This window comes from Ruditapes philippinarum, unplaced genomic scaffold (assembly GCF_026571515.1).
Source record: "Ruditapes philippinarum isolate M1 unplaced genomic scaffold, ASM2657151v2 ctg4275_1_1_1_1, whole genome shotgun sequence".
NCBI classification, from domain to species: domain Eukaryota; kingdom Metazoa; phylum Mollusca; class Bivalvia; order Venerida; family Veneridae; genus Ruditapes; species Ruditapes philippinarum.
In genome coordinates this window covers 4337-76425 of record NW_026855847.1, presented here as the reverse complement: position 1 = coordinate 76425, position 72089 = coordinate 4337, and the positions used below count along the sequence as shown (strand labels likewise).

General features: G+C 30.3%; 3 protein-coding genes across 4 annotated transcripts in view; 2 read left to right on the top strand and 1 right to left on the bottom strand.

The window, feature by feature from the left end:
• The window catches only part of LOC132744593 (complement C1q tumor necrosis factor-related protein 3-like), a 3151-nt gene extending 1995 nt beyond the window's left edge, over window positions 1-1156 (top strand). For both annotated transcript variants that reach the window (XM_060733352.1, XM_060733351.1), the window contains one exon: window positions 1-1156. This exon is cut by the window's left edge and continues 45 nt beyond it. In XM_060733352.1, coding sequence (XP_060589335.1) covers window positions 1-374 — 374 coding nt within the window. In that variant the 3' untranslated portion in view covers window positions 375-1156.
• A 41579-nt stretch (window positions 1157-42735) lies between these two features.
• Window positions 42736-44869, bottom strand: LOC132744595 (probable serine/threonine-protein kinase DDB_G0278901). The gene is made up of 2 exons (XM_060733354.1): window positions 44680-44869; window positions 42736-43286 (listed from the first exon to the last, which is right to left on the bottom strand). Exons 1-2 carry the CDS (start codon window positions 44867-44869, stop codon window positions 42736-42738), a joined length of 741 nt encoding a protein of 246 aa, XP_060589337.1.
• A 4472-nt stretch (window positions 44870-49341) lies between these two features.
• Window positions 49342-68520, top strand: LOC132744592 (uncharacterized). Its single transcript, XM_060733350.1, has 6 exons — window positions 49342-49467; window positions 64079-64123; window positions 65460-65657; window positions 66227-66331; window positions 67849-67915; window positions 68369-68520. The coding sequence occupies exons 3-5, from the start codon at window positions 65470-65472 to the stop codon at window positions 67910-67912; spliced, it is 357 nt and encodes a 118-aa protein (XP_060589333.1). The 5' UTR covers window positions 49342-49467; window positions 64079-64123; window positions 65460-65469; the 3' UTR covers window positions 67913-67915; window positions 68369-68520.
• Window positions 68521-72089: the final 3569 nt, after the last annotated feature.

Below are 72089 nucleotides of genomic sequence, written 5' to 3'. Positions count from 1 at the left end.
CAGATGTTCTCCTGGATGAATCAAACGAGGTAATTGTATTTAAAAGCATTATCACAAACGAAGGAGCTGGATACGATAGTTCCACAGGAATCTTCACAGCCCCTGTTGGGGGTCTGTACCAGTTTGCTGTCCATCTTTGTACACCAATATCTTATTACACTTATGTAGGAATAGTTCATACAGGAAACGTCATCGTAAAAGATTACATTCATGGTGTTGGCAATAATGCCTTGTGCAGCTCTGTAGGAGGTGTTGTAAGAGTTGAATCAGGGGAACAAGTTTGGGTCCAGTCACTATCTACTTCGTCAAACCGCAAACTTATGGATGACGGTAATAGAATGAACACGTTCTTGGGAATACTGACTGATAGCTAGATGTGTTACACATATTTTCATAATAGATTGTATACATACTTTTTTATTGTCATATCAGTGAAAATGGGAATTTCAGAGGACAATTTTTCATTTTTAACACAATTTAAACGTCATTTTTAATATACAAATATAGCAAAACTACTATGTGATTATTGTTAACAAAAACAGGAAATGTTATAGTGTTCATATAGATAATGTTGAACATGGATTTACCATGGGACAAGGAAACAATTGTTAAACTAAGGTTAACCTCTCGCTCAGAATATAAACATTTCTTTGGATTTTAATCCAGAAATTCGTACACTATATAAACGAGTTACTTGACATAAATATTAAAAAAAAAGAAATAAAGACTATTTTCGTAAAATACACTACATTAAATTTTTTTCAGGGAAACTGTTACATAAAGCTATGCAGGTACGCGCAATTAACGCATAATACAAATACATCACGTTAACACCATGGCCGTTTCAATTTTTACGTGATAAACTTCAACTTCATAATCATATGCGTTGTGCAGCAGTCGCTGTTCATTTTTAAGGTATGCTTGATATAACTTCTATGTTGAATGATTGCTGAATCCATTGTCTTTTTATAACAACCTCATACCTCTGCAAATGCGCGTCACCCAAATGGCAGGTACTATTGAACAAAAAATGCAAATTTAAATCTTATTCACACATTAGTATCAAAATATAATATTATTTAGGAAATATATATCAATTCTGAGTGAATTGTTGAATAATAAGTTCAAATGCGAAAGAATATAATCACGAAGGCCGATAGACATTTATACGAAAACCGTGCAATATTATTCTTCTACAATGCACGAGATGTTAAGATATTATTAAACTTAAACTTTTATTTGAATAACAATATATTTCACTTCAAACATTTACATGTGCTAGTTGTTAACAAATACGTTGCAATGAAATTCTTTTTATTGTGCAAAATTATTAGTATGAGTATTTTAAAATATTATTATCCAACCATGATTATGTCACCAAAGAGTCTTTTCATTTTGTCCATTTCAATAAGGCTTAATGGCAAATTGACATAATGGCAAGTTCAGAATAATTTGACAATTAAGTTAATTAAATTTATGTCCAAAATCTATACTAATGGATATGTGAAATTATTAAATTGCATGATATATATAATATGATTCTTCTGTGAGTTCGCTGTCACTTTTGTTTTAAATGATGATCAACTCCCATTTCAAGATTGATTTCAGATTTACCAAAAAGTAAAAATCCTAGCAAACATGATATAAAGGTGAAATTAAATAACTGGCCCGTTGAATCCTACAAACCATCCTTATATCATAGATATTGGCATCACATTCATGCCATATTAACAAAATACAAAATATTAATGATTAAAATTTTGTGTAAACATTTTGCGAAAAAAAAACAATACATTTGTAAATATGTATAGATGTCATTAGCTTTCATATTTCGAGAAGGTCTTTTAAACGTACAATCACTGAAGGACCTCTTACGTTCTGTTTTCACATATGATAACCCGATATTGTTACGATCTTTAGTATAGTATTCTAATTTGATTTAGAAACAGTCTTGTGAAATAGTCAAAATAATAGTTACATACCTCCGTAAACCTATGACTTGAAGCACGTTTAAAGTAAAATATGTACAGTCAGCCTGGCTCTATACACACTGTATAATATTTTAAGGCCTACATATTTACTCTTTTACAGACAATACAAATTAACCTTAGTTTCAACTTTCTATATACGTGGTAATAGTTGTATATTCAACTACATGTATTTGCTAATTTATCAATTAGTAGTTTACCTGTGATAAGTTGATTTGTTTTAGTTTCTTCTGCTTATACCATTGGCATGACACATCAAATTTCTTTTAACACTTAGTAATGACATCAAGTGATTGCGAAAAGCAGCACTTGATAGACTGTACTTCGTAGCTGAAATTTGTTTGTGTTATAAGTAATAAATAAAGCTAGATTCGTGATGGAAAATTCTTGAAATCAAAAGAGTGAACATTATAGTCCAGTCAGTGAAGCCAAAAAATGGGTCAACCTAGAACAAATTGCAAAAGTTTTGTTTTCACATTTTTTATTTACATTAATATGTTGTTAATCATCAGTAAAAAGTTGCAATCATATAATCTTGGCAAAATCGGTAAAAAAGTGGGTCAAGTAAGGGCACTGTTAAAAGCGTAATTCATTGTTATTTTTAACAATCAAGATCAGTATATCTAATTGATATGAAAGAAATGCTTTTGGATTTGATTATTTTATACAATATGATATTTTCATAGATATTCTGTTCATTATAATTTATTTTAAGCCAGTTTTATTTTATTTCTTTCATTTTCTACCATTTAAAGAAAAAATATATACAAATTAAGTACCCCACCCACTTTTGTAAAAAGGTATTTTTTTTACTTTTTAAAAGTTTATGAAAAATAGTAGTATTGACCATGTAAAATGAATGGTTTAATATCCAACAAATTTTTAATACAAAAAAACATCAAGAAGCAATGTCATTATGTTCACTTCTTTTAAATAATAACAGTAACTTTGTGCAGACTATGTATTATTTTCAACACAATGAATTCCTAAACCTACTATCACATTAAAACAAAACAGTTCAGAAAAATTTGCATGAAAAAGTTTATAAAAATACAATTTCAAATATAACTACATTATTTTTGATAGACATTGATGGTCATTATAATTCCTTTTTATGCTAGCAGAATTTGTTTCCTTTGATTTAAAGAAACTATTGAAAAAAAATTTTCCCACCCACTTTTGTAAAAAAGAAAAAAAATTCCATTTTTTTAAATTCAAGAAACATATACAATCTGTTATTAAGTATGTAAAATTAAAGTTTGGTGTAAAAACAAAAGCATAAAAGAAATGACATTTGTTGCACATATTCATAGTAATTAATACATTCAACACATGATAATTCTCCAACCTATTATGATATACCAATAAAAGCAAATATGACATGAAAAATTCAAAAATTTGATGTGATTGGATAATTTCCAATAAGTTTAAATTGACATTTATTGTATCAAAATTTATCGGATTCAAAAAACGATAAATTGAAGAGTATAAATAAACATCAAAAGCATACAAAGTAATTAAATTAAGTGCACTGATTCTCAGTAATAATATAATGTGTGTTGCATTCTGCATAATATTTTCAACACATAATACTAGTATATAATTCAACCTACTTTTATATTAAAACAAATCAATTCACAAACATTGGCATAAAGAATTTATAAATTGCCTAACATAAAAACATTTATCTTTCATGGTATTATGCTTATACTATCATTTTCAATAAACAACATGCATTTATAATTTCTGTATTGTTAAAAGTCTTCAAAATCAAGAGTTGACATTGTTAAAGAGTTTGAGCATGAAATACCCCTGCATTCCCCACAGCCTGCTGAACATTCGAGCCCATGCTTTCGGCACGAACAGCGCTTAGAGTCACATTGACCTTTACAGTTACATCGAATAACCATGAGAAGGAAATCAGGCGCTGGTGGTAAACTGGTTTTCACAGGAAGGAACATGTCATTTACTAACTCCCAGCCCCATTCTAAAGGATTGAGTCCGTCATTTCCTATCCACATCTGTGTTTGAAGATAAACTCTCAAACTATGGTTTGCGGCTGCAGCAGATGTTGGTGGCAAAGAACTGACTTGGACAACAGATGTTGAGTTTGCAACTTTATTCGAAAACTTCTGAAACCTAAGCTTGTCAAGTGTGGGTTCTTTTTTTTCCATCAAACAGAAGGGATAAAACAATCTCGCCAGACTGAAGAACAGATGACCTTGAATTTGCTTTCATAAATCTCTCAGCTTCTAGTCTAAGGGTCTTACTACAAGTGAAAAGTTTCAGTGCAGAAGGCTTTCCAATACCATACACTCTTGAAGTTGTATCACAGCCAGTCATGGCATGAATAAGTGGAAGCAAATTACAAATGTCGGAACCTAAAAACCGTTTTTTTTTGCTTTTTGAATATGCCATACTTTGTTTACTTTTTCTGCATTTTCCGCACTTTCATAGCCACGGTTATCATCGTGCCTGTCACATTGTACAGAAGTAAAACTAGAAGATCTGTATCTTCGCCAACAACCATAGTTTGCTGATTTACTGCAACTGCAAAGCAGTTTTCACAATTCTAAAATCGGCATCAGCTGTACATTGGAGACATCTTAAGCCTTTACTTGACAGATATTGTGCAAGAAGTGATATGAAAGTTTGTTTGTTTTCTGGATTTTTCAAGAATGTTTCCTTTTTCCCTCTAAAAGACGTAGATAGAGAAAATAATATCTTTGGGCCAATTATTCCTTTTGTTCTACGGATATGAGAAACGTCTTAAGTTGTGGGTCCACAGTCATAACCGTCGAATACAACTACAGGTGAATTATACCGAGACTGAATGTAGTCGAAATACTGTTCAAATCTTGTTTCAAACGAAACGTCTTTTTTCCAGGTCACTGTTTGTAGCAGTGATCCTCCATCAATCACGTGTACCAAATCTTGACAGGAATCTAGCTCATCTTTAATCCCACAGGTACCTGTTTTCCAAATAGCATCAGCTAATGAGGACTTCTGAGCTTCTCTCAATAATCCTGACCCATCAAACAAAGAAGATGGAACTCCACACAACTTCAAACTTAAATATATCTTCAACGTTGTCAACATGTCGACTGGCTACAGTAGTAAGCCGCTGGAAGAGCAATTGTGGGTCTATTTCAATAGAATCTCCGGTTACCTTTCACCGAGTTTTTTTCATTCAGTGTGACAATTTGTTTTGATTTTCTGTACTTATATTCATGTAAAGCCTGTCCAGCCATTTCGTCTACCAAAGCAACTCCAATCTTTTCCGCCATATCAGCGTTTACTTTATCATCTGCAGTTACACCAGTAAACATGTTATGTAAATATTCAGATTGGGCTTCGAATGGACTGTGGTCAGTCAAAATGATAAAAAACATTTTTACATCTTTATCATCCCTAACTATTCTTGATGTACCCTCATCCTTATGCTGTTCACTCGTTTGTGTAATTCTTCCCAGGTATATTGCTGCATAACAACATTCATTTCAGTAGTTTGCTGGCATTTGAAAGTAACCAAAAGTGCTCGTTGTCCTTTTGTCATTCCTCTGCCTCTTGTCAATCATCCTGATGTTTTCAGAGACCTCATGAGTACCTGTTCTATTGCAAGGTCTGTTTGAAATTCCCAGCCCAATATCTGTCACTTCGTCTTACAACATGATTTCCGTCCAGAAATTGCCTGTACACATCAGGGTGTGTGTTTTCTAAAGCAAGCAATGTTCTGCAAATATATTGTAGGCAGATTTTCAAATACAATGAATGTCCAGAAGCTGCAAAGTAGGGAAGCATTTTCCTAAGCGCTGCAAGATGTCCAGTCCAACTTCCAGTTCTCTCAGCTCGTATAAACTGCTGCAGAATTGAAAATCATTTTCATATACTGGATCCATAATGCAGGTGTTCTATATTTGCTTCAAGTTGTCTTTTACTTTTGAAATATTGTCAAGAGAGTAAATTAAGGTTTGTGTCATTGCAGATATCATCTTTGTTTAAAATGCCATCTTTCAAACTATTATACATTGAAACTGTAAGTTTCTGAAGTATATCGTTATTTTCAACAAGTCCTTCATTTCCAGAGCTTATTTCAGAGCATTTTCTGTTACAAGTTGGATACAATATCAACTTCAATTGTTTTCTCAACAATATTGTTTGGAGAGCTGTGTCTACCAAAAAAAATGTCCCCTTACTGCTCTTGCAACTGCTTTCTCTGTCAGCATATGAACAACAGCATTTGGTGAGGACACTGTTTCTAGGAGATCGTTCAATCCGGAACCACCCATGACGTGACCAATGGTGCTCAAAAAGCTCATTTCCGTGTGAAAGGCACCTAACCGCAAAAATATTTTCTTCAAATAACTATCCGAATCTTGAAGATTGATGATATTTGTTGCTTTCATGAACAAAGGCTGATCAAAAGTTAAAATTGGTGTCACATTAAATTTTCTGGATAAATCACACACATAGTGCATGGTTGACAGAATACAGGATGGATCAGTTGGGCTCATGTCTATCATTGGAAGAAATGATATACTCGATTTGCCAGGGTGGTTAACATGAGTTTTGTCATAAAGTTGCATGAACCCTGACCAAGATGGACGTAAGTTATTGATTGGCCGAAGAGTTTTTGCAAAGTGGTCAAAATTATCTCTTTCGTCTGGTAATGAATCAGGAATGTTTTTGAAATGAACAGGAATTGTATCCATAGATGACGGTTGAACAAAATATTTTTATAGTTTATTTTAGCTAGACTCTGTAACTCCTCGAGGCTCACATTTTCTTCTGACAACTTCAATTATCAACATTGTACTCTGGTGAAGTTAGATGCAATCATTCCATACCATGGAAAGTTCCATGACATCTAATGTTCTGATGTTATGATCAACATTGTCGGCAATAAATTGTGTAAAATGCCCAGGAAAAAAGTTGGAAACATACTCATGAACAGCAGCAGCAGCACTTGATTCATACTTTTGTGTTTCCCAATATGATACACAAAATCCAAGAGAATTTAATACCTCTATAAGATATTTTGAGCCAAAGTGGTGATGCATTTGTACAGCAAGGCCGAGTTGCAACGGTGCTATAACGCCTCTCGGTCGACATGCTTGGATGATGGCTTGACCAATTGATCCCAGCTTAACGTCATCACCTGGAAATAGATCCCTCAGGAGATTTTTAAGACTTTCTGGAATATAATTCAGATTATCTACAACAGAACCTATAGATGAAAATGATGGGTATATCTCCTTTGATGAATCAATTAAGTCAATGTCAGCACGAATAAGTTTTGCAGCTGTTTTTACAATGCTTCTCTTCTTTTCTTCTTCACTCTGATTGAGATCTTTTTTCATAAAATCATGTATAATGGAGGCTGTGGTTTCTCTCAAACTAAATATATCTCCTTTACCATCCTTTGAAAGAACTGTTATAGAGCTTCCAAAGTGTTCAAGAATCTTTTTCTTTAAATATTTACTTAAGTATGCATTTTCACCACACATTTCATGCATTTTCTCTACAAGATGCTTAAGTGGTACTGGATTTTTATCACTTGCCTTGATATAATTTATGAGATCATTAAATGCTTCTGTCACGTCAGGATCTTCTGGTCTACCAACACTATTTTTCCTCAAGCCATTAAATATCATTATACATTTTTTTGGTTATTGCTTTCCTGTTCTAAAAATTAACGTTACACGTCTGATGATAATCGTGCTTCTGCTGCTGGAAGGTCAAGTGCCTGTGATAAAACCCCAAGAACATTATCAGACCATTTATCACCCCTTTCTGCACACTTATTTTTAATACTTTTCTGAAATTCTAAGCTTCTTACGGGAAATACATCTTTACCTCTTTTACGATGGTCATACTTTGCTATTTGATTACAAAACAAGCAGTTACTTTTAAAGTCAAATTTCTTAATAGAACGTAGAATTTTCACACTTTCATTAGTAACAGTTTTACTTGGAGTTAAGATATTTCTTTGATGACTGAAATTTCTTCTGCAGTTAACATGGACAACTTGGCCCGGCTCTGTTTCAACAGACGATCCTAATTGTTTTGCTTACTTTGTTAACACATCACTACCTTTAACAGTCAGGGAAACATTTGGTAAATCTTTAGCTATAGCTTTGCAGATTACACATTCAGATTCAGGCTCCATCTAAAAATAAATGAAATAAATATGGTAATTTCAAATAAAATGCTTCTAGATATTCATATCCAGATGTAATAGAAATGCATTTGTGAGTCACAACTTAAACTTTAAATGCCCTAGAACAGATATGCCATTACATATATTTTTTTTATTATTTCTATTGTACATCATTCAATCATTTTAAAACACATTAATTAAAATTATTTATATAGAGTTGAGTAACTTGGTTAATAAAAGAACAAAGGCATGCAGCTTCTTACCTCAGATATTCAGATAACATTAGTGATGGTTTGCAACTTTTAGGAACAGTTCTTTGGTAGGTATCTTGAAATGAAAAAGATGACACGTTTTAATGAAAATCATGTATGTCAGAAAACATTGCAGGCTATGTTTATGCGAAAACAGGCATTAGTTTCTGTATCACACCAAAATTTCAAAGGATAATATAAAAAATTAAATGGCTTTTGGCTCCTTTTCAATCTAGCAGAAAGTTTTGCATAAACTTGTTCCACATTTAAACCATAACATTGTAGCAATGCTCAAATGATTGAAAGCGACTGTGTTGAATTTATGCCAGTCAGTCAAAGAAAATGAAAATAAACTTACCAAGTTATTTAAAAGTATATATTTTTGGGATCATTGTTCTATACGCAACCATATTTCCAACCGTATTTTCCTCCTAAAAAGAAAACAACTTAAGTTGCATAACATAATATATCAAAAATGAATATCTGTGAATGAGTATATAAATATTTACAAAATGAATTAAAATTATCTATTTCTTTTTCTAATTATTACATATACATGAATATTAGATTCATATGTCTACGTTTTAAAACGTCTCTCGGAGGATTGATTAAAACTGACATTTTCAATAAGAAATTAAAGCTATTATTTACAGTTATTGAATTATTATAATTCTTATATATTATTATTATTATTTATTATCATCATCATCATCATCAACAACAACATCAATAAGTAACTGTAATTAAAAATTACCATGATAGACATAGTTGATAATTTCCGTCAAACCTCCTTTCAACACACGTAGCTAATCGCTATTGCAGAAACCTTGAGAAACTGCCCATATTCTCCTGCAAATATTGAATAAATCAATTTCAATGACGAAAAATTAAGTAATTACTGCATATTTTTTATAAAAAAAAACATTAAGACCTTCAAGAATTACACTGTTAATGCCTTAAAAATTATTTGTTTTTAAAGATAAAAAATGCTTGCAATGTCCCGGACACGCTTCCGTAGTTTTATTTTTTGAGTTGACCTTCGCCAAACATATTGAAATTTAAAAACACACTGTCTTAGTTTTTACCATTACTGTACAGTTAAGATTTTTTATAGTATTTTATCATTGTATATGACACGAATTTTATAAATAAATCAACAAGCAGGTTACAGTGGACTTGGACGAATGAGACGGTGATACTGAAGAAAACGATGTGAAACAATTCAATATTAAAGGATTGTTAGTACCGCCAGACCTTCATAGACAATAAATATATAAATATTAATTTACCAGTTCAATTGTTATGTCGAAAGTTCTTCAATTTGAATTATATATCGGATTTTGTTGACGAAAATTTCAAAATAAAACTTTACCGGAAATTATAAATATCACCGCCACGCGCACTTTTATATGACGTCATTCGGGTTATTTTGGTGTATGGTGGCCTAAACGGGCTATACAATTTATTGCTAAATTTACAAATTTTAAACCAAAATTGTGTAAAAATGCCTGCTGCAAAATTATGCAACTTTTTTATAAACTTATATTACCTTTTCCTCTATCGTGTAGTATAGTTTTAAAAACTTTTGCAATTTGTTCTACCCTAAAAGTTACACTGACTGGACTAATAAGCAAAATATTTTAAGAAAAACAAACCTGAGAAAACTGTAATAAGATTTAAGAAAAGTAAAAGAAAATTCAAGCAATAATTCACATATTATATTCAAATAATGATTTTACAGTACTTATCACTATAATTCTATTGCGTTACTAACGCAATCAGGGCTTTTATTCCTGTTTTTCTTTTCTTTTTTTCTTTGAGGGGATGGGGATTTGCGTGGATCGTTGGCAATGTTTAAATTAATATCTTCGTTTATTTCACAATATTTTCCTTTAAATACATTTTCAATATTTTCATGAAAAGTAGCATGAATCTGGAGGCATCGAACATCAAATTTTGAGAAGGAATAATATTGTCACATATTGACATGAAAAACTGTTTCCCAAAAAGCCTTTAAAATATATTTTTTAGAATCTTGTTATTTGTTTTTATTCTGATTATTTTCAAAATTTTGGTCGCCTGATATATAAACATGCAACTGAAAATATACATTGAGGTTCCATTGCCATCATTGTAGAATTATCTTGTCAAAACTGATTTTCTGAACGACACATTTTTCTTTAACCGAATTTTAGTATAATGATATTTACAAATCATGACATATTATGACGGTATCAATAACTCGAGCTAAATTTGGTGATGGCTTATAATAAATGTTCTAAGACAGCTTATAATGTCTTGTTAAGAAATATTTATATTGAAACAACAATCATTTCAGTCTCAGTTTTAAAACTTGCTGCTTAACTTAAACAGTTGAAACACAATCGTTTTAAAGTTTACAGTTATGTAGAAGCAAATCTAGATAATTATATAATTATTGTGAAAGGACTAGTTTGAAGAAGGTCGATGAAAATGGCTTCCTTCGAAAGTAAAGCACCGAAAGGAAAGATGATTAATTAGGTGTCTGTGTGAATTTTACTTTTGCCTAGTCATCCTTGTTTTAAAGTGTTTTGTGTTTTACCAACACTGCAACAGGTGTAATTTGCATGATTGCAGTTTTCCGTATCATATCTCAATTATAATATTTTTAGTAATTTCTAATATTTGATACCCATCATTTTATTGTATTAACGTTGAAAATGTGGAGATAGATTGTGCTTTACCCGGTGATAAGGGGCCTTGACATGATGAACTTTTCATTAAAAGACGCAATTAAACCTAGCTTGAAACTTTTACTTGAATTACCTTGTATATAATATTATGTAACCTCCTCAACCATTTCAATTTGACAATAAATGTGAGAACCAATGTTTGTAAAGTGTTTTAAGAAATAAATAATCATCTAGTTTTGTTGTTTTATGTATTTATTTTTGTTGCTTTTGCTTTCTGTTTTTCTTTTTTTTAGAAATGAAACTTTTCTAACACTCACACTCGTTTACAAAATGTTTAAAGTCTGAGAGAACTGCTATTAATCTAATAGGATAATTTCTATTGACCATGATTAGAAATATTATATTTCAGCGAACGCAATGAACATTTTGCCTTTGGTCAGGGGTTTTCTTGTTAGTGATGGGCAAATTTTAATGACGATATTTATCTTGCCTGGAAAACTTCAATGATGAGATTTATAATTAAATTTATATAGACAGTCTGTTGCTCAAACAGTAGACGAATATTTGATAAATCAATTTGATTAAGAATTCCGCTCATGAGATTTTCACTTCGATATTCGATATTTATTACGTTACCTATTAGCAAAAAACAAGGCAACATCAAAGAAATTTATCGAGCGAGATAAGTATAAAATTTCATAGATGCTTACGTAAAAAAATTATGAAGAAAATGCGCATGTAAGGGAATGAAATTAGTTTATTACTGTAGGAGAACCTAAAAAGGATCATCATTTTGACGAAAAGATGGTTTTAATTCAGATATAAGAATAAATTTTTACCATAAAGACATACTAACTAATGCACAAAGTTATTTATGTACTCAAGAATAGCATGCTGAAACACATATTGTTCGATTTCTTGAAGAGAATAATCTTACATTTATTCATAACATATATTCTTAAAATGATGTGAAATAAAAATTATAAATTTCTGCTGGCTTTAAAACTTTTGTCGAGAGAATGTTATAAAATATTCATAGCTTAACATTATTCTTTGAATCTTAATATAATTCATTGTGAATGAATTCCATAAAGTAGATTGAATTATAAGTGCATGAAAGAGAGTAATGGACAAACAGTCTGTTTACAGGAGAACATGAATGCAAAACGCCATTTTATAGCATAAACTTATGCAGAATCCAAATGTCAAGAATCAATGATCGCATCGGATATACCACAATATCTAAATGTTCTATCATTTAGAACCTAGAATTTCTGAATGTAGAATATGTCCGTGTGACTATGTAGTTTACTCCATATGGTCACTTTGGTTACGGTATTGCCTACATTTTAGATCATTGGTTCGAGCAAAGCAATTGCATGAGTTGACTCCAAATTTCCGGTTGGGATAAATACACAAACTATATTTACTGCAGTTGTGTATTTCACTAAAACTGATTTTTTAACGTTTTACAGCATCTTGAGGTAACTGAGTAGTTTGTAATGTAGCTCAAAGGGCCTTGAATAACATTTGTCTCATTAAATGTTTTGATAAAAGTTTTTTTGTTATATAAGTTTTTAAATATCACCTGTATATCGTTTGAAAAAGGAAAAAAAATAAAAAAAAGTCGAAAATAATTTCCGATCAAACTTTTTGTCAGCATTTTGACTAATTGTTTATGTTTTTAAGGTGTAAAGGAATGAAATTAAACAAAATAGCACAGTACCATACCATAATTATGTTTTCGAAGAAATTTTGAATTTTTTGCAATAATATTAATAACTTAATATGCTAAAATCGTTTTTGACCCAGAGCTCTAAAATACTATTTTCTCCACATTTAACTTCTTTTAAGAAGAAAATGTATAACAAAAGACTCATTGTCATATGAATCAATTTGACTAAAAGAAATCTTCACGTAGTCATTCTTTCATTCAATTAATTTATAAACGAAAAATATATGGGGGATTATGACTGATGTATAATCGATAATTTGGATTATTGATCTTTTTCCAATTGTTTGATTAAAACATCTATTCCGACGGTTGTTTTAGAAATGAGCTTGTCGTTTTCAAGTACAGGTAAGCTTGAAACCTAATTATGTGACAGACTCGCCTCTAAAATGTAATTCAAACTAAAACAATATCGCCCCAAAAGGTATGATCCCAAAGAAACGAATCAAATAATCTGAGATCTAAAAACAAATGTTTCAAGGTGAAGAAACCAAACCTTCAAATTCTTGTTCATCCCTGTCTATTGAGACAAAGTTAAATACTTTACAAAACTAAAACGTGAATTTTGTTTTTATTTGTCATTTCCGCACTTTAAATGATTAAACATTCTGTCGTTATTTTAGAATTATTTATAAGAACATTGGGCGATCAATTATAATCAGGAGTTTCAAACGTTCATACACTTTGATATTGAAAACAAATCCTAACGCTGATTGTTATTTTAGTACAATGGTGAACAGAAACAGATTGCATTGCATTGTATTGCATACAAATACTAGCATGAACGTAACAAGTGCGTACATTTTACGAAAATAAATAATTATGTTTTGGAACATGTCAGTGAACACTTTATTATCAAATCGTGATGACTCGATGATGATATATGTATACGACCATGATATGATAATAGTATATAACAAAGTGTAAGATAAGAAGATAAATATGTGATTTATAAAAATAAACAGCAAACTCCTTTTTAAACCCCTCAAAACGTTGGAGGTTGAAAACTTTGTGGAAAAGACAGTTATAAATTAAAAGGTTTTCAGAGTGATTATAAAATACATAATAACAGCTTAAAAAATTAAATTCATAAATTGCTATAACCAAGGTTCACAAACAACACTCAATACTTCTGTGAGCAAAGAAAGTCAAAGACGTGACTCGCATTAATAAAGCATGCAGGCTTACAGCACATTTAAACGAGCAGTAGGACGCCGCCCCAGCAATCATGGACACTCAAAGTCACAAACGGATACTCATGGGCATGATGGACACGGAATTTCGATTATCATATGTATGGCCAACAAAATTATGATCTGGCCAATATCTCACTTCATCGGCATATCATGTCCTGTTTAATTCAGTGCGAGCACACTTTGGTAGTGTAAATCAAGTTTTGTTATAAACTCCAAGCATTTGATTAATGAAAAGAGTCTGCAAGGAGAACATTTCCTTTTATTAATTTAGAATACAAATATAATAATATTGAACTAATGCAGTTTTGAACCAAAAGCTGCTACTCTCTGTCAAAAGATGTTATGATTAAAAAAATATTTTTTGAAAATTGATTGGACTTTCAATTTAAGTAATAAAATGTTTGGTCACAATGTTGCAATGGATTGAAAATAAAACATAACCATTGTTATTAAAACTGGGGGCGACAAACGAATCTTTACCCTGCAATATCTGTAATCAAGATAAAAGTAGTAGTATTTTGTATTGTTTATCCAAATAAGATTGACAACTAAATGTTGTGCCTGCTTAAATAACTACTATGTTAATTTTATTTTGCGATCTTTCATTGCTAAATATTTCTGGCAATAATACTGTGTTTGGTTTTTGTAGGTTTGCTTGTCTACCTTTTTGTGATTTTAATTCTCATTTTTTTTGTAAGTAGAAACACAACTGCAATCACTTGAAAAATATAATTTGAAGTGTCTGTAAACATTTGTTTTAAATATCCCTTTTTTTGTGGAAAATTTGCATGGTATACCTCTGATATATACTCGTAAGTTACATATCTCAAGGAAAGATATTTCAAAATTTGAAGACAATGTACCGTATAATTCTTGATTAATGGACACGTTTCTGAGTTAAAACGGGTTTATTAAAAGGTCTCTGTTTCAGAAATTTAATAAGGAAATTCTTATCATCCTTAAGAACCGTGACTTTCTATAAATTATTGTTAAGATATAAACAGTAACATTAAAAAAAACAACAAATAACACAAGCTAAATTATTGTTTTTAACTAAAATAATTGAAATATGTATAACACTTATACCCTACCCAACCCATTTAAACACTTATTCGACCATCATCCCGCTTAAAGTGCCTAATTTCTAATTTTGATATTTCTCAAACGGAAATTGATTAATCTTATGAAACATACATATAAAAAAACTTTACTGTGAGGTTTTGATTAAATCAGAAGTAGGAACTATCAAGTATCATACATGTTGTCATTTTCATAGTTATTTAGCCAAACTATATTTATGCTGTAAGTATTTCAAAGTAAAACATATTTGAGCCGCGTCACGACAAAACCAATATAATGCGTTTGCGACCAGCATGGATCCAGACCAGCCTGCGTATTCGCGCAGTCTGATCAGGATCCATGCTGTTCGCTTACAAACCCTATAACAACTAGCGAACAGCATGGATCCTGATCAGACTGCGCGGATGCGCATGCTGGTTTGGATCCATGCTGGTCGCAAACCCATTATGTTGGTTTTGTCGTGACGCGGCTCATTTGTCTTTCATAAATGGATCTGAAAGAAAATGATAAAAAGAAAAAATGTTGCTTAGGTTTGAACTTATGACACCCAGTTTCAATAAAGTCTGCAGTAATTCTAGACTATGTAGATACTATTCAAGGTGGAGGTAATGTATTTGGCGTATGCAAGTACAAATTTCTATTGTCAATGTTTTATTTCAAATATACCAATTTCCCCACATGATGTCAAGAAACTTATTTATCATAATGTATTATTTTAATTTATATTTGAACACCTATTTAAACAAAATTTGTGTCAATAGGTGTCTCATTCAATAAAGAAATGCTTTGTTCAGAACTGCAAAAAGACATTCAACCCTGTATATTTATCGAGTTCTTGTGTTTGAAAAAAAAATCATTTGTTTTGTTTTCTAAAATGTGAGTAATACAAATAGAAACTGAAAGTGTGATAAATCAGAAAGAAAAAAGAAGTAAGATCCAATTACAAACCAATTTTACAGATGAAAGTATACATATAACTGAGAGAATTTCTGCAGTTCTACACATTTTTATGTTTTAGTGATTCATATAAATTTATCCATGGCAACATTTTTGTATTTAACTCTTCGATGTTCCCACTGCAAATGTATAAAAACTTTCTTGTATCTTTTATACAAGTGAGAATACTTTAGTAAAAACTTGTCTTTTTTAATTGCCAGAAACTCAATAAACTCGCTTAAAAGATCCATCTTTTTTTACCTTCAAAAGAAAAATAATTGAAATGGTTTCGTTCATTTGGAATGTCCATACACATGCAAGCGCTTTATTAATTAAGTAATCAATTTATGTGTCGTCAAGTCTAAATTATGATACGTGAGAAAATAGTTCTGACAATATCAATTTTGAAAGAAATACATTTGAACCTCTTGAAAAGAAAGGTTACTAGGTATAATATGTTAGGAAAAAAAACGATTATTGTAAGAGATATGATACTGTACAAGAAATATGATGTCTTACACATCTATCTGATTTCATTAGGCTACACATGGATAAAGGTAATCTTGTAGGCATGATTTTAATGGATCTTCAAAAAGCATTTGATACAGTGGACCATTCAATCCTTTTAATGAAATTAGAAGCCATTGGTCTTAGTACTGATGTATTACAATGGTTTAGGTCATATCTGTCTGATAGGCAACAACTTGTTGATGTATCTGGTACTTTTTCCTCACATGAAAGGGTTACTTGTGGTGTTCCCCAAGGGTCTATCTTGGGACCATTATTGTTTTTAATTTATGTAAATGGTATGCAGGCTGTTGTTAAAAATAAACTTCTTCTTTATGCTGATGATTCTGCCATTCTTGTTACAGGTAAAAATAGGTCATCTATTGAAAAAGAACTGACAGATGAACTAAATTTTGTCAGTCAATGGTTAATTGACAATAAACTTTCCCTTCACTTAGGCAAAACAGAGACAATCTTATTTGGCTCTAAACATAGGTTAAAAACAGGTTCATCTCTTCATGTCAGTTGTAAAGGGACTGATATACAGTCAACTTCTAATGTCAAATATCTAGGTGCAACACTTGATCAGTCTCTCTCCGGTGAAGCAATGGGAAGTTCTATTATTAAAAAGGCCAATGCAAGGTTAAAGTTTCTGTATAGAAAACGTGATTATCTCACTTTTCACACTAAAAACTTCTGGTTATGGCCCTCATCCAATGTCATTTTGATTATGCATGTTGTTTCTGGTTTCCTGGGGTTACTAAATACTGGAAAGATAAACTCCAAGTCACACAAAATAAATTGATAAGATTTGTTCTAAATCTTGGTTATATGTCACATATTGATAATGAACACTTTAAAATTTTAAATTGGCTACCTGTCCAGAAAAGAGTTGATCAAATCATTCTATGTAATGTTTTTAAAATAAAACATGGACTTGCCCCTGAATATATGGGAGAAAACTTTATTCCATTAGATTCTGTTCATACTTACAGGATCAGGTCAAGTGAAAGTGGTTGTTATATGCTACCTAAGGTCAAAGGTTTCGGATCAAAGTCTTTTGCTTACAATGGATGTGTATTGTGGAATAAACTACCCTCTTCTATTAGGATGGAATCAAAATTATACAATTCTAAATTATCTGTTAAAAAACATTTACTTAATGGGTAATTATCTCTTTTAAGGGTGTCTATCCTCTAGTCTTGATATTTATTATTTTTATTAATTTATTTTAATTTGAAAATTTTATGTATACTTTTGTCTTTCTTTAATTTAAAACTGTGATAAGTCATTTTCATGCCTCTCTTTGTCAAAACCATCAGTATCTAAGGACCACAATGGAAATAAGAGATTTAGTTCTCTTTTTTGTGTTATCCTTGGTATGATGTTTTTGGTATGGTGCATTTCTTTACATTGATATTTGTTTTTTATTGTTTTATCATGTATTGGGCATGTTTTTACCATGTTATTTACTGAATACTGAAATAAATCTATCTATCTATCTATCTATCTATCTATCTATCTATCTATCTATCTATCTATCTATCTATCTATCTATCTATCTATCTATCTATCTATCTATCTATCTATCTATCTATCTATCTATCTAAACACATATCAAAAGAGTGCTTGTATAAGTCAAAAATATATATTCTGGGATAACGTAATATATAGAAACCTTTAGCATATATTTCAGCTAAATAAGGACTTTCGATATTAGCTTTATTACGAGCAGGCATCTTTACTAGTACCTTTTAAAGCCATATTTTATTCAAATGTTCATTTAAATGATTTATATATATTAATCGGAACAGCATATACATATATACATGACTATCGAAGAGACACAGCTGTAAATGGAATTTGAAGCTAAAATTCCAATCCATAATGTTTAAGCTCTTGATGTTTGTTCTCCGGGGTTGTTTATGAATGTGCGTGAATTTATAAGTTGTGAATTAGTTATCAAAAAGCCTCTTTCAAATGCTTTTCATAGATTATCTTTGGATTGTATTCCTATTTAATCTTATTCGTATTTCCTTTCATTTCTTAGCTAATTAGCCCTTATGTTGAATATTAATTCGATGTATTTGTTCTCTAATGGTTGCATCTATTCGTGCTATAAAACGAATATTTTTTTCTTTTTTTTATCTTGTGATTCATTTTTGCCTAACTTACAACATGATTGCTTTCATTATTGAAATTTTGTTTATAAATGTTACATAAGAGAACAAACAAAAAATCTTCGAGGAATTATTATTTGCCTTTCAAATAGATATATATGTATAAGAGATATAAAGGTAAAATAATAACAAATAATCATAGGTTTTTGTTTAAGACCAAATATCTTTAGGCAAAGAAATGTATAAAGATTGTGTTCATACAATGAAGATGTTTTGACAAATTTTGGTTGTGTCCACGAGTTTTCTCCTATAACTAATTTAAAATATGAAAAAGATAAAATCATTTATCTGTACTTCCTAATATATATGAGCTATACAGTCATTTGTAAATTTAGTATTTATAATTTTCGTTATTAGATTATTCCAAATTCAAAAGAAATATAAAAATCCATTGACAAAATCATGGTGGATTGACCTTAAAAGCGGTAAAATTCCATAAATAATCTAAACATAGTTCATGTAGTTAGAATGACATTAATAAACATGAAAGTGTTAATGAGATACATAAAGAAAATCACAATTTTGTCACAAGAAAGGCATGAGAGAACAAGCAAAGGAGCCAACAAATGCTGCGTCAATGAGATATTTGGTAGCGTATCGCTGAATGTGTCGGCTGACGTTGCACTGATACCTGTTCGAATGTTTGTGGTTTATGGTCTTCAAATATTACGTCGACGTATAGTTATATCGAATGATGGACCCATTTTTAAATATATAATGAACGTTTGTCGTTTATTTGTGTTGCTTTGATACGTTCTGTCATATTATTTACTTTTCATCATTGTAATGGACAATAGGCAGTTCAAAACATAGATCCTATTGCATCACAAACCGGTACTATATTAAAGCGAAATCTAATTTTGAACAGACATAATGCAATGTAACTGTTTTCAGTAGAATATCAACAAAAAATCTAAACCATAAATATAAATTTAAAAGAAGAAATAAAAAGAAATACCACCGAAAAGTAATCAATACAAAGCGTATTTGAAAAACGTAAAATGTATAAAAATACTTAAATAAAAAGCTTACTTTCAACATTAGCGACTTTTTGAAAATGTTATTGAGTGGCTTCAAACTCCATTAAAATGCAACATATGTTGTAGTCAATTTCGTGTTTTAAAATTTACTGCGGCTCTTCTATATACATGTGTACATGCTGTTTCTGTTAACAGAAGTCATTAAATCGACATTTGAATTATATGTGGTTCCTAATGGGCACTAGTAAAGATGTCTGCTTGAAATAAAACTGATATAAGATGTCAGTATATAGCTGGAAATTAATGCAAAAGGCTTCTATTTTTTTATCCCATCGCAGAATTTATATTTCATACTAATACAAAATATCTTTAAGTATAAGTTATATTCTTCTCGTGTGGTACTATATCTTTACATTGTAATGGCTAATCCGTCTTATATCCTTTAATAATTATTTATTTCTTTGGCTGTATATAAGTTGTCTTGGTTAGGTTCCAAAACATAAAAAGAAACACCATGTAGCAGTTCTACTTAATATTATTTTATATATAAAAACACCGGATATGTCACATATATTATACATCATGATCAATGTCCATTCCACTTCATAAACTAGATCTGCTCCTCTCCAATTCTCCAAACATCACTTACAAGGTGATTTACAAGGTGACCTGTAAAATACATTACAAATCCTTACTTCAAGTAATACATATATAACTTGCAAAGCAATACATTACAATCTCTGAAACAAATCATTCATCTTCTCAAATAAGTCATACATAAACATTAAAGGTTGCCTTTAATATAAAGTAAGTGGAATCTAGTGGCTTACACTATTATTAGCTAAACCTTAACATAGAAGGTTGAATATTACAATTTACATATAAAGTTATCATCTGTTAAAAACAATATAGTCGTCACATCATACATGTACAATAACAATGATTTAACTCACCAGTGTATGGCACTGTCCACAATAATAAACACCTGTACAAACTCTCTCAATCGCCTCTTCACACTGTGACTATCAGTAAAACTGTAAATTTAGAGGTTATATAAAAACATGTGATAAGATATTGAAGATATCAAGTGATATTTAGATTTGTGAAAGAAAGTAGTCCCGTACCGCCATTTTGATAGTTTCATGTACATAAATTCTATGTATTAAATAAGTTACCAAAAGCTCACGATCAAATTAACACTCATTACTGAAAATGGATGTAAACAACAGTAGGTCAAAACGTACCTTAATACAATCAATCCATTTCACAATACACCATACCTATTAACATATAAACGAAATAAATTAGCCAGAAGATGTCAAACACATCTTCTCTCCAAAAACTTGAACTAAACTCAGCTTAAGCGGAAACGATGCCTCGACCAATGAAAATCAAGAATTAAAAATAGAACCATTCGGAACGAGGCTAAAAACTAATATATTTACCAAACATAAAATAACCCTGATAAAACTCAGACCTGTCACATATAAATAAAAAGATTGAACATTATTATGGTCATTGACCAATTATTTGATAATGAAAAATGTTTAAGATAAAATACAACTGTTTAAATAATAAAAAAATCACTGTCCCAATTTATTTATCAACCGAATGTTAACGATGCATTCCGAAGGAAATTTATAGAATTTTTTGTGAGTCACATATAGCCTAGGTTATAAAATTAAAAACAATTTTGGCAACATGTTAAGTAATTTTGATTTTGACATGTTCACATACCATTTACACTTGAATGGGCATAAATACACGCTAATGAAGCGTTTGTTTGGGTATTTCAACTAGTTAAATAATTATTTGAATTCTGATTCTTTCAGTTTGAATAATTTCTCTCTTTTCTTAGAAATATATCTATGGTACTTTTTGCGAATAAATTGCGCTTCTGTTAATTAGAATATTTACAAAAAAATGTTCTTGTGGATTTTTTTAACGAATGTCTCATTTATAAGACTTCATAAGAAATAATGATTACAAGAGAGTTTTAAAAAAAACTAAGCATTGGCAACATTGGAGCAAGGCAATTTTTTTTAATAGAAAAACATATCCGTCAGAATCATCAGAGGGTTTTAATGCTTAGAAGTACAGAAAATATAGCCATATTATAATTATCATATTGACATATATAAAGGTACAATAGACTTGTTTTTGAATAAAAATGAAAAGATCATGTGCTTTACAAAAAATAAAACATAAGGGTAAATTTGTTTATTTCTTAACCACATGGGAATATATGTAAACTTTTTAGGTAATCAATATATTAGCAAACATATTCTTTAAATTATAAAGCAGTAATTTGTAATGAATAATTCTAACACTATCGGAATTTTTTCTATATAAACAAAGAAGGCCCGAAGCGTGCATTATTCTACAACAATGCACTCGCCGTTCTTATTATCTCCATGTGTATTTTCACATTGTGGGCGCCATTTTGTTTGAAAAATCTGATAAATAAAAACATTTTTTGTCGAATTTTGTTGTGAAAACTATCTAGAATGAAAGAAAATGATCTAACTTAGGAAATGAATCCGAACACCAATATCTTTAATTCAGTTGTTAACGCTGTACAGACGTTTAAAGTGTTGTTTACGTGACGTCACAATGTAGCGCCAAACAGCACGTGCAAAACAATCAAATCAAGTACGCTATCTTAATGTCACAAACAAGTTAAGTTTTACTTTTATGCCACTTTTAATAATTTGTATTTCGCTTGAAAAATTATAGAGTGAAATGAAATAAACATACAAAGTTTTATCAACGTTTTCAAAATTCGTTATTCTGAAAATGTTTCTACACACGGTAGATTGAACGACAGTTTTTTTCAACCCACTAGAACTGCCTTTAAAGAACGTTTCTATTGGAAACTCTGAGGCGAAAACAAATTTAACCACAAAACATAAAGTCCAACTTTATAATAATAATTATATTCTTTCTTGACGTGTTAGAATGGAAATAGATATTAATTCTTCGTGCATTATTGTATAAAAATGCACGTTTTTCGTTCAAATGCTTTGTAATTAATCACTCAGGCCTATCGGCCTTCGTGATTATATTACTACGCATTTGAACTCAAACCGTGCATTATTCTACAACAATGCACTCAGAATTGATATCTATTTCCTAAATATTTTCTGAAACATAATTTCAAGTTAATGTTTATAAACTAATCTAAACCTATTTCTAAATGTTGTAAAATTCAAACTATTAAAGTTGATGTTTCTATTTACGAAATTGAAAATTCAAAGAAATAAAATGAAGAAATAGAAACTTAACGAACACAGTTTTATTACCATAAGCCTAAGCCATAAACGATGGTAAAATATCATTGCTGAAAATAAAAAGCACAGTAATTACTTGAGCAGGCACGGTCTTTAAAAGATAATAATATTAAATTTAAATCAACAGTGTATTTTGATTATCCCTTTTTTTATTACTTTACACGCATTGGAATTATAAATTCGTTTTCCAACCTAATTGTAACAATGATTGTAGGTTTTCTATTTGTATTATGTACTACCCATATTTCCGAAAAAAATGAATACATTTTTTATCAATTTATGAGCGGCATTTTTGCAAAGTTATAACTTCTATCGTTCCTCCAGATGTTGAATCGACAATTTATTCAAACAATGACATTACATTTTAGATGATTAGATTAAAATTTTGATATAGAAATCTGAAAAAGTGATATAATTGCATTGATAATTCATGCACATATAATTGATATAAAGTAGTTATATCACTCTAATTTGGGCAATAAAGTCAATAATTTAAGATTTGAAAACATGCGAAAGAATAAAATATTTTTTCAAGAAAGAGAATGATTCCGCAAATGAAAGTTTCTTAACACAAAATATACTATTTTTCAACTTTTTGAAACATTGTGACCAAAGTTTTCTCATCTATATATACACGGTTATCACGAAAATCAGTCATTTTTCAAAAATTCTATTTTTAATCAAAACATCTTCTGACATAGCTTTCTATCCACAGCTGCATCAGTCCAACTCCAAGGTAATTGTATTTGTATTCTAAAATCATGGAAGGTAATCTTCTCCTTGCAGACTCTTCATTAATCAAATCCTCGTAGTTCAGAGAGAAAAAATATTTAATATAATCATACACGCATTAAACTTAACAGACAAAGTGTGAATGAATTGAGACGACACATTTAAGTCGACCATACATAATCTGAAAAAAGGAGTACGATAGAGTTGTTGTTTTGTCCATCAGCATTTGGTATTGTCTTTGAGTGTCCATAGGTGGGTTTTGGGGTGGCGTTATGCTGCATACTTGAATGTGTTGTTAGCCCGTATGCGTAACATGTTTGAACTATCATCACTGCTTTCTATTCCTTTGCTCACAGAATAATTTAGCGCTATGCAGTGAATTGTAAATTATACATTTTTAGATATTTTATATGTAATCCGTTTCACTGTTGATTACACACAATCCCCTTTAATGTTTGTATTCAAAGACTGTTTTCCTTGAACGTTATTTGTTCTAAATGACCTATGCCTTATTTCATTTGGATGTATACTGAATCAATTGCCCTCGTATTTTGTCAAAATAGGAGTGAATATCGCGTATGTGTAGGCATACGGAAAGAAGTGCTGCTCGTTGAGTGTGAGATAAGCCCATGTATATAAGATTTTCCAACACCGCTATTTTAGTAACATTTACGGATTTTTCTATCCGGTTAGTGAGAAAATAGTTTTACATCATTACTTGCTTATGTGTTACTTTTTTATCAAAAATGAAATACATATAAATTGAATGCGTGATCTTTTATTTTCAAAAAAAAGTATATGTATGGATTTTCGATTTTGAAAACGCTTAGAAGAAAGTTGAAGCATTGAATTAAGCTATTGATCCAAACGATTAAATTACAATTACAGAGACACAAACTGTTAATGGTGATAGATAAGGTTTTGACTGATAGCATATCCCACCTACAACTATAAATGCAACAAATCACAGTAGAACTAAATTAGTAGTAAATGTGATCCGTTTCAGAAAATGCTTTTATAATAAATAATGTTACGAACCATGCATAGCAAGGAAGAAGCAACAAATTGTACAAATCACAAACTTTATTTAATAAAAATTTGAATCAATATTATGTTAATATATAATTAATGTCAACATTAAGTTAAAATTATACACAAGATCTGTTCTTAATCTTATATTTATATAATTTAATACTTTTTGTATAAACAACCTTCTTTTTAAACAATGTTGAAATAATTCCTACAATTTGTCGAACATACAGAGCACATAATAAAATTAATTAAATCAATCATAATGGTAATAAGTGTGTCACTAACTGTTGTGAAATATAACAGTAATAATACTTTTACATACATAAATCTCTTTGTTTCAACATTTTTGAAGAGACCTAGATTTTCAAGCATTGTTTACGTACAATCACGACGCAGTCATTAAAAATTTTTGATAGGAAGAAAAGAATAACCTCAAAGTTGTCTCAAGACATTTTCAAAATATGCATAATTATGCATAACACTTGGTGATAAAAATGTGCAGCCCAAGCCCGAATACTCTGAAATACCGTACCGTGATTGTACTGATTGAGCTATCGGGCTACTTACACAACCTCTAATAAGCGAACAGTTTAATACCGTTTCACGCTAACACGTTGATATATGCACATGAATACTTGTTATAATGTTATAACTTGAATTTTGTTTTAATACATACATGAAACAAATTCTTAAAGTCATTCTGATTGTTATTAAAGTACAACGATGTTAACATACGAACATGAAAACGAGAAATTATATTTAAAACAAAACATTCAAATGTTCGTGGCTTTATGTTAGCGTCATTGTACTTTAATAACAGTCAGGGTGAACTAAAAAATTTGTTTTCTAAATAAAAAATCAATTTTTAAACTTTTTTAAATTTTTAAAATTTGATTTTTTTGTTCACAGGGGCAAAACCAAATTTAATTTAAAATAAAAAAAAGGGTTTAAACCAAATTTATATTTCAGCAATGACAAAAAAAAACAAATTAACTTTTCTTTTGAAATGTTTTTATGCCTCAAAACGAGTTTTAATTTCAAAATTTTAAAAATTAAATTCCTTTCCCTTCACCTTTTAAACCCCCTTTTTTTCCCCCTGGGGAGTATTTACATTTTTATCGGGGGTTTAAAAAATTTTCAGCGCAAAAAATCCTCAAATTAAAATTTTCCAGGGAGCTTTTTAATATAAAAAATTTCAAAAGTGAAATCTTTTTCCTTCCCTTTGTATTTAAAAAATGAAAAGTTTTATTTCAAAAAAAACCTTTGGGAAATAGTTTTTTTTTTATAAAAACAAGGGGGAAAACAGAAAAAAGATTTAAAGTTCACATATAAATCTCTTCCCCCTTTTCTAAAAAGTCAGTTATTTTAAAACAAAAGGTATGTTTTAAAAGAAAATTTATTTTAAAAACCCCCCGGTTCTTTTAAAACAGTGAAAGGAAAAAGACGAAAAAAGAACCCCCAAAAGAACGCGCAACAAAAAATTAAAAGTTTGCAGGCTCTTTTGACGGGCATGTTCTTTGGACAAAATTGGAAAGGAAAATTACCCCCACGGCCCCAACCCCTTGGCAGTATTCAACTTTAACATGAATGGGTAAAATTTGGAATTTTAAAACATCCGCAGATGTGTTCATATGTCCGTTATCATGGAGCCTTCAATGTAACGCGTTAGTCCCATTCCATACAAAGCGGCCTATGGTCCCGAAGTTAAAACTTGCGTGTGCCCTAAACAAGAAAACATAGGCGTAACTAAATGAAATGAATTTTTGAAAGGGGAGTAGAGGTTATGAAGCCTGCATATCACAGATATTACGTCAAAATAAAAAAAAAGCAGGCAACACATCGCAAAGGTGATTCAACAGTATTCAAGTGAGGATTAATGAAACCACCCAACAAGAAAATAGCCGAATAAAAAGAACTAAAATACCACAAGCACAACGATAATGTCGTGCTGAAATAAAACATCCCTGATTGAATGTATGGGGCGACCTTTTACAGCCTCCATACGGCACAAACAACACTGATTTGAGAAATACAAATACAGTTTCAGTGAAATATTAAACACTAGAAACTTTAATCCGCACGGGCAATTCGTTGTCAACACATGTTATTACTTTGCTTGCACCAATTAAAATGTGTGCAATAATGTTACCAAAATAACCCTATGGAGTAATCAACTACTGAGCATAACATTGTGTAACAAGCTGCATATTTAATATTATCTAATTAAAGATATTGATAATTATTCGCAGTTACATAGCGACTTTGAAAAATTTACAGCGTGAAACTCAAACTCAAGAATAAAAGACTAAACGCACAAAAACATTTACTTATTGTGGTATCTCATGATGTTGGCGTTTCATTTCACCCGAAGCAGACTACTTGTCCATTACCATTTTCAAATATTTATTATTCAACCTACTTTTGAATTTATTCCGAATGCATTAGAATAATGTAAAGTTAGGACTGTTTTAAAAATTCTCCCGATAAATGTTGTTAAAAGGTACTGTAGTGAAACAAAAATAATCACATCATTTTTAGAATACATTTAATGAAATGATGTATGAATTTTCTCTTCCAGACTTCGAGCAAAATGTGTTTCAACATGTTATTCTTGAATACATAAATAACTTTGTGCATTAGTAAATATGTACATTATGTCTTTATGGTGAAATACATGCTTATCTCTGAATTAAACCTATCTTTTTTGTCAAGATGACGATTCTTATTATATTCTCCTACCTTCTGATACTTACTTCATTCCCATACATCCACATATTCTTCATACATTTTACGTTGGTCTTATCTCACTCGATAGCTTTCTTTGATGTTGCCTTGTTTGTTGTGAATAGATAGCGTAATAAATATCACCAAAGTGAAATTCTCATTAGATATTCTTTATCAAATTGTTTTATTAACTGTTCGTCTACTTTTCGAGCAACATACTGTCTATATAAATGTAATTATAAAACTAATCATAGAAGTTTTTCAAGCAAGATAAATATCGTCGTTAAAATATGTCCATCACTAACAAGAAAATACTTAACCAAAGGCAAAATGTTCATTGCGATCACTTAGATATAACGAAACATTTTTTAATTATGGCCAATAGTAACGATCTTATAAATTTATTAACAGTTTCGCTCAGACTTACAATATTTGATGATTAGATTATATTCATGTCTTCAAAAAAAAACACAAACAAAACATACAACCAAAACGGTTGATGTAATGTGCGGCTATTTTATAACCAACTTTAAAGACAATGTCAAGTTATATTTTAAGATCGTTAGTAATTATTCAAGAACGTTACTTCAAATCAACAAAAAATGATGCCATAGTGTTGAGGATAAAGTGTTTTAAAACAAGTTTTACATGACAGACATACCATCAGAAAAAGATTCTTTATGTTACATAAAATTTATATATTTTTTTTATACAGACATATATATCTTAAATCAAATTTATCTGATAGAATTAACAATAGCCATCCTGTAATTAAATGATTCTTTTTATATATGTTGCCAGAATAAATTATATATTCGTTCGAGTGTTACATTGAAGTTTCAATAAATAAAGGGTATTGATTGAGTGTAAGTTCAATACTGAATTTTATTGCACGAGTTGAAAAAAAATTATATTATGCGAGCCTCTTGGCGACATAAATATTATTTTATTCAACGAGTGCAATAAAATCAGTAATCTGAACTTACACCAAATTTAATATTCTATTTATCACATACCAAAAGAAAGACCGTTTAAAGTGAAATAAAGTCATTTTACATTGAACGCGCCTATAGAATAAACGCTAACATTTAGCGCGTCTTTACACTACGTCAAAATATATGCACGGCCCGTCAATACCACGAAAATCGGACACGGTGTGTGATAAACTTTATTATGGGAAAGTCATTTTATGGTAGTATTTTTTAAAAACTGTTTTTTTCTAATTTATAAGAACAATGGGTATATCAATATGAAATGGTACTTGTCCACTATATCAACATTGTTACTGCAAAGACAATATCTTTCATTACGTGACAATCTTTTTTGTCCATATCTTCCAGTTTGAATTCTCAGTGAATGAGCTGACATTCTCATTCTTGTAATAAAAAATCTATAGTGTTTTGGTAAAATGTCTAAGTAATTTTCAAATAATAGTGTTGTTTTATAACTTGGGAAATAAAAGAGAATTCGCACTGTCACATCATTAATCATCTTTTCTGTCGGTATAAAAATTGTAGAGTTGACCTTAGACGAAAGCTCTTGGCTATTTTTATCGAACTCTTCAAACAAGACATTTCACGATTATTTTATAATTACCGAAAACTTTTAGTACATTAAACGAGTTTGCTTTTGTAACGTGCGCGAAGCAGCTTTTTTTCAAGGTGATAGTAAAATTACTTTTATTTGATATTAATGCTTATTAACAAGACATTATATTAGGCTGTCTTGGAACATTTAATGTATCACCAAACTAAGCGAAAAATATTGTTCCCGTCACAAAATTTCACGACAAACACGCAACATTTTTAAATATAATTATACTCAAATAGTGATTGAAGAAAAATGTTTCATTCAGAAAGTTAGTTTTTTGACAAGATAATTCTATAATGATAACACTGAGACCTCAATGTACTTTTTCAGTTGCATGTTTATATTCTTCAATATATGTTACTAGTCATGCGACCAAAACGTTTGGAGAAACAAAAATCAGAAAAAATATCTTGAAATAAGATAAAATCAAAGAAAGATTATTTTAAGTTTGTTATCTTTTTTTGCAACTGCATTGATTTTTTTGTTTGAACATTTAACAAAATTCTAACCCAAAACTTCTCGAATCATCTCGAAGCAACGGTTCCTGCTCCATCTTTTCATGTTTTCATTGACAATTTCTTGAAAAGCGCTAAGTAATTCTCACATTTCAACACTTATTCAACATTTTGTTTACATGGTGAATTATTTTCATTCTTTAGTGGGCACCTGTTGTGAACCACCAACCTTTCGTTTGCGAGCTGGGTAGCTTCCCCACATCAAAGAAAAACAAGTCACAGACAGGAAATGAGCCTTTGCCACCGTCAGTGGTGAAAAAAGGTTGGTCTAAAATAAAGTGAAAAACAAAAACTTAAACAGAATACATATTCTATATACAAATGTAGTTTTTTTTTTACCAAACATGCTCGTTTCAATGCGTGGGAATTATGTCGTCTGTCATTGCGAGGCGAAGCACATTCTGTTCATACAATGCAGAATGTTATAAAAACTTTTTCCGAGATGCAAAATTAATAAATGATAATATGAAACTTCTCATTTTTAACAAACACAGCCATTCTTTCATTTCTGCTCAACATGTAATGCATATTGTAAATAAAATTTAGAAAAAAAGTATTTGATATAATCCTATTAAACTCTCATGAAAATAACAATGTTGTAACCTTTTTTAAAATTTGGGCTTGTTTGTAGCATAATAAATCTTACTGTTTATTTTGAAATATCCAAAAAGTATATTCTTTACTAAAGCAAATGTTTTGCTGTATCCATATAATGGTATTTTTGGCTAAATTTTTACTAAACGATTTTTATACGATTTTCATTTTGTCATTTTTCAACTAGGTTTAATGGAGTTTGAACGTACAAAAAATGCATATTAATGTCATTATGTTAATTTATACATTTTGTCTGGGAATTTTTGCCAAGGAATGGAGAAAATACAATGTTTTCGTGATTTTTAAAATTTCGTTCTTCTGTCATTTTTTTCTCTTTTTATCTTTGATGATGACAATTTTTGTTTTTTGAAGTAAGGGGGCAACAAAAAAGAAAATATAAGAATTTTTTTTCCCAACACTTTTTTTAAAAAAAAACCCAAAATTAAAAGCCAGGATTTGCTCATTTTTGATGTTTCCCAATATTAATCTTTAAATTTGGGTGAATTTTTAAATCAGTTTACCCCTCTTTTTTCCAAATTTCCCCTTTGAGCCCCAAAAAAATTTCCGAAATTAAATTTGCATATTTGAACACCATTTTGCCTAAAATTTTTATTTTCCAAAACCCAAAAAACACCCAAAAATTCAAATCCATTTTAAATACTTGTCAAGCCCCCTTTTTTAATTTTACAAGCCCAAAAAATGTTCATAAAAAATAAATATTGCACAGAAAGTAACTTTTATTTTTTATTTTTTTACAAAAAAATGTTTTTTTTTTCGTTTTTTCCCTTTTCCCTTTCATATTATTCGCCGTTAAAATTGTTTTTGTTATTAAAGAGCTCTTTTATACATTTTTGAGTACAAACTGGTTCTAAAAGGGGAACAAAGTACACAGCTGAAAAAAAACCCCTTATATTGGACGGGGCCCTATCTTTTTTTTTTCTTTTTCTTTTCAATAAAAGGGGAAAGGGGGGGTTTATGTACTGGCCCAAATTTAGAACTAAGTATCGACACAAAATTTATTTTTTATTTTTTTATTATAATATTACCCCAAAAACTTAACTGCTAAAAAAAACCATACAAGTTTATGAAAATTGAGAAAAAAATAATTTATGGCAAACCTTTTCCCAAAATGCGATACAAACCACATATGTACGGGGAAATGTTTCTATTTTTAAAATAAACCCTGTGAATATGCATTTTTTTAAATGAAAGGTGTTGTTTTGGGGTTGTCACTAAAAAAAAATGGGTTTAAATCATATGTAGGGTGGATGTTAAAAAAAAGTCAAATATTTATGCACAAAAATTGCTATGGGAAAATGTTGTTTTTATGGTTATAATTGTATAAAAATTTTATTATTTTTTTTAATTTTATTTAATTTGGTGGGCATTTCAATGTTTTTTAGAAACTGCTAGACAAACAATTTTTTTCCTTTGTTTAAAAAATTGTTTTTTTTTTTTTTTTTTGGGGTAAAAAAAATTTTAAATTTTATTTCAAAGAAGGCGGTTTAAAATAATTATTTTTTTAAACTTTTTAATGGTTTTTGACTGATAATTTAAAGGAAACGCCCTTTACAATTTTTTCTTTTTTTTGGGGGACAAACTAGAAAAAACGACACGGAAAATAATATATGAAAATCTATTTAAAGGGAAAATTAAAAATGCCGTAGTAAAAAAAATAAAAAGGAATTAAAAAACAGAATATTCAAATCAAGAGTTAGATTTCCGTTTATTTTTTTGAAAATTTTACCCCTGTCTTGCGTGGGTAAAAAAACGCCAATTTTTAAAAAATACGTTTGTCTGGGTTTTAAAAATCCCGCCAAAAAAGGTCCCAAAAATAACGTTTTTTTAAAAAAAAATTAAAAAAAAATTTAAAAAAAAAAAAAAAACAACCAAAGAAAAAAAAAAAACATTCGTTTTTAAATTTAATGTATTTAAAAACTTGCATTGAAACAGCAAATGTGGACTTTTCTTTTTTCCCCAAAAAAAATAATAGTTTTTTTCACATCTGTGTGCAGGTTTTAAACCCTTTTTTAAATAATTTTTGGGAGATTAAAAGTGTGAATTTTATTATGAAAACCCCGCGACATAAAAAATTACCCCTTTTAAATTTCCTTTGGAAAAAGCAAAACCCTTTTTTTAAAAAAACCCAACATATGAGGGTTAACAGTGTTTCAAAAATTTAAAATTCGGGTATCTAAGATTTTTATACAGTTTTTGGTGGAAGAAATAATTTTTCCCAGGACATTTCCCTGAATATTCCCTAAAAAAAACCGCTTTCCCCTGCAAATATTTCAAATTTAAAACCCCTTAAAAAAAATTATTTTTTTTCCTCTTTTTTAAAATGGTTTTTGAAAAAATTTGTTTTATAACAAAAAAAAAACGTTCCTTTTTTAAAGGTGATGGGCTGAAGGGGAAAAAAATTTGTGGTTGGTGTTATAACTCCCTAAACCCGTATAACTGTTAAAAAATTAAATTTTTTTTGTCATTTTTAAACGGAATTTTTAATGGGAAACTGTTAAAATTTAAAAAGGGCCCATTATACCTAAGAAATCCATATTTCCTTTTTTTTTAATTTTTTTCAAAAAAACTATTTATTTTTTGGTTTTCTTTGTTAGGGTTTCCCAAAAAAACTTTCCCATTTACAAATTTTCCCTTTAAATATTATTTTGGGTTTCTTGTTATTTTTTTCCCAAAAAAACATGCCCTTTTTAACTATAACTTAAACTATTATTTCCCCTTTTTTTAGGGGTAAAATTTTAAAGTGTTTTTAAAGTAAAAGGGTTAAAAAATATGCAAAAAAAAAGCCCTTTTACCTGCGTTAGTCAACAAAAAAGAAAAATTTATGATAAGTACGGCAAAAGAGTAAAAAAAATTTATACTTAAGTTTTTTAAATTTTTTAAAAATTTTTAAAAATCAAAAAAACCTTTTTTCTTAATTTTTGATTCGTTTACAAAGGGAATATGCAGCTTTAGTTTATAAAAAAAGTATTTTAATAACCAAAAACGCATGAAAAAAAAATACAGTTTATCTCTTTTGTAACTTATTTTAAAAACGTGCAAAGTATTATCATTAAAACATAAAAACAACGACAGTTTAAGGGAACTGGGGAGAAATCGAATAGTTTTTCTTGACTTTTTGGGTTTAAACTTTTCCTAGTTTTCAGAATTAAATATCCAAAAAAAATTAAAAGGGTTATAAAACCTGTGTCCCAATTAAAATTGCCGTTTGTCCTTAAATCGGGGAAAAAAAAGAGACTTTGGGAAAATTTTTATTTTATTTATGTCCCGGGGGGATAAATATTGTGTGATAGGCCAAGAGAATAGCTAGTTTACGGAAGCCCCTAAAAGGTGAATTCTCGACACTTTTTTCTCCCGGCATTTTAATTCGTTTTTTAACGAAATATTATTCGTATTTACGAAATTATTAATTATCGTTTTTTGTACGAAATTATTTTTTTTCGTAATTAGAAAATATTATTTCGTTATTACGAAATAATTAATTCGTAAAAACGAAAAATGTTTTTCGTAATTAGACGAAATAATAATTCGTTTTAAACGAAATATTTATTCGTTTTTCACGAAATTATTTTAATTAACGTGGATTTACGAAATATTAATTCGTTTTTACGACTAATGTTATTTTTCGCTAATTTTATCGAAATATTATTTCGTTAATTACGAAAATAATTTTAAATTCGTAAAAAACGAAATGTTTATATTTCGTAATTACGAAATAATAATTTCGTTTTAGCGGTGAGGAAAAACCCTCATTTCGTTTTTTTACGCAATATTAAATGTCGTATTTTATACGAAATATTATTTCGTTATTTTACGAAATATTAATTCGTAAATACCGAAAATATTATTTTCGTAATTACGAAATATTAATTTCGTTTTACGAAATCTTTATAAGGTCATTTTTGAGCTTGATAAAGAAACCTGCTAATCTCACAAAATGGGTTTCATTTACAATCAACCTTTCGATTATATGCCGAATCAGGTTCTCAAGTTATTATATTTAAGTGAACCAGAGTTTTTTTGAGTTAGAAGTCATTATCTGGCCAAAAATGTTATTTTTCCCTTTTGTCAAATACATGTTCTATCAGCAATGTTTTAATGGTTAAGGCAATCTTTTTCACATGTTTCTTTAAAACAGAAACATTGCTATTTTATTCCTTCTTTTATCATATACATTTATTAAAACTTAATGGACGTCAAGGTGGGGGGTCCAGACTTTCACTTATCAAATCAGTTTAAACAAAATTAGAAATGGTCCGTTGTTTGGATTTTTAAAGCACAGGACCTCCCATTTTAACTTAATTTTCCTTAGCGGCGTTGGTACTTATTCACGGCTGTTGGCTCAACGCCTTATTGACAGGCGAATTTATTTTAAGTTTATGTACAATAGTGGTTAAGTTTAATAAAAACTTTAGGGGAGAACAAAAATCACTATTTATATTGCATTGAACATGCCTTTATATTCAGTGAAGAACTTAGTTTTGAGGCCTTATTTATACTACTATTACCAAAAACTATTTGAAACTCCTAGAAAAAAATTTAATTCGTTTTTTACGAAATATTATTTCGTATTTTTACGAATTTTATTATTTCGTAATTGACGAAATATATTTTCGTTTTTACGAATAAATATTTCGTAATTACGAAATAATATTTCGTAAAAACGAATTAATATTTCGTAAAAACGAATTAATATTTCGTAAAAACGAATTAATATTTCGTAATTACGAATTATTATTTCGTAAAAACGAATTAATATTTCGTAATTACGAAATAATATTTCGTAAAAACGAATTAATATTTCGTATTTACGAATTAATATTTCGTATTTACGAATTAATATTTCGTAAAAACGAATTATTATTTCGTAATTACGAATTATTATTTCGTAAAAACGAATTAAGTTCCGGGAAAAAAAGTGTGGAAAATGTCATCTTAGGGGCTCCGTACTAGTTCGTGCGCAGGGCGATACTTTTACGTTGCCAAGCGATAGCTTTTCCGTGCGCACACAAAAGCCATAACGTAGGCATTCGAGATGTTTTACGTGCAGGTAGTTTTCTTTCCCTAGCAATAATGTCAGATCATTTTTGCAAAAGGAGACAGTAAGACTGACGGACGGACGGTAGAAAAAAGATAAACAACATTGTACACTCGAACTGATAAAAAAACAGTTAACAGAAGAACATACAGATAGACAAACAGACATTCATTTGTTGCAAAACAAACAAATCAGCCTATAACTATTGTCTCGAGAGTTTTGCATGTATTATGTCGTCAAATACCATCAAAAATGTTATATATTATATATGCATTTCGCATCGTTACAAACAACAGAGCAAATAATTCTCTTGATTAATTTAGCATAAAGAATTCATCTAATTGTTTGCAGTAATTTAGCACATTTTATTTAAGATGAACGATTTGTTGAAATGTCCATTCGTTTATTAAACAGGAGCCATGTAAGCATGGCCATTCCCCAGCCATATGTGTTTGCTCATTGGAAGAATGTATATGAAGAAGAGCAGAATAGTTAAATTTAAAGAGGTCTTTTGGTAATGAAAACTGATGGCTGAAGTGATTACAGATTTGAAACTATGAGGTTTCATGTTGACATCTCAAAGACTTTTGAGTTATGCTCCACTCAGGTGAAAAATTAATTATGAAAAATAACAAAGGGCAAAAACTAAAAAAAATATTAAAGGAAAAGTTATCACTCTTGTGCGCTGCACACCTCCTGAGTGAGATATATCTATCTATGAAGTTTCATGTTGATATCTCAAAGGCTTTTTGAGTTATGCTCTGGACAAAAATTAAGTTTGAAAAATAACAAAGGGCAATAACTGAAAAATAATGCAGCGTAGTGTTATCATTATTGTGCACTGCGCTCCTCCTCAATATGATCTATCTACCTATGGAGTTTTAAGTTGATACCTCAAATACTTTTTGAGATATACTCCGGACAAAAATGTCGGACGGAAGGACGGATGGATGGACGTACGGACGAAAGGACAGGCGGACGGAGACTATTTCTTTATCCTCCACCGCCTTTCGGCGGGGGATAATACATGTATATTGTATATGCTATTATTCAGCATTAAAATAAAGTTTAGCATATTTTAAAAAGTGTAAAGAATCAAATATAATTCACGGTTATAGTTCAGTCATCTACAAGCGATTGAGTTTATCTAAATATAATCGCAATACGATGTACATTGTATAAGATAAGATGACAAAATATTACTGATGAGTTTTAAAACTAGCTTATCTAGAACGCTATTGTAATGATGTAAATTTATGAGCAGACGACGAACTATTTACTATTGTAGACAGCCCTGAAATCATATTTAGAATACAGTTGTTTATGGAATATTCTTTTATTTCCGCTTTACCTATAATAATATCACATTTTGAAGATAATTTCCTGAACACAAGGGTATTTATTACATGCAGATGTTGTAATTTATTAACTGCAGATGTTATAATTCATTACCTGCAGGTGTTGTAATTTATCGAATTAAACCATCCTTACTGCCAAATTTATTGTACCTTTTAATACATTTTTGTAATCAACATGTCAACTTACTACAGAGACCATTAACCTCCTGGCTCCGTTTTAATACAACCAATGAGTGACATTTTTCTAAATGTAAAAATAGTTTCTGATTAAGGTTGAAACAATCTAACAATGATTTAATACTTTTCTTGCAAAATTCTTCAAGAAATATACAAATGCATGTTTTTTTTTTAATTGTTCTTTTTCAAAATTCAAAAATAAAATAAAAATGTAAACTATAGGAATCAGGGATAAATACGATTTGAATGAACTATAAGTCGCCGTGAACGCGATCGTTAGGGAAATCAACAAAGGTTGCCTAGCAACAGGAGTTCGGGATCTGCTCAAAAGATGGGAGTAGACCATAGCATCCGCGGGAGATTATAATGAGGGACTATGAGGAGACTTTGTGAGTAACGATTATATGTTTACTTAAATAAACAACTCTCATTCATTTCTGTATGACCCTCGTATATAGCTTTATCTACATTTTATAGTTGCTAGATCTACCTTAAGTGCTGAAAAATGGTCGTTCCCCTTTATTCCTTTAAGTTGTGATTTACATTTCACATTTTGACCGAGTTCTGCTTATTACAAAACTAAATTCATTTTATTACGTGTTAAGCATTTGAGAAGAAAAAACAACAAAAAACAAACACTAAAAACATTTAAAAAAACTGAACATCTGCTTGTCGTGATAACATTAATTAAATTCAATGCACCCTGTTAAACATATATAAGGCCATTATAGCATTTATAATTCTATAACATTTAATGACGTTTTTTTTTTTCTTAAAAAAAAATAAATAAAAAAAATGACCCGTATTCAATATTTAAATTTGTATTTGTTTCCAAAAAGAAAGAAAGAAAAGAAAATAACAACGAGCATCAACCGGCAACACCGGGACTTCTTTGACAAGTTTTTTTAAAATTTTCTTTAAATATTGATTGTCAGCGACATTAGTAAGTCAGCGAGTCTTAAGGTCCTTAGAAATGAAGATTCGTGTATATGTGTGTGTGCGTTTGTTTACCTACAGACTGAGGTGAGTGTGTTAGCTAAACACATGCAAAGTGTGGTTTAACCTACATTCTGAAGTAAAAAAGTGGTTGCGCGCGTGTGTGCGTGTGCAAATTCTAAATTTAAATTTTTAAACTGTGACAGAAATGAACTTTTTTCCCCTCTTTTTTTCTTAAGAAAGGACAACGTTTGTCTCCAATTACAAATGATAAGGGCATTCCTGTAAATCCTTCGGTAGACAAATGCTATACAAATGTATACAATAAAACGCGTTTGTTTAAGTACATAAATAATAAAATGACACGTACCTTTTTGCTGTTTATTGTTCTTCTATCTTGGATGGAAACGCCGTAATACGGAAAATCCGTACCGTTTCACGTACCAGACAGTGATAATATAATATCACTAGCTCCATTGAGTTTTAACATAAATTTACATATTGCGACACTAAACGGTAGTGTTGCCACATTTAACGGCAATGGAAAATCGTGCGACATTCGATTCCTTTTTAAGGACAAAAGATATAGCGAAATCTAGCAGAAGTTGCAACAAATGGCAGCAATTAGATGGCATTTAACGGCATGTGTGTTAGTTAGTTGCAAGTGCGACAGTAAGCGCAAAGTGAATGCAACATTAAGCGGCGTTGAGGCATAAAAACGGCGCATCTGTCACATTCGCGGAACGTGAAATATTTAGAACGATTCATATTCCTACATAGCACTTTATTTACATATATGCAATATATGCATAGATATTGTGTTTAATATAGTTTGATTGGTGTTATATGATTTGAAAGGAATATTAGTATATTCTCTAAGGTTTTGAAATGTTTAAAACTAAAGGCTTTAAATTGTCATTTGTGTCTAGAATTTGAACAGTTTTGTCTTTCCACCATGTTTTGATTCAATTTGATGCACTTCCAAATCCTCGAGGATTTATATAAGTAGCTTATATATTTTCTTTTTCATTTATGTATTATCCATATCTGCCATAAGGTGGCTGGTTTTGTGACGTCATTGTATTATTATGAATAATTGATCAACATCATGGTGTACACAAAGGAATTCCAACTGAAAAGATTCCTGTTCGTTTTTTGACAGAGAAAACTACTTAACATTATAAAGATTTAAAATGATTTTTTTTTCTTTAAAACACGTTTTAGTGTGGTTGTTTTAAATTTTGTTTCTTTGCCAGGTAAAAAAATATTTAGTAAATCTGTGAGATATAACTTATATAAATCAATGTATATCACTCATTTTAAAGTCTTACTATTTGACCAAGAATAACGCAAAAATTATTACAAATAGTATTGACTTAAGTTCTTTTCATTGTAGAATAGGTAATTTATTCCACTTGTTTTTTCCCCTTCTTTTATGAAATATTTACCAAAAACAGTATCAGTGTTGCATTTTGCTCAAAGGCTGTACACTTTCATTTCAAATAAAAGTTTAGATCTAACATCCTAACGGTGCAGGTCACTTTCGTTGTGACTGATCTACGCTAATTCGCTCTGTACCCCTGCTCTGGCATGTACAGAAGATATCAGTTTCTTGCGAAAGTGAAAGCAACTAGTTCTGGTAAATTGGTTGCCAGCCTGCCAAAGAACGATGCAGTAGCTGAACTGTGCTCCGGTAAATTGTATGCGGCTTACTGCCGTCATCCGGAGTGAAAACTACCAAGATCACCACAATTTTGCCCTAATAGTAATAGTATATCAATTTCTGCCTACACAGTCGTGTTACGAAACGTGAATATGTACTAAATATATCTCTATCATTAGGTGAATCTTGATGAGAGTATCATATCAATTTTCCATACAATGCTTGTATGTCAGTCATTTATTAACACATTATTGGATCTCATTCTTTCCTTATATACTTCAGTTCCCTTAAAAACGGAGTTAAGATGACATATTAAAGGCTACATATATCGTGATATAATGTAACAATACCTGGACATGTAAGCTGCCATAATGTTATGATGTGATACTACAGAAATATATTGTGAAACATATTATAATAAAAATTTAAAGAAAAGTTAAGAACGGTGAGACACGAATGCTCAAAGTTACGAACACGTCTTTTGGATAATTGATTTTTTACACATTAGATAGAAAATAAATTGTCCTGGAATGGAGTCATTTCTGTATACATTGATTCCAACTTCCAACGCCGGGTTTCCGGCTGGCGTGTTATATGTAACCTGTTGGAATTGTCCAAGATAGTCTGGATTACCTGACCCTATTATTACTAATGATTGGAGAATAGTAAGCATGGAACCAGACTATATCCAAGAATGCAACCAATGAGTGAGACTAAAAACGGAATTGGAGCACCATACTAAATACCGTATTCCGGTATATACCGGACAAGGCGCTTGAATGATAAAATGTTAAAATCTTGCCTTTTTACCCAACATTATGAATTTTAAAACGTCTAATTCATCTTTTCACACCGATTTTTGTATGTAAATGAATGAAAAATGTAATAATTTGCGGAAAAAAAACCCGATATTTGTCTATTTTGTGATCATGAATTTTGCAAGCGTCTAGAGGTACTGCTCCAATCCTGAAATGAGTTAAATCCGCAACGAATTATGTGTAGAACAATGTACTGAGGAGTAAATTCTACCAACTGTTTTAACCAATCATGCGTATTAAAAGAAAGGTGTCGTGTCAACGAGCTCAGGAGTAAATTCTAACAGCTGTGTTAACGTAGAATAATTTAAAGGGCATTTGCTTGAGAAATACCGAAGAAAGAATTCAAGAATTCGAAAATGATTTTTGTATGGGTTTGTTAACAAATCAGTTTTATTCAATTTACCACAAAATTTTATTCATTCGTCCAAGTTATATTAGAAATATGATTATATCAAGTTATTTGTTTATTTGTTGTTGTTGCTTTTTTTTTGGATTATATAGGAAGTTTATATTTCATTTATAAACTCGTTTAAAAGCCCTTTGATTGCCTTGTGATCCGCATGTAACGTAAATAAATTTTAAGATGTATTATGGAAAAATATTAAACATCTTCAATTTGATTACTATTAAGGACAGGTGCACTTTATAACGTTAAAATATAAAAATAAACTACGTTAACATGTAAATTTTGGTCTTAATCTATATCAACAAAACATTCCGATGTTTCTTAGCTTAAAGGAATTTGATCTACATCTCATCGAAAAAAAATCTAAAAACTGGTTCACCATTGACTTATCTATTATCTCCGAAGAGTAAACAAACCAAAAGGGCATAAGTACATTTCTAGCCCGTATACAGGTATTTATAGCATTGATAAAGAGTAAATATTTAACTTATTATAACCTCACGTTTAAAGAAAAGTCGCTTTTCATTGGATAATCTTGACGTTTTTATAATTTATATAATACATGGCCGTTAATTATTAAAGTGCATTGGTCAACAATAGGACCACTTTCCATTTTAAAGTATTTCAAACATTGAAAAAAAAGCAAAAGAAATTTATCATTTGGATATTCTTGTTTTACAGTTCCAAGTGAAAAAAAAAAATCCGACACATAAAATTTATATCTTATAATTATCACGTTGCTGCGTTATAAACGCGACGAATGAAACACTATCAATGCTATAATTACATATTTATTAAAATTACACTCAGCTGATTAGTCTTTCTATAGTATATTATTTTACCCTATTATTTCTCACTGTGGTAATGCGAGGGAGAAATGGAGAAACAAACGACCATTATTGTTATAAGGATGGTTTTCAGCAGACACCTATAACAATTAGGAAATTAGAATTCACTCTCCTCGGGCTAATAATAATCTAAAAATGATCTTAATGGCTTCTTGCCATCTTATATTATTCTAATCTATACCATGTAATTGATTTAGATATTTTTTTTTCAGATACCCGATGCTAATTGGCTATTTAACCATTAGAGAAAGTAGTTTTAATAGAATTTCCATATTTATTATCTCCCTTTCTAACTCTCAATTTATATGCAATTTGTTTTTATAACTAATTGAAGGATATTACATTGTCACTTTATGATGAAAATTGAGTTATTCAAATCTGATATTAAATTTTGTATAGAAATCTGATGTAATAGTTTTTTTGGCTTTTTAGATAAATCAAGGTAATTTACTTCTTAAAATTATCTCCCTTTATGATTATAATTATTTTTGTTCTCCATGGAAACGATGGACGGTATATAATTACAAAAACTTTATGATGCTACTACTTGCCGAACAGTACGTTCGTGGGTACTTAAACTTTACTGCTTATACTGAAAAAGGCAATTTAAGGAAATTTAAACTGGTTGCCCTGTAATTTTGGACAAACTTCTCATTTGTATAACGTAAGCAACATTTATTCACTACATTAACCCGGCATGTCCTTTAATCAGTTCAAGAAGTAAATGTGTTACAAAATCCACTCGGAGGAAAAAATTTAGGAAATTTGGTTATGAAACCGGTAATTCAAAATCTAGTAAACAATGACTTTGCAAAAAAAAAAAATGAATAATGATACTCAGGAATTCTTTCAAATCTCGGGAGATAAAATTTTTATCTCGGGTTGAATTTTGTTCAATGACACAGACACGAAGCAATATGATTGAACTTTTGGAAGTTATAACGGATAGATGAACTAAAATCAGGTAAGTAAATTTATGAAACATGTTTTAAAAATAAATAGTATGCTTGTTTCAAAAAGAAATGTACTGAAACTTATTTTTTGTACAGTCAAATGTTATATTTTTTTAAATCAAGGAAGTCAAATATAGATATATCTTTCATGTTCTATTGCATTTGGATCGATGTAAAAATATTTGCAGATATTCTTCTTCTTCCTCTACTACTTCTCCTACTTATTTTTCGTCGTCTTCTTCTTCTTCTTTTTCTTCTTCTACTTCTTCGTCGTCGTCTTCTTCTTTTTCTTCTTCTTCTTCTTCTTCTTCTTCTTCTTCTTATTATTATTATTATTACTTCTGCTTTACTACTTATGTTACTACTGCTTCCGCTCTCCTGTCTCTGCTGCCACTGTTTCTCCTGCTACGGTTTCTGCTGTTCCTGTATCTCTTTCTTCTGTTACTGCTGCTACTGTTTCTGTTGCTACTGTTTCTGCTGTTCCTGTATCTCTTTCTTCTGTCTCTGCTGCCACTGTTTCTCCTGCTACCGTTTCTGGTGTTCCTGTATCTCTTTTTTCTGTTACTGCTGCTACTGTTTCTGTTGCTACCGTTTCAGCTGTTCCTGTATCTCTTTCTTCTGTTACTGCTGCTACTGTTTCTGTTGCTACTGTTTCTGCTCTTCCTGTATCTCTTTCTTCTGTTACTGCTGCTACTGTTTCTGTTGCTACCGTTTCTGCTGTTCCTGTAACTTTTTCTTCTGTTACAGCTGCTACTGTTTCTGTCGCTACTGTTTCTGTTGTTCCTGTATTTCTTTCTTCTGTTACTGCTGCTACTTTTTCTGTTGTTACTGTTTCTGCTGTACCTGTATCTCTTGTTTCTCTTTCTGCTGCTACTGTTGTTACTGTTTCTGCTGCTACTGTTTCTTCCGCTACTGTTATTTAATTTAACATATGTAGGTTAAACCCCACTTTGCATGTGTTTAGCTAACACACTCACCTTGCTATGTAGGTAAACAAACGCACACACACATACACACACACACACACACACACAAATCGTCTTTTCTGAGGACTTTAAGACTATCTGACTTACTTATGACGCTGACCCTCAATATTTTATTATCATTTAAAGAACTTGTCAAAGAAGTCCTGTCCTGGGGTTGCCGTTTGATGTTTTAATTAAACTTATTTGTTAAGTTTTTTTTAAAACAAATACAAATTTGAATTTTGAATACGGATCACTTTTTTTGAAAAATGTAAGGACTGCAAAACAGAGACGCAACGTCATTAACTTTAATCACTTTATGTTTCCTTGTAGAATTATATAATTATAAAGGCTATAATGGCCTTATAGATCTATATATTTAACAGGGTGCATTGAATACAGCACAAGCAGATATTCAGTTTTTAGTTTTTTTGTTCTTTTCAAATGCTTAACACGCAATAAAATGAATTTAGCTTTGTAATAAGCAGAATTCGGTCAAAATGTGAAACGTAAATCACATGTTAAAAAATTAAAGGGGAACGACCATTTTTCATCACTTCAGGTAGCAACTCTAAAATGTACATAAAGTTATATACAAGGGTCATCCAGAAATGGATGAGAGTTGCTTAATTAGTGTTAATCACAAAATCTCTTCATAGTCCCTCAATATATTTGCTAGGCAACCTTTGTTGAATTCCCTTACGATCGCGTTCCGTTCACGGCGACATATATTTTATTGAAATCGTATATATATCTCTGATGACTTTAGTTTACATTTTAATTTTATTTTTTTTTAATTTTGTAAATTAAAAATTGAAAAATAAACACATGCATTTTTATATTTCTTTAATAAAAAATCGTGCAAGAATTGCGTGAAATCATTATATCGATGTTGATTATAACAACCTTATTTTAAATAACAGCACAATATTTTGCTCAGGACTATTTTATTCTGTTTAATCAGAAACTATTTTGCATTTAGAAAAAATGTCACCCATTGTCCTTGGCAGTATTAAAACGGAGCCAGGAAATCAAAATGTTCTCTGTAGTAAGTTGACATGTTGATTACAAAATATGTATAACAGGTACAATAAATTTTGCAGCAAGGATGGTTAAATTCGATAAATTACAACATCTGCAGGTAATAAATAACCTTATGTTTAGGAAGTTTTCTTCAAAATGTGATATCATTATAGGTAATACGGAATAAAAGAATATTCCGTTGACAACTGTATATTCTAAATATGATATCAGGGCTGTCAACAACAGTAAATAGTTCGTCGTATGCTTATGAAATAATATCATTACAAACAGCAAATGCAAAAAGATGCTTGTGATACTCCTGCTGCTTCTGTTTCTGGTGCTACTGTTTCTGGTGCTACTGTTTCTAGTGCTACTGTTTCTCCTGCTACTGTTTCTGCTGCTGCTTCTGTTTCTGTTGCTACTATTTCTGCTGCTTATGTTTCTGTTGCTTATGTTCCTCCTGCTACCGTTTCTGCTGCCACTGTTTCTCCTGCTCCTGTTTCTCATGCTACAGATTGTGTTGCTACTATTTTTGTGCTATTATTTTGCTGCTGTTTCTGCTGCTACTGTTTCTGCTGCTCGCTCCTATTTATCCTGCCCCTGTTTATCCTGCTCCTGTTTTTCTCATGCTACTGTCTCTGCTGCTATTGTTTCTTGTGCTACTGTTTCAATTTCATCTGTTTCTGCTGCTACTATTTCTTTTATTACTGTTTCTTGTGCTTATGTTCTTCTGCTCCTGTTTATTCTGCCCCTGTTTATCCTGCTTCCATTTCTCATGTTACTGTTTCTGATGATACTGATTCTGTTGCTACTGTTTTTGCTGCTTTTTTCTTTGCTACTAATGTTTTTTCTGCTACTGTTTCCTGTACTACTGTTTCTTGCGCTCCTGTTTCTTCTACCACTGTTCCTGTTGCCCCAGTTCCTGCTGTCCCTGTTTTAAATGCTGTTTCTTGAAGCTTTTGATGTATTTTAAAGTGAGCGCGGTCAAACAATTTTTTTCGTAAGAGGAAACTTAGTACAGTAAACTTCACTTAAAGCGAACACGGTTATAGCAAACCTCCGGTTAAAAGGAACAATTTATTATGACACGATTTTTGCCCTTCTTTATTTAATGTAAAAATATATGTTTATAGCGAACACGGTTATAAGGAATTATCGCTTATAAGAAACTCATTTCTTAGTCCCAATTTAGTTAAAATTACAGAACTCCAAACAAATATTGGCTATCCGTAAATAGATCCCACATTTTCAACTTTCGTTTTCATTGGCACGGATAAAACTCGGCCGAATGTATCGTTCATTATTTCTTTTCTTTAATACTTTTGCTCGAATAAAATAATAATGGCCATTTATAATCGGTCACGCATGCTTGCAAGCATAATCCATTGAAAACTACAAAGTACCCTTGATTGAAATGAAAAGAAATCTATATATTTCATCGGTAAAAGTCACCCTTAAAATATAATAGAATATATTCAATATGAAAGGAAGGAAAAATCGAAAATCTTGTTTATTCTTAATCATGGAAAGAAAACAAAAATCACTGAGTCTAGAATTTTATGAGAAATTGAGAACAGGAGTAAAACTAAAACTGAAATAGCAAGGGATTTTCAAATTCTAAAAAAGTACACTGTGATGATTTATGTCATAAAGCCAAGCTACCAAATGTATCAATCATTCAGGATATGTTCACAAATTAGCATGTGTTTAAGTTATGACTTTTATAAAATGATTCTCCTTATCATGATTGAGAAATACGCAATAGCAATAAATTTACGTAACATTGTGCTTTGATACCATTAGATGACATACATGTACTTGTTTGACTTACATATGCGATTTCACATTCACAAGTACGCAGTAAGTTTGCCAAATTGAGAAAAAATTGTGCAGGCAAGACATGCGCAGTCATGTTTGACCTGAAACTGTAAATCAGTCACGTATTTTCTTATGTAATGGTGAAAATAAAATGTAGACAGACAAGTGCATGTTTTTGCATTTGGTCTGTGATATGAAAGTATGTCATGTGCGTACACTTGTACCGGTGTTTCAATCCCTTTTAAAACAATTACAAATTGTAATGTAACAAGCTTTTTTATGAAATATGCTTTATCGCAATATATTATGCCGATGATACCAAGGAAATAACGGGTACTAAAACATCTAAATGTGGAAAAACAACAACCTTATGTCTATCCTACGTCAGCTCTTGCATTGCTAGGATGTGGTCGTCGTTACAATTGACAAGAGCACATATACACTATGACCGAAACATAACTAAAAGCAAGAAATGTAACTTCGGAGAACTTCTTAGGTGCATTTGCATGAGTATATATCATCAATTTCCTTTACGAGTGTAATATGTACTAAAGGTCATTTAAAAAAAACGGGTGTAAAATCGAATCAATAAAGCTCAAACTTTTGACCATCTTGACATTACACGATCATTACAACAACATATGATGCATGTACAAAATAAGCCACGCACAAAATAAAACAAGCCAATTTGGCTTCTTGTTGTATTTTGCTAAAGACAATATGCTACACGACAAGAAGCAAAACAAGTTGATTTGACTTCTTGTCATTTTTTTGCTGACGGAAGACCAGACCAATAAAGTGATGATACATATAATCTATCAGTCTGTTAACTGTTTTAGAAATGTGACCGTTTGCATGTTTTATATAGAATTTGAGAGAAATTTAATGTTTTGTTACCGTTTACTAACAAAATCTGTGATGTTTTGTATATATTTTGTCAAAAGAGAGTGGCTTTAAATTGACAAAGGTAAGTAGGGTTATAGGATTTATTTTTGTGTTCTTAATTTCATTTGTAATAATAATTATAATTTCATAGATTTTTTTTTTAAATGCACGAATTCGGCTGCTTGAAACATCAGTTTCCAACTTGTGTAACATGGATAAATATGAATGAATAAACGCGATAAGAAACCGTACTTTATTTACATCAATGACATTGCTACATTAAGACTCAAATTAAACTTACGTTAAGTTTAAAGATAGGTAAAGGGAATGAGATCATGAACTTGTTTTATCATAGGTTTAAACTGGATCAAGATTAAACAAAACGCCCACATTATTTGTACTCTCGTACCAGACATTCATTCAGTGTAGAAACTAGTTCATTTACAAAATTACCCACAAATTATACGTGAATTGTAATTAAAATGTTTGAGATGAATATAATTTATCACTGGGTTAAATAAATGATTGGGAAACCCCAACCCGATGTTGACCGGTTTCCGAGCAAATAATATAATTAAACGTGAAACCGCTGACGGCATCTTTCGACATTTTTGCGAGTAAAACATTTAATTAAGTGCATTTATTTAGACAAGCATATTTCTTGTTTCACGCACGTTATTTAAATGACCGTACTCCAAATTGTTGGTTTTTTTTCGCAGTCAGTTATTAGTATTAGAACTTTTACTAAAGCTTTCGCACGCTATGTTTTAAGTCTAATTTCTTCTGTTACAGTACTGACAGAGCTATATTTAACGTAAATCAATGATCAATGTTTCTGTACTGACAAAACGTTCATTAGTCTAATTAACTCACTTAAAGTATAATCCTTTCAAATATTTATCTTAACAATAAAAATGAATTACAATCAATTAACAAATTAGGGCATAGAACATAAAAATGTGCTATTACACACGCCTTTTAAAAAGCTTTACCATAAAGTTAGTATAATATACGCGTTACCATGCTATATTTTGGAGATTTATGATGTTTGTAATTAATGAGCGTAGAAATCAAGCCACGATAGCATCGTTATTTTTTATTATGCAAACACCACAAGCATGCCGTTTTTAATGTCAAAGATGAATAAAAAACTAATCTGTAAGAAATATGCACACCTGTTGTTTTTATTCAGGCGCTCCTTTTAGTGTAACATTCAAGGCAAATCGCAATGTAAGCAAATTTCCAAGTAACTTTATTTATTGTTAAAAAAGGAATAAAATAACAGAATCCAGAAAGAACGCCCAAATTGGTAACATCAAAACAACTGCAGGTTCTGTTTGATTAAGCCGGTTCTAAACCACTGTCCACTTCAAAACAGTATTTTCAGCTCTATGTTTGGCATATGAGAAAATTCTTTATCCGAACTATATATTTTAGATGTTTGAGCTTGCTGCATGTGTTTGTAGAATAAAGTCGACCTGTACAAGTCTTTGTAAACAAGTCTTTGTAGACTTCTTTGAAGAGTTTGATTTTCAAGGTTAAATAATTTAATTCATTATGGTTTCTGCGTTTAAAAAAAGTTTACTAATTTATGTTCATTGATAATTTGGAGTTTCAGTAAATGACTGAAAATGTTAATTATGAATAGAAAATTGAGCAAATTTGGAAGCTGCCAACACATCGAGAAGTTAAAGAAATTAAGAATTATCAATATTTTAATTAAACATTCTTATGTAAACAAAGAAACGTCCATATCCTTAACAAAGATAGTGCATTTAGTTTTGTCTGACAAATGACATCAAATTGTTTTTAATAAAAACCAAATCTTTTTTATTTAGGATGCAATTTGCAGCAGAAAATAAAATTTAATTTAAGATAATATTGATTCATCAAGATTCAAGAAATTTTACAAAGCAACGTTGTTATACTAATTTGACCAAATATTTGCATAAACGCAACGTAATTATACTGGTTTGATTATACGGATATAAAAGCAACGTAATTTATATTGATTTAATTGATTATATGAATATAGGAGCAATGAATTTATACTGGTCAGATTATGTGAATATAAAAGCAACTAAATTATACGGATTTGACCATATAAATATAAAAGCAATGTATTTTTACTGATTTGACAATATAAATATAATTGAAAAGTAATTATAATGTCTTTGAAGGGTTTTTATTTCATTTACTTTTTTCCAACACCTATATCTTTATATCCTATAATGGTATGATATTGATGTTATTGCCTAATAGACAGCCATTGACAGCATCGGAAACACTGTTGTGTCACAACGGCTTGTTATAAAAGTAATTCCATCGTTGTATTGGCTTTACAAGCTAGAGAAAGTTAAAGCCAAACATTGTCGTTCCATTACAAAACGTTACAGCTTCAGGTATTGTATATATTTACCTTTTGGACATGGAATAGTAATTATAATTTTGGAATTGTTTTCTTACGTGTTAAAGGTAAACTTAAAATATTTTTGTATACAAATGAATATGTTTTTTTTAATTCAAGTTATACTTTATTTCGAATCACATAATTTTTTTTATGTCAATACTGACATTTGACGGGAGGTTTTAAAATTATTTATTTATTTATTCAGATTAATAATTTGATATGAATGTTAACACCTGTTTAAATTTATTATAACGATACAACGTTTTGTGATATAAAATTGAAATACATGTTGTGATATTGTGAATGCTTTCGCATTATGTAGTTAGTAATATAGTTGAAAATTTAACAAATTTTATCTGTATATATTTAAATATGTTTATTAATTAACCAACAACTTTAAGAGACCTATTATCGGTATCAATAAATACAATTATGTTTTTTTTCCTTTAACAACTTTTGTCTCCTTCTATACCTTATTTTCAAAACACAAAAAGTTTCAAAAATAAATGAATATCCATTTAATCTAAATTAAAAATGAACAAAAAAACATATTTTAGTACAAAAGAAATGTGCTGGAAAATGTATCAAGGTAAGCATTTACATACAGTAGCGACTTGTCATATGTGTCTACATTATTGCGCGGATTGAAATTTTGTCTTGTGAATGTTTGCGTCAAGATTTTCGTTCATTTACGCTCATTTTAATAAAATCTTTATTCAATTCTCTCATTTTAAAGGAACTCTACTGGGTTGTTTTTACTTGACTGAGCTAGAAATATTTTCCCGAGATTTGAGTACCATTTGATGATGGTCTGGATTAATAACTTGTGTGCAAATTGTCAGATCTTTTTCTCGTCACCGTCTTTCAAGAATTAAACATTTTACTCGATATAAATAACCCAAAATCCCTCAAGTCGGACTAAGAATTGCACAAATAATCGTTATTCAATTCAGTTCTGATTATATTTCTTTATTATCCTTTGCAGTTTTTATTTTCATTTTAAGTGCTTCTCAGGGTCTATGTAACTAATTCTAGTTAAATTTTTGTTTTTAGGCCTTTTGATTTCAGTGAAATTCCTTTAAAATATAAACATAATTAATATAATATAATATATTTAAGCAACAATTTTTACGTCTGTTTGTTTGAATTTTCAACTGCTGTATCTTAATTCCTCGTTGGTGATTATGTCATGCACTTCATTTAATCGTTTCTATATTTTTCTGGTCCTTCGGGGGTCATTTATTCCAATATTTTACTGTTAAAGATAACATTTTGCTATAGTCGATGCTAAGGGGCTTGACAGAGACGGTATGGTTACTTTTGCACGCTTACCATTATCTCTCATAAACAGACTAAGTCAAAATAAGGTACACAATTTTTATTTTGTGTCCTTGCCCCAGAGGTATATCACTTTTTCCGGAATATTTGTATATTTCAAAAAGTTTACTGTTAACATATACCGTTATTCCAAGGCATGTACAAGCAAATTAATCAAAATAGCACGATTAAATTCATAACAGTTTCATTAACAATATTTTCATCAACATTTCTATTAATATCCCTGATATTGGAAGTTTATTACAACATTATTTTTGTATACATATTTTTATAACAATATCTATAATATTGTTGTTGGTTGTTGTTCTTGTTGTTGTTGAGGAATCGTCTGTATTTCTGAAATACAGGTGATGATTTGAAAGTTTATATTTTTAAAATAGAGAAAAAATAAAAACAACAATGTTTTGTAAAAAAAAAACAACAACATTGTGTGAGTCAATAAATTTCAAAACGGTATAAATTCAATTCCAGCAGCTTGTAATCAAACATTTCTTTTTAATTGTTATTGCAAGTTTTAGGATAAGAGCCAAATACATTAGGCTTATCATGAACTTTTAAACTTTTTAAAGAAAATAAATTTCTAACATGCGAAATGAGCCATTAAATGTAAAAAATATACAAATTACAGTTTTAATATGGTCATGTTTCAAAAGAAATAAAGCAAAAAAGTTTAGCAATAGGACGTACACAATATTATATGAAAACAGAATAAAATGTTCACTAACAAAATGTGCTTTGTCAAGTATACAATGTATCAACCTTTGAGGCGGAAATTCACGAAATATCCTTTTGTCATTTTCGTCAAAATAGAAAAAGCTTTACAGTTAAATTTAGGTTTGTGCCTGTTTTTTTAAAACGTTCACTGACAAAACATAAAGTTTTAATATGTAGTGATTTCGCTTTTTTAATCAAAATATAAAACGATATAATATAGCCAAATTTAAATTAAAACCTTTATGCCCTTCTTAGAAATATTGAAATAACATGACTGTTTTTTCCTCTTACTTCTTTTACATCTTTACATTTGTTCTCAAATCAAATTCGTTTTTTTCTCACAATATTTATTACACATAAAAATCATTCTAAACAGAACTCCATGACAAAGTTTTATGTAACAATGAAAGTAAAAAACAACAAAATTACATTCCTTATTTCGAATAAACAGAATTCGTCTGTAAAGCTAAAAAATATAAAGCAAAGAGAATGCCAAATACTTGCTCGATTTGAGAACAATGATCTATCGGACAGTACACAATTGTACTTTTGACTAACATTTTATATCTCTTTCTCTTTCAACCGTTAAAAAGAGCTTTTTGTAGCATGTTGGTTTTTGATGTTTACAGTACTTAAAAGTTTTGAAAAATGTCATCCTTAGGGAGCCATATAATTCTTTAAAAGTTAACAAATGTAAATGCAACATTTTAAAATATGCTAGATTTAAGTGTAAATAAGACTTTACCACTTAAAACTTTGACATGAATCTCTAAAAAAATGGCAAAACCTTTTTAAGACTAATGATAATTCCCAAAAGGTATAAGTATCTTGACATACTTTCATCTCCATTACCTTTTACGTGATGTTTTAAGGTTTCTTTGAAATTTACAAGTCCATAAAGTGTAATTTGTTCCGTCTAACAAAAAGAGAAATAATTTCTAAAGTTCATTGGAAAAGCATTGAGTCACAATAATAGTTTAAATAAATCCCCTTCGACAGAAATAACTATTGCAAATACTGTGACCAACAAAGTATTGTCTATAGAACAATTCAAACTCTTAGGTTGCTAGTGGCAACAGAGTATACCGATTCTACCAGTGCAGAGCTTGACCAGTCAGAACTTTCGTGCCATCTGATTAAGGCCTGCACTGTTTATTACTCGGTAGGTTCATATTTAGAAATGTTCACTAACATAGTGAATTGTTTTGCTCAAACTGAAACTTGAACAAATTTATTTAAGATTTTTAACAAAGTAAGGGGTTATTCAAAATAACACAGGAAGTACAAAATAGATTTGAGGTGTTACCAAACCCATATCTCTAATGTGTATCCCTCTTTGATTCAAGTATTAAGATAAAACGCCAGTAAAACTGACTAAGATATATAAAAATACCTTTTAGTAATTGACAGATATAAAGAGAAAGACATTAAAAAAGAACTTGGGAATTCATTCCATTTGGTGATAAAGTATCCAAGTGATATATTCAGGAAGTTTCTTTTAAACGTCTTTTCCAAGGATGTTTTACTTTATCAATAGGCACACAAACAAAGCATGCGATTATTCTTATCAGCATTTGTCAGCAACATATTTGAGACAATCAAACTTTCTTAGCAGTAATAAATATTTGTTCACGATATATTTAACCCTTTACCGCATGAGCATATTGTGTAAAATGGCCGTTTTCATTAAAAAGCCTCCTGTTACAAGTTCAAACTGCTATGAAACTATAAAAAATGCTTCAGTACAAATGAAACTTGTTGACCATAGCCTCTGTAAGAGCATGCTCAATCTTTAATTTCCCGCTACCATGGCAACGGGGGGAAGTCTCAAAATTGTCAAAAATCAGTATTTTCCATTGTTTTTTGCCATCAAAACAGATTTCAAAGTGTTGTATCTTTTCGATGGAGGCGGGAGAGGCGCCGAAAAAGTGATCACTTTTTTTATCAACATTTCTTAAACGAAAGCATGTGTTTTGGGCCAAAACAGGACACTTTTTCACTATTTGAGGCCTAAAAGGGTTGGGGGTCGAAAGTGCGTTGTTTCGCGTATATATGAGGTAAAGGGTTACCAAAAATTGATGAAAAACCTTGGGATTACCCAAAATCTAGTTTTCCCATGTTAACACGTGGACTTTTACCAAAGTTTTGTGAAAAATTGTTGTTTTGTGGTATTTTTTAATTTTTTAATTAAACAACTGAGCAACTAAAACATCATTGTAAGCTGTTTATACAATTCGTCAAATTGAATGTGATTGACCTCAAAGTATCTACAAAGATTTAGGGATCAGGGTGGAGATGAGGTTCAAATTTAAACATTCTTCAGTTTTATCCACATTTAATATTTAATATTAACTTGATAAAAGTGGATTTGAAACAGTATGTTTATGAAATTTTATAATCGTTTTATCATTATTTAACATTTTACAGAATGGTTTTATCATTGTTTAACATTTTACAGTTGATCTATATATTGATCTTAATCTTAAAATTGATCCTTATTTTGAACCGATTACTTTTTTGCGACGGACGCGCCCTCAGGCGCATTCAGAGCTAAGTCATCTACACATGGGATTTCGTCGGCTACAATCGCGCAAAGTGTCCTAAACCGATTAACAGCCCAAGAAATAGTACATGAATTTGATCCTTCAAAACTCCCATACTTTGTCGGGATATCTTAAAATCTTCCATATTTAGCCTTTTCAATTTCAAATTAAGTTATCCAAGTTAAAATATGAACGTATATTATTGATTAAAACGTTGTAGTCCCGTAGTATTATTGCGCAATATGCAAATTACTGCCGAAACGATTTACCGCTGTCGAAAAAGTAGGACAGCAAATTATACTACAATAAAGGTGTAAGCTCTGAGTTCCAAGACATTATTAGTAGGAAATAAATATTTCTACTTTATACAAAACATTATTATTAACAAATCAAAAGTTTTTCGTGACTCTAGGATAATTCTCGCATTAATAAAAGAAGAACTATTTTCGTGACTCATACCGCGGGTTTAGCTGAATATTCAGCAGTTATTGATAAATTAGATACAGTACAATGGTTAGTATAAATATCTATTTTTGAAAATGCATGTAAGAAGAGAGTTTTTCAACAATTTACCACCATGTAGTCTTTCATGGTCAGGAAGTTATAATATCAGTTCTACTTCCGATTCTTGTGGTTTGTTTACATATTTTTCTAGGTCACGTTATTCTAAAAATAGATTCTGCTTCACCTGGCCTGATTTTTGGACAGGCGATTAGGGAGTACACATTATACATGTAATAAACCAGCGGATTACATGCAATACTTTAAGAAATTCTATACAATTGTAAGAAGCAAACAAGTTGAAAATGGAATTTAGTGTGAAATTGAAAAGGACAACTAAACACAGTAGTGCTTAAGTGACATTTAAATTAAAATAAAAACGATGTGCTCTGGCCTCTACATCTTTACCTTGTAAATAAAAAAAATCTAAAAAATACACTAGATCTATTAATTGCTGATGATTTTAACTAAAACTTTTTTAATGAGACATATCCAAGAGAAATAAAAATACAAATGACTTATATTTTATTGTCTATATGCCCACTATGATATAACACGAAGCAATTCTAAATAGCAATGTATTATGTTTGAAGTTTATTTGCATGGTTTTATTTTAGAAATATTTCGTTGACAGTATTTTTTTCTCTTTTTACCTATCATTTCTTGGAATAAATCGATAAGGACACTGATATACAAGTTTGACCAGAGTTTTTTAGGCATAAATTTCATTCTGTATAATAAGTGCTTGAAAGTAGAAAATCTGAATTATATCAGTTTGGGACACAAAATATATTGCTCTACAAATCTCGAACTTGTATGGAACAAATTTTCTCTGTTATATATTTTGTGTTTTGTTTTTGTTTTGTTTTTTCTAAAAAAAGCCTTAATGTCTCTCCGGTTGCATGTCCGTCGCATTCAGTGCTGCAGCTCTTTGATTTAATTTGTTTTGTTATTCGTCAATTTTATCCCAAAATAGGGTTATTTCTTTGCAAATAAGCATTTTTTTGCATTTTTATGTACCATTTACGATCAATTTTAGTATGAAACTAATAAAATCAGGATCATTTGATCCTGATCTGTTCTTACTGAACACGGTGCCCGGTTATTTGGCAATGCTTTAGACGGTGCTAGGGGTGTGACCTATTTAAAATCTCAAAGCTGACTTCATCAGAAGGAGATTTAGTTTAGGTTTATTTTTATATTCCTATATCCCTCAAGAGATCGCCTTATTTATTTGAAATTAGATATGTTCTTGGAAGATATTTAACACGCGTATTAAATAACCATTACTTTTTCTCTTTCTCTGACACCCAAATTCATATATCCTTAAACAGCGTCATCACATGTCGACAAATGTAATACATAATTCCCCAAGATTATACTAAACTTCATCTGTGATAATGATTTACTGAAGAAAGTATAAAATGTGTCCACATATAACACAATTTAATTAATGTTTCTCTGTCTTTTCTGACATGCTAAAATCTTAGAACACGCCCATTTAGATATAACAGACGAAAATAAACATTAATCAGAAAAAAATACGTCTCGCGTAGGGAATAACATATTTTCTGATAACTTGAAAGACTTGCAAACAAATTGTCACACGATTCACGTATGTTCAAAGAATGATAAATTGACCTTACTGCTCTTAAAGTATTTCAGAAAAAAAGTAAATATTTTTAAAAGTCTCCAATCGTTGAAGTGGATACATATTTAGATGGTTGTTTTGTATATTATGGAGAGAAAAAGTGCATATTTATATAATATATAAGACGAAAATTCGAATAAGAAATTATGTTCTTGAATTTGAATTAATTGAGCAGTTTTTTTATATTTTTTCAAAAATGTTTGTCACCGTAGCAATCTTCTATGAGTTAAAACTAGAAATAATGCGAAATTTATTCATATTTTATTAGTTTATTCTTGGAATAATGCGAAATCTATTCAAATTTCATGTTATTTCTAGGACAATTTAGAAATATATTCACATTTCATATTATTATAAGGAATAATGTGAAATCTATTCATATTCCATAAGTAATTACTAAAAAACTGAGAAATTTTTCAACTTTCATATGATATTAATAGGAATAATAAAAGTTATCCACTATTATTTCTAAAGTTAATAAAGAATATATTAATATATATTTATCTTCCATAGATTCTTACTAAGAATTATAAGAAATCTTTTAGTTATTACTATGAATTAAAATTGTAGATTTATTTATTGTCTTGGTCCCAAAGAGCAACCACTCTTATGTCAGACATGTTAAATATTTGCAATAAAAATAAGCATCTTAGATTAAACCATGTGTTTATTTTTATATTGTTAATCAAAAATGTTCACCACATATATGACAGCAAATAGTGTGTATGTTAAATATAATGATATACAACAAGGGCTAAAACATATAGATTCAGAGTGCACTTATGCTTTCTAAGGAAAATGTCATAATCCACTATAGTGCAATGAAGGACTGGAACGCATACCATCAAGCTAGCATACCGAACGCCGGTGGTTCTACTCAAGTGCCCATTTCTGCCTGAAATAATGCACAGAGGGGCAACTGGGGTTTTCTTACACCGGTAAAGCTGATAAGAAGCCAGTTGACCTATACTGTGTTGTAGCGACGTAAAACCCAATAAAAAAGAACAAAGACATTATCTAATAATGAAATATGAATTTAAAATGGTTAAGACTTTCTACTGGTGTGAATTCTTTAAAAAGATTTCCATATAGTAACTATCAATACATATCTAAATGACTATTTATAAAAATTAGGACTTCTAGTTGTCACGGAAACACATTCATATGCTATAAAATACAATAACGTCCATATCGTATACATTTTACTCATCTATGTTTTGGGTTTTCTTTGGGCATATGGAATTAAGTAGGTATTATAAATGGACCCCTTTAAGTTTCCGTTTGCATGCCAAGGGTTTTGACACTCTGTACAGTACACATTATGTCTTTTACTTTTTCATTATACATATTTTGCAAGTATTTAAGTATTAACAGTGTAGTTGTACATTTGGATTTTATAACATTTAAAGAAAACTTCTTCTGTCTGAAAAACTTCAGTTTTTTAATTTACTGCTGTTGACTTAAACTTTAGTAAATGTGATAACTTAAAATTTGTGATGCATTTAGAATTTCAAATTTCTAATTGTTTGTGAGGTAGATGCTGATAGCACCTTTTAAATCTTATTTGAGAAGGTAACCTCACGAGTTACTTATTCCTTACTTTTTGTATTTGTTTCTAATCCTTGTGAACTTTTATTGTAATATGTTAGAAACTTACGGTCTTCACAGCAGCTAACACAGAACTGGATTTGAAAAACTTATTTTTTTAACTTTATGTAACTTAAATCTTGTAAAAATATGTTCTAAAACTGAATGAAATCAAATAAAATTCACATTCCGTAAGTACCACCTATAATTAATGATGTGGACTCTTGTGTCTTTAATAAGTTATTATAGGGACAAGGCGGAATCTGTTCATTAAACGGAACATGTCTTTTCCCCTGGAGAGATTTTGCAATTGCTAACAACAAATTGAATTTAAATTAATACTGGATATTCGAATACAATGTGTCACTGATAAAGTAACCTGACGAGTGTGTGCCCCTGTTAAATTAATTCATTCTCCGATTATAAAGATGCAAACTCAATACATCGCTTCATATTTTGATGAGCCTTTCTAATATTAACGATAGCGTGCCTGCAGCTTGTGTAAATTCATTGAAGTTATTTGAGCCCTCTGGCACGTTCGTTTACAATTACAGAAACATTTAATAAGAGAGTGCTCTTCATTATTTCGTAGTTGTTTCAATCCAGAAGGGCACTATCGTTCCTTTAATTAGTTAGAATGCAGCTGAGGTGATGGAAGAAAAAAACAATCAAAGCTGCAAGCGATTGAATTAAACTGAACTATTCATAGTTCTTTTAATATGAGATTTCATTGAAAAGTGAGTGTTTAAACAAACCCACTAATTAATTAGAATTAAGATTGTTGACATTTAGGAAATTCAAGCTTGGAGTCTAAAAAAGATAATAGTTTTTAAAGGAAAATAAATCTTTACATGTTATTATAGTAGAAAATGTTGAGCATTGAATATTGTTTGCGAAACATATAATTATGTAAACATGAATTTACTTTTGTTTTGTCAATTAAAAAGATAAAAATAAATATTGAAAAATATTAAAATAAATAATGTATTTGTTTCACAGAACAAATTAGATAAACAATGAACCAAAAACGGTGTAAATGCAAGATGTCTTTCTGAAAATTTTGAATCTTTAAGGCGTCCATTCCGGTTTGTTTCCTTTTCTTGGGCACATGCCATCAATTGACCTCCTGAATTTCCTAAAAAATGACTGGTGTAGCTTTCTTGTTTTTGGAATTGTCCCTGATAAAAATTGGGGTATCAAGATTGAAATTTAAAGTCATTCAACAAACAGTTTAGTGCCTGGTTACCCTGCTGACGGCTTGGCTCTATAATGGTTGCAAAGGCTAAACCATGTTGGTGTCAGCAGAGGTAGAGTAAAAGAAGAAGAAGAATACCTTTTATTTGTACTAAAGCCCTAAGAATGGTCATTGACAAAGCATTAGTATAAATATACAGCAGATGTATAGCAATACGTGAAAAGAAATCGAGATGGCATGTACATTCATGCGAACAAATTAATTAGTGAAAAGGAATAAATATTTAATAAACCAAAAAGCTTCACTTTTTATATAATAAATGGTTAACGAGATTGGATGCTCCTAGATAAAAAATATTATCTTAGATGACTATAAAACTAGTCAAAATATAGTCTTATTAAAATAGCAAAAATATCAATCTGGACAAATAATTACCAAAGAAAATTAAAGGTCCACTTTGCTCTACAAACGCTTTTATTTCTATTTCTCAAATGCCTTTTATTTTTGTGTCCTGTATTTTTCCAAAATGTTACTGATTGGCAAATTACCTAAACAATCTTTAGCATCCGTTACCTTTTCGCAATTATTACATTTTAAAATGATTTTGTTTTTTATATGGAAGACAAAATTTTACTGTATTTACATCTAGCTACTTTTATGACAAATAATTTTGCGCTCAGCATTTTATCTATCGAGATGATTAGCATCGAAATCTCGAAATCATTAAAATTACAAAACTCATGTTTTTGTTTTTGCTTTCTAAAGAATGAAATTTTAATATGTATTCGTTCCTGAGGTATTTGTGCTTTTAAAAATTAGTTACCCCAAAAAATGTACTCGTAAAGATACAAGTACACGTCAAAACATAAGTTAATTTTTAGATTAAACTTTTATTTCTTTTTTTAAATATAATTGAATTAAATTTTTAGTGAACTAAGCATTTGAAAATTGTTGGGATTTTGCACTTTTTAGTACAATAACTAATGTTTTTGTTAACACTTGCTTCTATTATAATGTGATGTAAATTTTAAAACGCAGCGTGTAGAATATTAGACATCCTAATAATGTATGTTGGACAAATTTTATATAATTATGATTCATCATTTTTACTGCGTTACCTTGGCACCAATCATGAATCTAATTCATAAACATATCTTCTCTATAGAATGTTATCACGTAGATCTACATTATCATCTCATGGTTTTAAGTGTTCTGGAAATCTGTTCTCAGCAAAACTCTGTTCAAAATGATAAGGACCATTCCATTAATTAAATGGTTTCGCTACATCCCCAGTAATATCATTTACAAAATGTAAATCCATCTCATTCCAGAGAGAGTGTCGCCAGGTGATAAATATAACAAATAGAATTTCATTTGACAGAATTGCCTTGAATGGTAGGGTATTCACATATAACGAAATTAATCGGCGGTGCGCGAAATAACAAGTTATTGCTTGTGATAAACATAAATGTTCGTGATTTTTGTCTATTCTGTTTTTGTTTGTTTGTAAACGTTCTCTGATATAAAAAGGGACATGTAATTCAAAAGTTATTGACCTCCAGATATGAGTAACGGAAAGCTTTATTAAACAATTTACGTTCGTGTAATTGGATTTTATTTACCTTTGTACTGTGACCAAGAAATCCAATTTATAAGCAATAGTGGTCACGCAAACATGTAATGAATAGATTCTATAGATTGTATAAAAACAAACATGATGCTCTTAAAAACATGTTTCTCGGGTTTTAAGATAAGTTTATCTGTCTTTTGTTTTGGGTATCAAAATACGTAAAAAATGAAATATAATATTTTATTTTCTTAGCTTACGTTTTAATACACACAAAACTGGCGTAAATCAGGGGGGCAATTTGCTTAAGCAAATGTTATCTATAGCAAGTTACGAATGGGCGTATGAATCACATTTAATTCAAACAACGCCAACTGTGGTATTTACTTTTTTAAATTTCCTAAAACACCGTTTAGTTTAAAAATTCTTCACGGGGAGAGTAGTCTATTTTATTTTTTACTCTTGACATTATGTAAGTAAAAAACTTTCGTTTAAGCCCGCTTAAAAAAGGGTTCTTTGGGGGAAAAAGGGAAACGTTAAAAGGGTGAAGTATTAAGGTACGAAATCAATCAGAAATTTAACATTTATAATTTGTTTTCTTAGGTCATTTTTCTTAGCAAAATACCGAGATAAAAAATCATATAATATCAGTTTATCTTTTTTTTTAATTCTTAAACATTCGCCATCTTTTAAGGTTTAAAATATTTATATTATGATTATAACAAAATCAATCATGACAACTTTTGTGTAAGCGCAGGTAATTAAGTATTTAAGTTTTGTCAATTTTTATGATTTACTTATTTTTTGAATCCTCCATCCCTCGTTTGCCATTTCATGCTTTGGTGTACTGCTGTGCTCCTTGTCGGTAGTCAAGGTCGGTAGTCAAGTGTTGCTGGGCTGTGTATGGGTATGCTGAATATTCCCTTTACTTGTTGACTTTGGTTTTGATTTTTTGTTAAGACATGTGACGATTATTTCGGTTACAATGTTTGCTGTATTCCATATAATGCATCTTTTGCTTTGTAATCAAAATACTTAATCATTTTCAACTTAGTCTATATGTTAATGTTTTTTCTACTCCTGAGGGTTCTTCGCTTTCCATATTTTTTGTGCTTAACTTAAAATATCAATTTATCTTGACAATTTTACTTTAGCAAAAAAAGGAAAAAAGAAGAAGAAAAGACAGATTTGATTCGTGTTATTTTCGTTTATGAGGTCCATAATCTCAGTGCCTGAAAGAGCGGATGACCCATCATTCAGCATGAAAAATCACTTATTTTCATTTTTAGCCCTTTTATGGATTACAAAAAACATTGCATTAAGTAACTGGCAAAGTTGTTATAATAATTTAAAATTTAAATTTTTTACTGTTTTTTTTTTAATTGATATTAAAAAAAATAAAATTTATATTGGGACATTTTTTAAAAAACAAAAGTCAGTCGATTATGAATAATTAAAAAATGTAATGAAATTCATGTTTGTCTTAAAAAAATCCCTGTATTTAGCTTTACATTTTAAATTTGTTTTCGAAACATTTTCGATAATTTTTAAAAGGAAAGGGGGAAATTGTTTTACCGGGTTAAAGGGTTTTCATACATTTAGGAATTTTTATCGGTGATTTACAGTCATTATTTCTGATCGTTATGTCCAGAAGATGTCTGATTAACGACCAGGCGGAAATAACAAAATCGCATATCTCCCTCCGAGTGACACTTTACTTCGTTAAAAGAGACAATTATTTTTCTGTCTGACTAGGAAATGAAAATAACAAATATAACGCTCCCTTATAAACAATAAAAATAGGTCTGTGCGCTAAGCTTAACATGGAGAGCATTGGTTTTGAACCTCATGGTTAGTTCACTGCTCGACCCTCAGGCTCGGTGGAAATTTCTCCGTTACATTGATCTCAGACATTGATGGCCATTTGCTATTCAGAAATCTTTTTTAGGCTTCAGAGCCAGAAATTGTGAACCCCATTTATTGGAAAATCATACATACAATCATAAAATTATGCATAACCATACAAATACAAATCATACAATAAAGTGTTTAACATATAGAATAAAGGGAAACAAATGATAGAGTTTTAAGATTTTCACATTACATTCGGAGTATAATTTTGAAATTGATGAGATTATATCAAAAATACCTTAGAAGGAAACAATGGTTTATGATTTCATTATATCATATTCATTAATAGATGGTTTTGTGAGATTTATTTACTTCCATTTACATACAATTAACTATCTTTCTTTTTCTCATCCTTCCCTCCAAAGTGTCCCCAGCAAGATAACCTTCACGAAATCCATTCAGAAATCTTGAATGGTTAGTAGTTGGTCACTTGCGTAGAAATTAGTAAAGTCATCGTAAAAAAGCAAACAAGCAACAACGTGAAATAGGAACAACCTGCCTGACTTAACATTACATTTAAAACACAAATGCGCCTGATACAAACGCAGAACAAATGAGACAAATAATCCACTTTCTAAAAGAAAGCACTACTATTACGTTTGATTTTATGATTGTATAGAAAGAAAGATAAATTTGCATTAATTGTTATTATTGACAATATCCCCCATTTAAATGAAAGCCATTTATACTTGAAGTGACAATGCACCATTTTCGTGTTTAAATGTTGATTTTCTACTTAAACCTGGGCTAGTAGGCGTAGACGGTAACTTACAAATTTCCAGTACCTTCCATGAACAGGCGCAATCAAACCGAGCCTGCAACATTTTCAATTTCGTCGTTTTTGGCGTTCTTTAGAGATCATTCCGTTTTTCCTGTATTTTATGCTCGAGATGAGTTTAATTTGTAATATATATCAAAAGAACGGCTAAAATAATGATGATTGACAAATAATTGATAATGAAAAAATGTTTATGATACAGTTAAAAAACGACCTTTACTATAAAAAGACTGCCCCACTCTTTTTTTAAGATTGAACGTAACCGATATATTCTGAACGACATTTATACATGTTAGTTACGTAGATTATTGACCATTTTTTTCATAATAAAATATTAAATTGAACACAAGAATGACAATATGTCAAATTATTTTTACTTCTACCTGTTCACTGACCATTTGCACTTGGATGGGCTTATTGTCACTTCAACTAATAAAACTGAATATGTGCAGTAAGGGATTCTGTTGTTATGTTTATTCCCTGTCTGTTTAAAATTTTCTTGTTACCTATTTGGGCTTACTCGTTTTCTTCAATCATTAAAATCTGTTTTTTTCGTGTTTGTGTTGACCTTCTGTTATTGTTTTATTATTTTCAAATTTATGGCTCGGGGTTTGGTTTTCTTTTTTTTTTCTTTTCTTTCTTCTGCTATTTGTGAACAAAATAAAAAATACATAATTTTCTATTCATTTTATGCGTCATTTAGCGAATTACAGTCATATTATCAAACTAAGTCTTGATTTCTTTTCAAATAATCATCAGTCTTTGTTAAATATATATATATGTATGAAGTATTTAAATTGCTTTTCTTTGAATTATAGAGTCCAGAAACCACCAAGTCAAACGAATCTAGAAGTTCAAAAGAGGTACATATGAAATCTTACTAATTCTTCCTTTCCAATTTGTTTATTGACGGTCCACTCAATTATTGCAGAATCATTTGAGCTGCGTCACGACAAAACCAACATAATGAGTTTGCGACCAGCATGGATCCAGACCATCCGCGCAGTCTGATCAGGATCCATGCTGTTCGATTACCAACTCTATAACAAGTAGAGATACTGATAGCGAACAGCATGGATCCTGATCAGACTGCGCGGATGCGCAGGCTGGTCTGGATCCATGCTTGTCGCAAACACACTATATTGGTTTTGTCGTGACGCGGCTCATTTGAAAATTGTCATTTCTCACTTGAAAGGATTCTTCATTAGATGTTATTTAGAAGGGTACATTCCATTCGTGATTTAATAAGTCAGTCACTCGAAATTAACCAAGAAAACAAATTTGAGAGGAGGCATTAATATAGCTTGTAAGTGCCTTAAACAATATCGAAGCTTTGAAAGTTTGGTATATACTTGTCATTAAAGTAAAGAGAAAAAAAAAGTTATAACAATACTTAAAGTGCATACAAGGAATTAGAATATGTATCTTTTTTCAACTAAGCTATTGCAATTTCATTAAAAATTATGATAATAGTCAGCTCTGTTAGCTATATAGTCAGTACATATTTTGAAACATTCCTGTCACGTAAAATGAATGGTTTATTCCAGAATGAAAAAGAAGATTTTGGAGAGTCAATTTAAGATGTATAACGGGGTGTGGATTAATATACTTGGGAGTAAATTAAACGAGCTGTTTTGTTATATTAAGGTTACATATATTTTACAATATGTTTGTATTAGTTAAGGGGCATTGCAGGCGGTGTTTGAATTCTGAATGGCTAAAAGCTTTAAGTCAGTTTTAGTGATTCCTGCCGCCAAAAAAATCACTAGCTTATCTTCATGGCATCATAAATTATGATATCGTCACAATGTTTATGCTTAAATATTGCTTACGGATGTATTTCATTATTGTCACATGCTAATTTAAAGTATAGCGAGCGACAATTTATGTGCTTGCAATTATTATGATCATTTTTCTGTGATAAGTTGTATTCATCTGAGTATGTCCTTGCTAGGATTTTAATCTCCCTTGCATGAGAATTTTTACCCTTCTAAGGGATTTTTCCCGGCAAGGGAATATAACATAACTAAGAGTGTTTTATGTGTTTTTGTTGCAAACTTTTCCTTTTGAGAAACAGTATTTTTTCATTATTCTGCTTAAATTCTGCTTTCAATGAAATTGTATTTGAAGAAAAAAATGAACATAATTGGGTGTTTTAATCATCTATAAAAACAGGTTTATCCCCTTTGGATTTTTCAGGTATATAATTATGAAGAATGTTCCTAACTTATCACTGCTTTTATCTATCATCATATTTACACTGTTAATAAGTGGGCACCTGGCGGCACAACCTGTAAAACAAGAAAACAACAGAGTACAATTGGCAAGATCAAATACAAATACGGCTCCTGATAATGATGACAAGTTTATGAAAATATGCACCAAAATATGTACAGCGTATGTATGAATATTATTTTTCAAATTATGATGTAGGAGAAGAATTTCATTATTAAAATTTGTTCACATGTCAAGGATTTTTTATTTACATTATATTTAAATCAGATAAACCTTTATCCTAGTGTAAATATAACTTTATTCACCGTATTTATTATAAAATGATGCTATGTTGTTAACTTGAAGTAAACCTAGGGTTAAAAGAAATATGATAGATTTTTGATTTGTAAAAAATTGAAAACAGAATAGTATTTGATACAGACAGTTGTGATAGCCATTTAAGTTATTTTCAGTATTGATTTCTTAGCACTTAGAAACATCTAATAGCGTAGGTCATCACCATTAAAGATATGATATCCAATTCATTTAGTACACATAATTTCCAAACATCGTAACAAAACCCTTGATTCAGATATACGAAACACACGTCTGTATGTATCTGTTTTCGATAGAAATGCAATTAATATCCATTGAATTAGATTTCAGATTGAGGAATTGTAGAAAATTGAGAATGATGCACATGTTCAATCATTTTGTCAGTACTTATTGTTTTTATATCATGTCATTTTCAGCGGACACCCATGTCCTCCAGAATGCACGAATCTACTTGACCCTTGGGCGTATGACAGTTTTCCGGCAAGTGTAAAAAAACGATCATCAGGAATTGATGGTTTCACGTATGTATACATATTAGTTTATCATTTATATCAATTATCCATTTATTAATTAATTAGCGTGTTGTCACACGAGTATTATATCTTATACACAGAATCTAATTTCGATTAAAAAATTAAAAAAGTGTTATTTAGGGTAAAAACAAAATAACCGACATATAACAACAACAAAAGCAGGAGCTTATTATATCGGATGTAAAATTGACTGACTAAGTCATGATATATTTTTTTAAAATTTATGATTATTGCAAAGTTAAAAGAAATTCATGTGGAAAATATCTTTTTACCATTTAATTAAATTGCAAGAGGCCTTAGTGACACCAGCAGCATTTTTGTCTCTCAATGCTGACATAATAGTATGTTTTAGCAATAGTATTTGACATTTGTTTTATTATACTTCACTATATCTCTATACTATATAGCTATATGTGACGTCAGAGGGTGTAACATGGTAATTATGGTAATCGGCACTATGATGGGTTAAGTTAAATAAAGTTCTGGTCTATTTGGCGTTAGGTTGACTCAAAAAAGCATTCTGCTGGGTAAGAAAGCAAATTGGTTGAATCAAATTGATTATTTGTTGAACAAACATTACCACACGTAGTAACAAAATGTTCCCAACGTAATACCAAATTGTTTGTCAATACATAATTGTTTGGGGCGTCCGTGGCCGAGTGGTTAAGGTCGTTAACTTCAAACCACTTGCCCCTCATCGCTGTGGGTTCGAATCCCGCCAGGGACTTTGGATTCTTTCATGTGAGGAAACTATCCAGCTAGCTTACGGAACGTCGGTGGTTCTACTCAGGTGCCAGTTCGTGCCTTTAATAATTCACGGAAGGGCACCTGAGGTTTTTCTCCAACAGTAAAGCTGGAACGTCACATATACTGTGTCGATGTGACGCAAAACCAAATCAAACACACACAAAAAAACCACACATACTAGTTTAGGAAACTGGACACAATGTAAAAACTAGATTGACTAGGCATTATGTCAACTTAACTCATTATAATGCAAATTTCACTCACTCTGTTATTCACCTTGACCAAACCTTATACTTATAAAAAGACACACATTTTAATAAACTTAACCACCAAAGCAATTATGTAACTTTGCATTAACACAGTTCCAATTTTACTTAACATAATGCCCTCATAGACTTGCGGAAATGTCATTGTCAACAATGTGCCAATTCTATAAAATATGTTAATTTCACCCAGCTTATTTTAGATTGACTCAATCGATAGACCCACTTTATGTCTGTTTGACTCAAAATGATGCAATTTTGACTCAAGTGGATATTATTTTGAATGAACATTACATATACTGGAATAAAACGTAATTCTGACATAACCTAATATACATGTAAATGATTCAAGATAGCAGGAGATGACTCAACCTTATGTCTCAATGTTTGTCTTAATCTTATACCAGCTAACCAAGCATATCAATCTCTCTTAACAAAAGGCAATTTTGGCATGTGATGAAAGATAAAGAAATAGTTATCTTTGCTCTTTTTCAGGTTCGATGATTATTTATTTTTGAGATGGCTTGGTCGCGATATGAAGCGTCACAGGTTACAGTAGATGGTAATTTATATCATAACTATTACGTAAGATTAAAAGTTGATAGATTTGCTTATTTTACATGTTTGATATTTAAACGATATGAAATAGTGAACTTTTTCATACATTCCATTTACTTTTGAGTCGATTTCGATTGGCGATCTATCTTACTGATCAATTCAACTTCTTCAGTTTATATGTTAACTTTATGCTTAAAAATAGATATTAAATTTGATCCTATAAATCAAGTTCCTTATGCTGAGAAAATTGTTAGAATTGAAAAAGGACTTAAAAGTTCAAAAACATCTTAGCGACTTTCTACTTTTTTTTTCACAGGTCACAGATCTATATCATAGTTCAAAACGAACTTTGTCAGAACATGTTAATTTGCACATGAAGGAACATATTTTTTTTAAACTGACTCAGTTTGAAGATGTTAAAACAATCAAGCTTGTATTTGTTTTGTTTTTATTTCAGGACACAAAGATATAGAGATTTCACCACAAACATTTTTGTCACTTAAATATTTTACTAAAAGGCAAGCTCTGGGTCATGGGTTTATAACGATGTCTTGCTTGTTAGATGTTAAAAATATTATAGTTATATATAACCGATCAAAGAAAGAAAAAGACATTAATATGGAAACAAAGTGAGTGATGGCAACTGACCTGCTTTTTCATACATTCTATTTAATTCAGTGAATCATTCCACGATTATTTGTCGTTACAATTGAAATAAAAAAAACTAAACCAAAAGATTTTAAGCAATGTTTTATCGTCAATGATTTGAATACATTTAATACATTTGTAATATTTAACTTTTAAAATTACGTATTTAAAACCTTGTTTTTTACATGTAAGCTGTTGTATTATTTTATATTTTGAAACCTGATTTGGTCTTAAGTCTTTAACACTTCTTGAAAATAAAATATAGAAAATACCAATGGTGTTTATAATTTCTCTTTCTCCATTATTCTCAATGTAATAGTATTTAAATCAACTAAATTAAAAGAAAACAGTTTTAGACTCAATTAAATACATGTTAAAGTATTAGAATCAATAATAAACATGTAAAGTCAAATATAAGTCAAATAAAAGGAAAAGTTTTAGACTTAATTAAAAACATGTTCTCATAAAAAAATTTAAAGTCAATAAAATAAATGTAAAACTATAACAAATTAATTTAATACACTTAAAACTATAATAAAATCATTCTTATACTTGTAAAAATCAATTACATACATGTAAAACTATTAAAATCAATTTAACATAATTTTCAACAAAACACATGCACGAACAAAATAAGACCATGGAATTTATCTTATTTGAATATCTTTTTGAATATAATTTGTTTCTCTATATGATGTCTCCGCAAAAACTAGATATTCTAAATTTGCAATTCAAACATGGTTTACATCACCGCCAACCCCTTCCCTTCCTCAAATCCCCTTAAAAACAGACAGGATAATCGAGTTCATCATTACACATTATGATATATGCAATAACATTGATCCAAACAGTGGTCAAAACAACAAATTATAAATCATTGTAAGATTTATGCATGTCATACAAATCAATACTTTCATGACATACAAGCCAGCTGTGACGTCAATAAACAAGAATAACGTCATGGAAATTAACATTTCCACTCAATGTTGTTCAACACATTTTTATCGCGTTGTAGTATAATAATGAACAATTTATCATATTAACACTTCAGGCTAACCGTGATAATATTCCTGCGCATTTGTATTCGAACTATGCATTTAAAATCTTAATATATCGATCTATTATACAAACGGATGAGTCTGGGGGCCTCCGTGGCCGAGTGGTTAAGGTCGTTGACTTGAGATCACAGGTCCCTCACCGCTGTAGGTTCGATCCTCACTCGGGTCGAAATCTTTCATGTGAGGAAGCCATCCAGCTGGCTTACGGAAGGTCGGTGGTTCTACCCAGGTGCCCGCTTGTGCCTGAAATAATGCCCGAAGGGGCACTTGGGGTCTTCCTCCACCAATAAAGTTGGAAAAAATCGACGAAAAAATCTCGGCGGGACGCTCTAGGATGGCCCGACTTGAGTGTACGGTCGCCCATATGGGCTTTCCGGCGGCGACCTTAAATAAACGCATTAAAAAAAAAACAAAAACGGATGAGTCACTAGGCACGTATTTTCTTTGTCAAAAATATAAAATTATAACGGTTTAATGGTGATCTTTAATGAGAACCAAAGCATTGATTGTTTATAGGGTTGCAATAAATACAGGCATTGTTTGTTTGTTTTGTTAAGGTTTTATTTATTACGAGGAACGTTTTTTGTATGTTTTTTTTTTGTTGTTGTTGTTTTGTTCGTATGTTAAAAACGCTTGGAATGAATTTTTAATACACAGCCCCTTCGTGCAAGTTTTAGTTCACGAGCGGGGACATCTTAGCCAACTGGTTAGCTATGTGACATAACTCCAAAGTTCTAAACAATAGCCGTTAGAAGCGAATTGTTTAAATACGGCAATCTTAACCATTTTGGCCCGGAGGCCCCTATAAAAATTACCGATGGCTATATTTTAATATTTGTTATGCGTATGGAACGATTGATCAGTTTGCACGCATAAATAACAATAAGCAACTTATACAAAAGAGTAAAGAAAAGGAATTTTTGAATTAAGAAAAATTTATTAAATTTACTTATAAAATTGTCTGCAGATGGTTTGATAAGACTTAGTTTATGTTTCCCTTAAATCTGAGTTTCAAGGTCTAGGCCATTTCGGAAAATTTTGACACAATAAAACCATCAAATTACATGAAATGATTCTAGATTTAGCTCGTGTCGACTTGCCTTTAATGCATCGATTTTTGTCAGACTGAAAATGGTAACTGTTAAATGTTGACGTTGTCAGTCCAGTTACATAAATAAAAATGGGAAGGACAAAAGGTCGCTGCGTTAAAAATAAATAAGATTTTGCGTAGCAATGTAACCGGAAGTATTTAAGATCACTTCCGATTGTTTCATTGCGAAGATACTGTGTTTTGATGTTGCTCATCTAAAATCGATATTTTTTATATTATACCATTGTTGAATCTGTCCGTGTTTTATCAAGAACAACACAATATAGTTTGGTAACATCACGTCATTTTGAATAAAAGTAATCTTTTCACTTACTGGCCTGAATAAAGAATGAACAGATCGTGTGACGGCTACAACATTTGAGAGTTTTTTTCCATCTATATGGTCAAAAATGTCTGGATTTTCATTGGCAACAATGTATTTTTTGTATGATATAATATATGTATATGTATCTTTGACATCACGAGTATTTCTACAGAAAAATTGGATAATGCAAGTGCTTATCCTATCCTTTGCGTTTTTACAAAATATTTATTTCAAATACAATTCTTATTGTATTGTCATTCAATAATACTATAATAAATGTGGTTGAATTAAAAATACTGATTGAAAATCATTCTCATTTACAGTTACTCATAATATCAACGCATTTGAACTTGCTTCTTGCGTGAAACAAAAAAGTCGTTGACTAGTTCGTACAAAAGTTTATCTTATGCAATAGAGAAACAAAGTTTATCATACCATCTTTTTTCTGTTCATCATGAAAGGTCAATGATTACGAAGCCATATTGAATGTAAACAGATTTATATCATGCTGTCACGTACAGAGGTGTGTTCGATTGATGATATACCAGGAACTGGGAAACGAATCGAGTAGTAACTAGATACATAGCAAAGATATATTTTATCAAAATCTAGTAATAAAATTGACAGTGTATAATCTTGAAACAATTTGTGAAATGAAAAGTGTCTCAGAAAAAAATATCAATGAATAAATTGCGTATTTCACTCTAAAAACACATCACCGAGGGCCTTCTAGGCGATGAAATATTAATTAAACATTAAACATACTTAACTTAGATCAATGAAATCATTGAGACATATGAAGAAGCAGACCCTTGAAATTTATTAATCATTTGAAACAAGGCGGCATAGGTTCATATGATATTTTAATAGAGATACAGATACAAAACATTATAAACCGAATTATTGCTTAAAATATATGCAAAAAATAATTGTTCAGCTTATTTCCTTTACATAAAAGTGAACTAACATTTGAATATGTTCATTATGATTTCGAAATTGTATGGTTTGAATTAAAATATCTTAATATCATAAATTGGATTTGTTTTCTCAAGGTGGA

Excerpts from the sequence above, each read along its gene's own strand:
- LOC132744595 (XM_060733354.1), bottom strand. The coding sequence starts at position 44,869 with ATGAGAAACAGGAGCAGGAGAAACAGTGGCAGCAGAAACGGTAGCAGG. Across the intron at positions 43,287-44,679 it reads CAGAAACAGAAGCAGCAGGA|TAGCGGAAGAAACAGTAGCA; the intron begins GTATCACAAGCA and ends ATTAAATAACAG.
- LOC132744592 (XM_060733350.1), top strand. The coding sequence starts at position 65,470 with ATGAAGAATGTTCCTAACTTATCACTGCTTTTATCTATCATCATATTT. Across the intron at positions 65,658-66,226 it reads TGCACCAAAATATGTACAGC|CGGACACCCATGTCCTCCAG; the intron begins GTATGTATGAAT and ends TGTCATTTTCAG. Across the intron at positions 66,332-67,848 it reads TCAGGAATTGATGGTTTCAC|GTTCGATGATTATTTATTTT; the intron begins GTATGTATACAT and ends GCTCTTTTTCAG.